This window comes from Elephas maximus, chromosome 3 (genome assembly GCF_024166365.1).
Source record: "Elephas maximus indicus isolate mEleMax1 chromosome 3, mEleMax1 primary haplotype, whole genome shotgun sequence".
Lineage (NCBI taxonomy): Eukaryota > Metazoa > Chordata > Mammalia > Proboscidea > Elephantidae > Elephas > Elephas maximus.
In genome coordinates, this window is record NC_064821.1 from 199,459,925 (window position 1) to 199,532,013 (window position 72,089).

The 72,089-nt window shown below is 41.7% G+C and overlaps 1 protein-coding gene across 1 annotated transcript; it reads right to left on the reverse strand.

The window, feature by feature from the left end:
* Positions 1-1,099: 1,099 nt before the first annotated feature.
* Positions 1,100-28,635, reverse strand: CD48 (CD48 molecule). The gene is made up of 4 exons (XM_049880982.1): positions 28,444-28,635; positions 18,746-19,039; positions 8,246-8,509; positions 1,100-1,861 (listed from the first exon to the last, which is right to left on the reverse strand). Exons 1-4 carry the CDS (start codon positions 28,523-28,525, stop codon positions 1,782-1,784), a joined length of 720 nt encoding a protein of 239 aa, XP_049736939.1. The 5' UTR covers positions 28,526-28,635; the 3' UTR covers positions 1,100-1,781.
* Positions 28,636-72,089: the final 43,454 nt, after the last annotated feature.

Below are 72,089 nucleotides of genomic sequence, written 5' to 3' on the forward strand. Positions count from 1 at the left end.
GTATCCCTAACCTCCCATTCCACCAAGAAAAAGTGAAGGAAAAGGGGAGGATGCCTGGATGGTCAGATTGGAAGATGGAGGCTGATCAGAGATAAGGCTGGACTGGAGTGCAGGCTGGGCTGAGGAGGTGGGTGGGTTTCCTAAGGAGCCGAAGCTATCCTATGAAAACAGATATAAAACCCAAAATTTCTTGCCATGCATTTCCAGGTGGCTGCCCTCCAAATGATGGCTTGGACCCAGGCTTCACGTCTCAGAGTTCCTCACTTCTTGCTACATCAGTCCCACCCACATTCTATTGGCCAGAAACAGTCACATGGCCCCAGGTAGATGAAAGGGGAGCTAGGAAAAGGAGTTCTTCTATTGGCCCAGAAGGAAAATGGATGGTTTGGTGAACACATAGCATTATCTGTTACAGAGGAGCTCAAAGAAGGTGAAGGGCTGGTGAGATGTGGGGGAGGCTGGTCTGGTTTAAAGACAAAGAGGTCTGTGGTGGGACAGTTTCCTGAGAGGGAGCATATCCTTTAGCAAGCATTTCAGCTCCAAGCCATCGGGAGGCTCAGAAGAGGGGAACTTAAAGCTCAAATTCCAGGCGCTATGTCAGGGGAGAACTTTGGGGCTCCCTATCTGGATACAATGGACATTTTGTCAATTTGATGGTTTCATTGGATCCTGTGACAACCCTAGGACTTGGAAAATTGCCCACTTAGTAACAATGGTGAAAAGAGGGGGAGGGGCAACTCAGCTCCCTATGAAAGGCGTGGGAGAGACCCTTCTTATGTGGTCAATTCTGCATGCTCAATTCTTGGGAGTAAGCTTGACCCCATATTCCAAGGAGTCTTAATGAGTGTCTTCCTCAGAGGGGCTGGAACAAGTCAAGCCCCTCAGAAGGAGGCCAGGCTTTGATCAGAGACCAAAGGAGCTTGAGAGAGCTGGAAGCCCAGGAGGCTTAGCGTGGTTGTTGGAGCAAGGGTCAGAGGTAGCACAGATTAACTCCTCAGCTGCACTGACACATAGGGGCCTTTGATCCCAGGATCTTCCTCTTTGTGTCCCAATGTTTCAGTTTGCCCAGGCTGACAGAGAAGACACTGTCTGACAGGAATCAACTTTTACAATATGATATCAAACATTTATTTAAACAACTCAGAAAACATTTGCGTAGTATGATCACATTTCTTGTGGGAAGAATACATGTATATCTATAAGTGTGTGTTGAGAAACAACTAAAAATCCATTGTTGTCGATTCCAACTCATAGCGACCCTATAAGACAGAGTAGAACTGTACCTTAGGGTTTCCAAGGAGTGGCCGATAGATTCAAACTGCCAACGTTTTGGTTAGCAGCCAAGCTCTTAACCACTGCACCACCAGGGCTCCAATATTAAATAAAACAATAACCAAAAAAACTTTGTTGTCAAATTAATTTAGACTCATAGTGACCCTATAGGACAGAGTAGAACTGCCGCATGGTTTTTCCAAAAATGTAAAATCTTTACAGAAGCAGACTGCCACATCTATCTCCCATGGATCAGCTCGTGGGTTCAAAATGCTAACGTTCTGGTTAGCAGCCAAGCACTTGGCCACTGCACCACCAGAGCTCCTGAAATATTAACAGTGGTTTTAAAAAAGTTAATTTGAAAATCTTCATGAATTCTTCAACAACACACTTTCCCCCACCCATATAGCCAGGCCTCCCATTCTGGTTAAGAGATCTGGTGCATGGGTGTCAACGAAGGCAAGATTTTTTGGCCTTGAAATTTCACTCTTGGGTTTGAAAAGCTCTTCTTAGGTAAGTAGGAGGCTAAGAACAACAGGTACCATGCCCACTAGCCACGTTGCAATCCAAGTTACTCCAGAGGATTGAACTGAAAGAGAAAGAAAATTCCAAATTCTTAGGTGTCTTGATTAGTGTGTTGGGAGTTAGGGGTATGAAGGACATGGGCCTGGAAGGTAGTAGAGCAGAGGAATGAGTTTCCTCCCTGGATCCAGTTCAAGTGTGCCTGGGACATCCTTTTCCTAATGAGAAAAATCTCTGCAGATGTAAAGTATAAAGAGTGCAAAAATCCCTTAAATACCATTGGCTTTGCTGGGTTCCATGTTTGAAGGTTACTCTGGCATGTCTGTGGGCCTCAGAAAGAACCACTGTCCTACACTGGACATCAGTGAGGCAGGGAATAGCTTCAGGTGCAGACAAATAACCATATTATGCCATGCACAGCTGACTTTAGGGGCGGAAGGACTACTTCTAATCATCTATACCAAATAGAAGGAAAGGGGAAAGCAAGGCTGGAAGGGAGACTAGAAGAAGGAAGCACAGAAGGAAGAAAGGGAGGGAAGGAAAAGGAAGAAGGGGAGGAAAGGAGGGAGGCAAGGAGAGAGAAAGGGAGGGAGAAAGAGAGAAAGGAGAGAGGAAAGAAAGAAAAGAGGGAAGGAGGGAAAAAAGGAAGGAAGGAAAGAAAGAAAGAAAAAGGGAATGGGTGATAAGATGGGGGGCAGATTAGGAATTGTTCTAGAATGAGTTGGGGTGGCTAAATATGGATTTAGTCCTTTCAAAAAAAGTGGATATGTTATTACTTTCATCCTTTCTGTGGATGAGACGTCATCTCCTTTCCTTCTTGTGGATCTCAGAATGTGGTATTGACATGAAGGTGGTATGGGAACCCTCCAACCAAATTGTGGTCTTATGATCAGACACCAAAACTAACTGTCACATTGGGTCTGTGGTGGCATGGTAAGAGAGGCTGAAAGGGGCATGAACAATTGGCTGAGAAGAATAAAGAAGAATACAGGTTCCAAAGTCCAGGTGTGGACACGGAAGCAAAGAAATAAGCACAGGTGGGAAGGGGAGACTGAGTCATGGAGGATCGTGAGAGAACAGTCTCCGCGGGGCATGGTCCCTGATGACATGACAGGGTCTGGCAGACAAATGCTGGCACCACAGGTATGAGATATTTTGGAAGGCTATGAGCACCAGGGCTCAGTGATGTGACTTCAGAAATGTGGGGAGTACAAGACTTGGAATGCTAGAGATAGCGACCCAAATTTATTAAGGGGTCCCCAAAGCTCCTAGTGTCTCCAGAATGCAAGGGACTGAGCCTAATTTAGTTACTATTCACTGGGTACTTGTTAAATGATAGGCATTGTGCTGGGTAGGTTACAAGGATTGTCTTATCTAATACTCTTTATAATCCCATGAAATAAGAAATATTGCCTTTTTCTTAAGAAGAATATGGATTGTGAAAGTTAAGTAACTTGCCTCTCTACTAAGTGACAATCCCAGAATTAACCCCAGGTGTGACTGACTCTAAAACCTGTGATCCTTCATAAACACTTCTAATATGCATCCAGAGAAACACCTTAAGGGACTGAGTTACTGCGGCTAAGGGTTGTGGACCATGGTCTCAGGGGACATCTAAGTCAGTTGGCATAACATTGTTCATGAAGAAAATGTTCTACATCCTACTTTGGTGAGTAGCATCTGGGGTCCTAAAAGCTTGTGAGCGGCCATCTAAGACACATCTATTGGTCCCAGCATGTTCACAGCAAAGGAGAACGAAGAAAACCAAAGACACAAGGAAAATATTAGACAAAAGGACTAATAGACCACATGAACCACAGTCTCCACCAGCCTGAGCCCAGAAGAAAGAGATGGTATCTGGCTACCACCACTGACCATTCTAACAGTGATCACAATAAAGGGTCCAGGGCAGAGCAGGAGAAAAATGTAGAGCAAAATTCAAATTCAGAAAAAAAGACCAGACTTACTGGTCTGACGGTGACTGGAGGAACCCCCAAGACTATGGCCCCCAGGCAGCCGCTAACTCAGAACTGAAGCCACTCCTAAAGTCCACCTTTCAGCCAAAAGATTAGACAGGCCTATGATACAAACAATAATAACATGTGAGAAATGTGCTTCTTAGTTCAATCAAGTGTACAAGACCAAATGGGCAATACCTGCCCAAAAGCAAAAGCGAGAAGGCAGAAAGGGACAGGAAAACTGGGTGAATGGACACTGAGCACCAAGGGTGGAAAGGGAAAGGAGGAGAGTGCGGACACATTGCAGGGATTGCAACTAATGTCATAAAATTGTGTATAAAATTTTTGAATGAGAAACTAATTTGTGCTGTAAACTTTCACCTAAAACACAATAAAAAATTTTAAAAACCTATGATCTTAGCTACTCCATTATAGCACAATATAGGCATGATCTCCACCACTTGTTTGTCAGTTTGTAGTACTGTGGTGGCTTGCTTGTTGATATGATGCTGGAAGCTATACCACCAGTATTTCAAATATCAGCAGAGTCATCCATGGTGGACAGGTTTCAGCGAAGCTTCCAGACTAAGACAGAGTAGGAAGAAGGACTGAGCAGTGTATTTCTGAAAAAATTGGCCAGTGAAAACCTTATGAATAGGAGCGGAACATTGTCTGATATAGTGCCAGGAGATAAGCCCCTCATGTTGGAAGGCACTCAAAATACGACTGGGGAAGAGCTGCCTCTTCAAAGACCTTAATGACGTGGATGGAGTAAAGCTTTCCGGGCCTTCATTTGCTGATGTGATATGACTCAAAATGAGAAGAAACAGCTGCAAACATCCATTAATAACCAGAATTTGGAATGTACAAATATGAATCTAGGAAAATTGGGAATCATCAAAAATTAAATGGAATGCATAAAGATCATTATCCTAGGCATTAGTGCACTGAAATGCACTGATATTCAATCAGATAATCATACGGTCTACTATGCCAGGAACAACAAATTAAAGAGGAATGGCATCACATTCATCCTCAAAAAGAACGTTTCAGGATCTATCCTGAAGTACAGTGCTGTCAGTGATAGGATAATATTCATACACTTACAGGGAAGGCCAGCTAATACAACTATTACTCAAATTTACCCGCTAACCGCTAATGCCAAAGATGAGAAAACTGAAGATTTTTACAAACTTCTGAAGTCTGAAATTGATCAAACATACAATCAAGATGCATGGATAATTACTGATGATTAGAATGCAGAAGTTGGAGACAAAGAAGAAGGATCGGTAGTTGGAAAATATTACCTTGGCATTAGAAATGACAATGAAGTTTTCAGGATAGAATTTAGCAAGACCAACAACTTCTTCATTGCAAATACCTTTTTCAACAACATAAACAGCAACTATACACATGGATCTTGCCAGAGGGAATACACAGGAATCAAACTGACTACATCTGTGGAAAGAGATGATGGAGAAGCTCAATCTCATCAGTCAGAACAAAGCCAGGGACCAACTTCGTAACAGACCATCAATTGCTCATATGGAAGTTCAAGTTGAAGCTGAAAAAATTAAAACAAATCCATGAGAGCCAAAGTATGGCCTTGAGTGTATCCCACCTGAATTTAGAGACCATCTCAAGAGAAGATTTGATGCACTGAACACTAATGACTGAAGACCAGACAAACTGTGGAATGATATCAAGAACATCATACATGAAGAAAGCAAAAGATTATTAAAAAGATACAAAAAGAAAGAAAAGACCAAAACAGAAGTCATAAGAGACTCTGAAACTTTATCTTGAACATAGAGAAGCTAAAGGGAATGGAAGAAATGATGAAGCAGAATTGCTGAACAGAAAATTTCAAAGGGTGGCTAGAGAAGACAAAGTATTATAATGAAATGTGTGAAGATCTGGAGTTAGAAAACCAAAAGGGAAGAAAATGCTTTGCATTTCTCAGTCTAAAGAACTGAAGAAAAAATTCAAGCTTCAAGTTGCAATTTTGAAGGATGCTATTGGCAAACCCTGGTGGCATAGTGGTTAAGTGCAACAGCTATTAACCAAAGGGCTGGCAGTTGGAATCCACCAGGTGCTCCTCGGAAACTCTGTGGGGGCAGTTCTACTCTGTCCTATAAAAAAAAACAGAATCGACTTGATGGCAATGGTTTGGTGTGTTTTTTTTTTTTTTTTTTGGTATGGGCAAAAACTTGAACGACACTGGAAGCAACAAAAGAAGATGGAAGGAATACACAAGTCACTGTGCCAAAAAGAATTGGTCGATGTTCAGTCATTTCAGGAGGTACCATATGATCAAGAACTGATGGTATTGAAGGAAAAAGTCTAAGCGGCACTTAAGGTACTGGCAAAAAACACAGCTGCAGGAATTGAAGCAATACCAATTGAGACGTTTTAACAAACGCATGCAATGCTGGAAGTGCTCACTCATCTATGCCAGAAATGTGGAAGAAATCTGGCCAACCGGAAGAGGCCCATATTTCCGCCCGTTCCAAAAAAAAGGTAATCCAACAGAATGGGGAAATCATCGAAGAATATCAGTAACATCACCCACAAGTAAAATTTTGCTGAGGATCATTCAAACGCAGTTGCAGCAGTAAGTACATCGATGGGGAACTGCCACAAATTCAAGCCGGATTCAGAAGAGAATGTGGAACCAGGGATATAATGGCTGATGTCAGATGGATCTTGGCTGAAAGCAGAGAATACCAGAAAGATGTTTACCTGTGTTTTATTGACTATGCAAAGGCATTTGACTTTGTGGATCATAACAAATTCTGGATAATGTTGTGAAGAATGAGAATTCCAGAACACTTAATTGTGGTCATAAGGAACCTGTACATAGACCAAGAGATAGATGTTTGAACAGAACAAGAGGATAGTGAGAGGTTTAAACTCAGGAAAGGTGTGTGTCAGGGTTGAATCCTTTCACCATACCTATTCAATCTGTATGCTGAGCAAAAAAGTCAGAGAATCTGAACTATATGAAGAAGAACAAGGCATCCGTTTCAGAGGAAGACTCATTAACAACCTGCGACATGCAGATGACACACCTTGCTTGATGAAAGTGAAGAGGACTTGAAACACTTACTGATGAAGATCAAAGATCACAGCCTTCAGTATGGATTACACATCGACATAAAGAAAACAAAAATTTTCACAACTGGACCAATAAGCAACATCACGGTAACCAGAGAAAATATTGAACTTGTCAAGGATATCATTTTACTTGGATCCACAATCAATACCCACGGAAGCAGCAGTCAAGAAATCAAACAACGTAGTGTACTGGACAAATCTGCTGCAAAAGGCCTCTTTAAAGTGTTAAAAAGCAAAGATGTCACTTTGAGGACCAAGGTGCACCTAACCCAAAAAAAAAAAAAAAAAAATTAAGCCATGATATTTTTAATCTCCTGATATGTGTGTAAAAGCTGGGCAATGAATAAGGAAGGCTGAAGAAGAATTGATACCTTTGAATTGTGGTGTTGGCAAAGAATATTGAACATACCATGGACTGTGAGAAGAATGAACAAGTTTGCCTTGGAAGAAGTACAGCCAGAGTGCTCCTTAGAAGCTAGGATGGCGAGACTTTTTGTCTCACATAATTTGGACATTTTCTCAGGAGGGACCAGTCCTTGGAGAAGGATATAATGCTTGGAAAAGTAGAGGGCAAGTGAAAAAGAAGAGGGCCCTCAATGAGATGGATTGACATAGTGGCTCAAGCATAATAACAAATGTGAGGATGGCACAGGACTGGGTCATGTTTCGTTCTGTTGTGCATAGGGTCACTACGAGTCAGAGCTGACTCAACAGCACCTAACAACAATAACAGGCAAGGTCTAGAGCCAGGAGTGACGCTCAGGTGAGTGGATCCTCCCAAGAGACACAGATGAATATGATATATAAAACCGAGAGTTTGTCATTCTAAACTTACCCAGGAGCGTAAACCTGGGCAGGAGCAGGGAGTCTCCACCCCAGAATAAGGCTCTCGCTCCTGTTCATTAGCCTTGCTCATGCTCATCTACTTGGACCTTTTTTCCTTTGCTGATTTAGACTGCCCACCAGGAACCCCTCTGTCCTGCTCAAAATATCTGGGTTGTCTTCCTGAACTCACCCAGCCACTGGTTCTTTTTCTTCCTGCTCACCCTGATGGTTCAGACTCTCCTACAGCTACCATGGACTTAGATTTTAGGACCATGCCTTGTTAGAGCTGGGAGGGCTATTAGAGATCCAAAGCCAACCACCTTTTCCAAAACAGCATACAGATCCACAAAGGTGAGGTGAGCTTGCTGAGAGGTGGTGGCAGAAATGAAAGTAGGAACCAAGTCTCCCAAGTTTACAAATGCCTTTGTGATTCTCTACCAAGTTGTGTTCCAGAAGACTGAGTAGAATCCCCACATCCTTCTTCGTTCAGGAGAAAACTAATTACCCTTTGCCCACCTCATTTCCCCAGATCCCTTAGGAACCATTCTTACCCAGAGTACAGGATGTAGCCACTTCGATTGTCTTATTATTGCTGCTCACAGTATTGTTGACTTGGCAGGTATAAAACTTGGAGCGATCTCGCTTATGGGTGATTTCAATCACAGCATTCTGAGGTTTTTGTTGAATGGGCCTTGAATCCTCATACCAAGTGTAGCTTACAGGCTTGTCCGGGGTCTCACATAATAGTTGCAGATAACAGGTGTTGTTCACTTCCTTTTCCTTCTTAATATTTATGTCTGGCTGGGATACAGGGTCTGAAAATGGAAAGGATGTTATAAGATTAAGCAATGGGTTTATGGATTTATGAGGATTTTAAGTCAAAGGGTTAAGCCAGCAAAGGGAGCTGGGGAGGCCCCTTGAGTGCCCATAAGGGGAATCAGAGAGTCATGAAGAAGAGGCCCCTACAGAGGGAGCCAGTGAGCAGCTTTAGCCTCAGGAAGCTTCAGACAAGAGCTAAACACTTGGAGGTGAAGCTAAGCTGAATCCAGGAGGGGGACTCAGAGTCAATTACATGTACCCAACAACAAAATGGGGTTATGACCATATGTGAGACAGAGAAAGCAGCAGAGTCTTGGCTGGAGTCGGACATGGTATCCCTACTGTCTGAGATGATCAAGGCCCTTCTCTAGCAATGGCCCACGGTTGTCATCTTGTCCCTTCTGTCTTTCAAGGATTCTTTGGCTCAGCCTCTCAGGCTCAGATTCTAGGGTGGGAGGTACTGGCCTTCACGGGGCAAAACCTTTTGCACAACCACTGGAGGAGGTGCCATCCTCCTGGATTCTGGCAGAGCTGCAGAGAAGACTCTCACGTAAGCCCCAGCACTTGTTAGCAGTGATGAACAGTATTGTGTCTGTCTGTCCATTAACTTTGGCATCCCAGTGTCTGGCACAGCGCCTACCACATACTAAGTATTGTATGAGTACCTGATGAAAGGATGGATGGATGAAGCAGTCATGTGATAGAAAGGACAAAATGCTAGCTTTGGAGTGAGACCAGCCTGGGTCTGGATTTGGCTGTGGTGGAGTGACATTAGGCAACGTGGTTAAGCCCGTTGAACTTCCTTCTCCTCATTTGTAAAATGACTCTGCTTCACAGTGTTAGTGAGCTAAAATGACATGGTACATGAGGAAGTGTTTTTTTCCAAATGCAAGTATTTTATATGTGTTAGAGGTTACATTATTATCACTACGGTTGTTCTGTTGCTGGGTTGGATGAAAGGTAATCTCAGCATCTCGTCATTCCTTGGCTAAGGCTGGGTTTTCCTGAAATTCTCTGGGATCTTTCCATTTGTTGTTGTAGTTAGCTGCCGTGGAATTGGCCCCAACTCATGGCAACCCCTTGCACAAGGGGACCAAATGCTGCCTGGTCCTGCACCATCCCCATGATTTGTTGCAAATCAATTCCATTGTGATCCATAGGGTTTTTATTGGCTGATTTTCAGAAGTACATCTCCAGGCCTTTCTTTCTAGTCCACCTTAGCCTGGAAGCTCCACAGAAACCTATTAAGCATTACAGCAACATGCAAGCCTCCAGTGACAGGCAATGGCTGCTCCTGAAGTGCACTGGGTAAAACCTCTGCAGAAGCAGTGTGGCTCAGACCCCATAGGGTTAAATGAGAATTTACCAGATCAGAGCTTGCCTCTGGATTGTAAGCACGTAGAGGAGCTATTAAAACCTACCAACCTGGCCTCTTGAGCTTCGCTTCCATCTCCTCTGTGAAGCCTTCTCAGATTACTCAACTCGCTGTGCATGCTTTAATTGACCAGTTTTAACAGTCTTTCATCATTTCCTGTGTTCTAACTTCAGTCTTACACCTCTTCTTCATTTTCCACAGTGAATAGCACAGCACTGAGCATATTGTGAATAGGATTTGTTGAGCCAGCTGGGGTGGTCTAGCTCCTAGATACCCCCTTAGAGCTATCTGAAGAGCTTAGGCTGAGCCCATCCTCTGGGTCTTGCCCTCAGGAAAAGCGTGCAGAAGACAGGCTGACTTGTGGATTTTTAAATATTCTAATATTTTAAAAATTATTTTTGTTGTTGAGAATATGTACAGCAGAACATACACCAATTCAACAATTTCTACATGTACAATTCAGTGACATTGATTACACTCCTCAAGCTGTGGAACCATTCTCACCCTCCCATTTTAAATTGTTCCTCACCAGTTAACGTAAACTCACTGTCCCTAAGTCTCATACCTAATCTTTTCAGTTGCTGTTGTCAATATGATCCCATATTGATGGTTCTCTGAAAGAGCACAATGCTCAAGGCAAACATTCTTTACTAATTAAGCTAAACTATTTCTTGGTGTCTGTCAGTTTGTTGTACTGTGGGGGCTTGCGTGTTGCTGTGATGCTGGAAGCTATGCCACCGGTATTCAGATACCAGCAGGGCCACCCATGGAGGACAGGTTTCAGCTGAGCTTCCAGACTAAAACAGACTAGGAAGAAGGCCCCGGCGGTCTACTTCTGAAAAGCATTAGCCAGTGAAAACCTTATGAATACCAGCAGAACATTGTCTGATATAGTGCTGGAAGATGAGCCCCCCAGGTTGGAAGGTACTCAAAAGATGACTGGGGAAGAGCTGCCTCCTCAAAGTAGAGTCGACCTTAACGATGTGAACGGAGTAAAGCTTTTGGGACCTTCATTTGCTGATGCGGCACGACTCAAAGAGAGAAGAAACAGCTACAAACTTCCATTCATAATTGAAACCTGGAATGTATGAAGTATGACTCTAGGAAAATTGGAAATCGTCAAAAATGAAATGGAACACATAAACATCCATATCCTAGGCATTAGTGAGCTGAAATGGACGGGTACTGGCCATTTTGAATCAGACAATCATATAGTCTACTATGTGGGGAATGACAACTCAAAGAGGAATGGTGTTGCATTCATTGTCAAAAAGAACGTTTCAAGATCTACCCTGAAGTACAATGCTGTCAGTGATAGGGTAATATCCATACAGCTACAAGGAAGACCAGTTAATACGGCTATTATTCAAATTTACTCACCACCACTAGGGCCAAAGATGAAGAAATAGAAGATTTTTATCAGCTGCTACAGTCTGAAATTGATCGAACATGCAATCAAGATGCATTGATAATTACTGGTGATTGGAATGTGAAAGTTGGAAATAAAGAAGAAGGATCAGTAGTTGGAAAATATGGCCTTGGTGACAGAAACAATGCCAGAGATCGAATGATAGATTTTTGCAAGACCAACGACTTCTTCATTGCAAATACCTCCTTTCACCAGCATAAACTGCGACTATACACATGGGCCTTGCCAGATGGAACACACAGGAATCAAATCGACTACATCTGTGGAAAGAGACAATGGAAAAGCTCAATATTATCAGTGAGAACAAGGCCAGGGGCCGACTGTGGAACAGACCATCAATTGCTCCTACGCAAGTTCAAGCCGAAACTGAAGAAAATCAGAGCAAGTCCATGAGAGCCAAAATATGACCTTGAGTATATCCCACCTGAATTTACAGACCATCTGAAGAATACATTTGACTCATCGAACACTAGTGACCAAAGACCAGACGAATTGTGGAATGATATCAAGCACATCATACATGAAGAAAGCAAGAGGTCATTGAAAAGACAGGAAAGAAAGAAAAGACCAAGATGGATGTCAGAGGAGACTCTGAAACTTGCTCTTGGGTGTCGAGCAGCTAAAGCAAAAGGAAGAATTGATGAAGTAAAAGAACTGAACAGAAGATTTCAAAGGGCCTCACAAGAAGACAAAGTAAAGTAGTATAATGACACATGCAAAGAGCTGAAAATGGAAAACCAAAAGGGAAGAACATACTTGGTGTTTCTCAAGCTGAAAGAACTGAAGAAAAAATTCAAGACTCGAGTTGCAATAGCGAAGGATTCCATGGGGAAAATATTAAATGACGCAGGAAGCATCAAAAGAAGATGGAAGGAATACACAGAGTCATTATACCAAAAAGAATTAGTCATATTCAACCATTTCAAGAGGTGGCATATGATCAGGAACCGATGGTACTGAAGGAAGATGTCCAAGCTGCACTGAAGGTATTGGCGAAAAACACGGCTCCGGGAATTGACGGAATATCAACTGAGATATTTCAACAAACAGATGCAGTGATGGAGGTGCTCACTGGTCTATGCCAAGAAATATGGAAGAGAGCTTCCTGGCCAACTGACTGGAAGAGATCCATATTCATGCCTATTCCCAAGAAAGGTGATCCAACCAAATGTGGAAATTATAGAACAATATCATTAATATCACACGCAAGCAAAATTTTCCTGAAGATCATTCAAAAATGGCTGCAGCAGTATATCGACAGGGAACTGCCAGAAATTCAGGCCGGTTTCAGAAGAGGATGTGGAACCAGGGCTATCATTGCTGATGTCAGATGGATCCTGGCTGAAAGCAGAGAATACCAGGAGGATGCTTACCTGTGTTTTATTGACTATGCAAAGGCATTCAACTGTGTGGATCATAACAAACTATGGATAACACTGCAAAGAATGGGAATTCCAGAACACTTAATTGTGCTCATGAGGAACCTTTACATAGATCAAGAGCCAGTTGTTTGGACAGAACAAGGGGATACTGATTGGTTTAAAGTCAGGAAAGATGTGCGTCAGGGTGGTATTCTTTCACCATACCTATTCAATCTGTATGCTGAGCAAATAATATGAGAAGCTGGACTATATGAAGAACAGGGTGTCAGGACTAGATGAAGACTCATTAACAACCTGCATTATGCAGATGACACAACCTTGCTTGCTGAAAGTGAAGAGGACTTGAAGCACTTACTAATGAAGATCGAAGACCACAGGCTTCAGTATAGACTGCACCTCAACATAAAGAAAACAAAAATCCTCACAACTGGACCAATAAGCAACATCATGATAAATGGAGAAAAGACTGAAGTTGTCAAGGATTTCATTTTGCTTGGATCCACAATCAACAGCCATGGAAGCAGCAGTCAAGAAATCAAAAGATGCATTGCATTGGGTAAATCTGCTGAAAGGACCTCTTCAAAGTGTTGAAGAGCAAAGATGTCACCCTGAAGACTAAGGTGCCCCTGACCTAAGCCATGGTATTTTCAATCGCATCATATGCATGTGAAAGCTGAACAATGAATAAGGAAAACCAAAGAAGAGTTGATGCCTTTGAATTGTGGTGTTGGCGAAGAATATTGACTGTCAAAAGAACGAATAAATCTGTCTTGGAAGAAGTGCGGCCAGAATGCTCCTTAGAGGCAAGGATGGCGAGACTGCATACTTTGGACATACTTTGGACATGTTGTCAGGAGAGATCAGTCCCTGGAGAAGGACATCATGCTTGGCAGGGTACAGGGTCAGTGGAAAAGAGGAAGACCCTGAACGAGGTGGATTGACACAGTGGCTGCAACAATGAGCTCAAGCATAACAACGATTGTTAAGGATGGCACAGGACCGGGCAGTGGTTCGTTCTGTTGTGCATGGGGTCGCTATGAGTCAGAACCGAGTCGACAACACCTAACAACAACAACATTTCTTGGTTTAAAGAAAACTTCAAAAGATCTCTGTTTAAGGTTTAAAGATTATCTTAGGGCAGTATTTCAGGGGTTCATCCAGCCTCCATGGTTCCTGAAATTCTGGATTCCATGAGGATTTGAAATTCTATTGTGCACTTTCCCCCCTTTTGGTCAGGATTTTCTATAGAATCTTAGATCTAAATGTTAGGTAATGGTAGCAAAGCACCATCCAGTTCTTTTAGTCTTATGGCAAAGGAGGCAGTTGATATACAGCCAATTGGCCACACATTCCATCTCCTCCTCCCATTCCTGACTCTCTTTCCTCTGTTGCTGGAAGACCAATTAGGAGACCAATTGTTGTACCTTGGCTGGCTGCTTGTAAGCTTTCAAGACCCCGGGCACTATTCGATGAACCAGGAGGTAGAACAGAAGCACTAAACGTGATATTAACTGGGATGTCCCGTGAAACTATGACCCTAAACCTCCAAACCAAAGAACGAAATCCCGTGAGGTGTTTGGTTGTACATAAGCATGCTCAGCAGCTACTCTCTTTTTTGGTTGTTGTAAATGTATTTAGTACACAACTTTTACTAATTCAGCATTTTACAGGTGTACAACTCATTAATAGTAATTACATTACACTAACTGTGCAGTCCTTACCCTTAATCAATGTGATTTTTACATCGCCGTAAAAAAAAAAAAAAAAAAAGCAGTGTTTTTAAGCAATAACTCCCCTCTCCCACTCCTGGTAATTACTAATAAACTGTGGTCTCTATACATTTGCCTTTTCTTGTCTTTTTATATAAATGAGCCCATACGATATTTGTCCTTTTGTGATTGACTTATTTCATTCCGCATAATGGCTTCAAGCTCTATCCATGTTGTAGCATTTCTAAAGATTTCATTTTTCCTACTGGCTAAGCAGTATTCCATTGCATGTAGATACCACATGTTGTTTGTCCATTCGTCTGTTGATGGACATTTAGGTTGCTCCTACCTTTTGGCTATTGTGAATAGTGCTGCAGCGAACATTAGCTTACCTGTGTCTGTTTGTGTCGCTGCTTTCAAGTCCCTTGGGTATATTTCCAATAGTGGAATTGTTGGGTCATATGGTAGTTCTATTTTTAGTTTTTCGAGGAACTGCCACACTGTTTTCCACAAAGGCTGCACCATTTTGCATTCACACCAACAATGGATAACGGTTCCAATTTCCCCACATCCTTGCCAACATTTGTTACTTTCTGCATTTTTATCTTAGCCATCCTCCCCATTGCCATTGAGTTGACTTCAACTCATAGAGACCCTACAGGACAGAGTAGAACTACCTCATAGGGTTTCCAAGGTGGTAATCTTTAAGGAAGCAGGTTGACACATCTTTCTCCTGCAGAGCAGCTGATGGGTTCCAACCACTGACCTTTCAGTTAGCAGCCAACTGCACCACCAGGGCTCTTTTTAGCCATCCTAGATGGATCCTAGGTAGCATAGTGGTTACCGGATTGGCTGCTAACCAAAAGACTGGCAGTTCGAATCCACCAGCCACTCCTTGGAAACCCTCTGTCCTATAGGATTGCTACAAGTAGGAATTGACTTGATGACAACGGGTTAGATTTTTTGGTTTCAGATGGCTACTGACATTGAGTATTTTTTCATTTGTTTTGGTGGCTATTTGAATGTCTTCTTTGGTGAAATACCTATTCAAGTCCTTTGCCCACTTTTTTGATTGGGTTATCTGTCTTTTTGTTGTTAAGTTGTCAAAGTTTTATATACATTTTGGTTGTTAGATTCTTATTGGATATATGGTTTCTGAAGACATTCTCCCTGTCAGTAGCTTGTCTTTTCAGTTTTTTTTTAAAATCTTTAGATGAACAAAAGTGTTTAATTTTTATGAGGTCCCATTTATTTATTTTGTCTTTTACTGTGTGCTTTTGTTATTATATTAAATAAAAGCTAGGCCCACAGCCCTGTCCTTGCATTTTCTTCTAAGAATTGTATGGTCTTAGTTTTCACACTTAGGTCCTTAATCCGTCTTGAATTCGTTTTTGTGCATGGTGTGAGGCATGGATCCTGTTTCGTTTTTCTTCATATGGAAATCAAATTTTCCCAGTACCATATAATGAAGAGACTCTTCTTTTCCCATCAGATGGACTTAGCACTCTTGTCAAAAATCACTTGGCCACAGATATGTGGATTAATTTCCGGATCCTCAATTCTGTTCCCTCAGTCTATGTGTCTGTCATTATACCAGTACCAGACTGTTTTGATTATCGTTGCTGTATAACATGTTTTAAAATCAGAAAGTGCAAATCCTCCTACTTTGTTCTTCTCCTTCAACATTGCTTAAGCTATTTGGGGCCTCTTGCCATTTCATATAAAACTGATGATTGGTTTTTTCATTTCTGTAAAGAAGTCCGTTAAAATTTTTGTTGTGATTGTGTTGTATCTATATATTGGTTTGGGTAGCATTGTCATCTTAATCATGTTAAGCCTCCCAATCTATGAACATGAGACATCTTTCCATTTATTTAAGTTTTCTTTAATCTCTTTCAGCAGTGTTTTATAATTTTCATTGTATAAATCTTTCACATCCCTAGTTAAATTTGTATTTTATTTTCTTAGATGCTATTGTAAATTGAGTTATTTCCTTAATTTTCCTTCCAGATCCCACGTTACTGGTGTATAGAAACTCAGTTTATTTTTTTTGTTGACCTTGTACCCTGCAACTGTGCTAAATTCCTCCATTAGCTCTAGAAGCTTTCTTGTGGATTTTTTTGTGTGTGATTTTCTGTATATATAGGATCATGTCGTCGATGAACAGAAATAATTTTACTTCTTTTCCAATCTGGTTACCTTTTATTCCTTTTTCTCGTCTTATTTCTGTACCTAGAACTTCTAATACAATATTGAATAGAAGTGGTGAGCGCATACAGCTTTGTCTTATTCCTGATTCCAGGGGAACGCTCTCAATCTTCCTCCTTTAAGTATAGCATTAGCTGTTGGTTTTTCATATATGCCCCTAATTGTATGGAGGAATTTCCCTTCTATTCCAATCTTCTTGAGGGTTTTCATCAATAAAGGGTGTTGGACTTTATCAAATGCTTTTCTGTGTCCATAGAAATGATCGTGTGGTTCTTTTCTTTTGTTGTATTGATTTGGCATATTATGTTGATCAATTTTCTAATGTTTAACCAACCTTACACTCCTGGAATAAATCCCACTTGGTCATTGTGTATGTCTCTTTTAATATATTCTTGGATCCTGGTCACTAGTATTTTGCTGAGGATTTTTGCATCTATATTCTTAAGTGATATTGGCCTGTAATTTTCTTTTATTGTGATGGCTTTTAAATATTCTGACAGTTTGCAAGCTGTGTCTGAAACCATTAGTAGCTTGGTGTCAGCCTTGGTGGGAGTACAAATTGGTAAATGCTACAAATGAGGGCTTCCCCCCACCCCACCCCCACCCAGAGCTGATTTACCAGAACCCTACTATAGATGACTAAATCTTTCCTTCTCCCAGGACCTTAATTTTCAGCCAAATAGAAAGGAAGAATGAGTGAGAGACGGACTCTGGCCTCTTACAGAAGGACCATCTGGCTGGTGGAACCTGAGTATATACAATACTGTACATTTGTACTGTGTTTTAGCATTTTTAAAAAGGTTTTCACTTTCATTATCTACTTTGGTCTTCACAATACCCTAAAAGTAGATATAATTATCCTTACTATATAATGAGAAACCCAAGGCTCTGAAGTGAACACCTCTCTTAGATGTCTTCCCAGTCCCCCTTCTCTAATAATTGCCCACTGCAATCCCAGAGAGGTCTCCCTAGGAACCATGTTTCTGCTTTACATAACCTGGACTTTCTGACTATAAATGCTTGGGATGTCTCCAAGGTACACATATCTGAACCAAGGGGCCAATCAGGTTTTGAGAGTTGAAACTGAGAAATACAAAAGTCTAAGCTTGGGGAGGTAAGTTATGCAAATGGCAGGAATTCACAGGTACACCTCAGGGATTCCTTAAGCTGGGAACTCTGGACTAGTCCCAGTTACCATTCTTTCTTCCTTTCAGCCCTTCCTGACTCTTTCAAGCCCCTTGAATTACTTTAAATAACTCTAGTTCCCTGAAACAAATTCTCCTTTCTTGCTAAAGTTACAATGAATTGGTTTCTGTTACTTGCCATCGTAAAAACCTTACCTAATATAAGGAGAGATGTTAGGATCTTTGTCCAAAGTCACAGAGCTATTAAGTGACTGACCTGAATTCTGAACCCAGGTCTGTCTGACTCCAAGTATAATATCCTATCCTTATCCCATACACACTAGTCAGGCATGAGCTATGAATGGAAGTAGTGAAGGCCTAAGACTTTATTGCACATTTACATTTTGAAAGGTCAAAAAAAAAAAAAAAAAAAAACCTCCTTCATAGCTCTTGCCTCTTTCCATCCAACCTTTAACTCTTCTCTCTTTTTTCTCAAATCATATGATATCTTTGTTCAGATATATAATTAAGATGACCTCAGATCACAGGATGACAGGATCAAGGGCTACTCTTTTTTGTACTTTTTGAGCTTCTCCTTTCCTTCTTGCAATTAGAGATTACATTTTTAATTTCCTTGTATCTTTTATGATCTAGTATGGTGTATAATAAATATTTGTTAGATTAAAAAAGATGAACTCAGAACTGATTTGGATTGATAGATGGGAGAAAAGGAAGGGACTGGAGAGAATTCATCTGCACTGCTTTCTTTGTCTCCAAATCTTAGCCTCACCAACTTCAGAAGAAGTTTTAGCTCTCCCAGGTCTATCAGTTTTGGGATCTGCTGTCCCAGGTCATTCCCAAGTGGAACAAGTTCTAGGAGAAATGAATTGAATTTGTCCTGAGGTTTTACTCTCCTCCTCCCAGACGGTGTCCCCAGGGCCCCCAGCAAGCCTCCCAGTAGTCATGCAGGGCCCCAGGGGGTGCCATTTGGCTCCCCTTACTCACTGTGCACCGCCAGTAGGAACTTCCACTCCCGCTCAACCCCCATGGTATTCAACACCTGCAGGGTGTAGGTGCCACTGTCACTTTCCTGAACTGTATAGATGTGCAGCGTGCCATGGTCATCAAGATGGGCCCTGCCTTGGAGTTTAAAGTATTCAGGAATGTTGCCCTCATCCTGTTCTACGATCTTCTGGTCAGTGCCATAAATCCAGGTGAATTTTTTGTAGTTGCCAGGCTCAGGGACGTGCAGGCTCACATTGCTGCCAGTGACCACAATCATCTTATGTGCTGAACAAGCTGCCAATCAGATCAGAGTGAAAGCAGTGAATACAAGTGGCCTGGGCTTTGGGTACTTCTCTTTTTAAAACTCTTAATTCATTGGGAGTTATTTTTCCCTTCTAATTAAAGTCATTTTTATTCCTATTCCTATTTGCAGTTTTGTTCTTTTACTTTACGAGAGTACCTCAAATTGTATAAACTTCAGATCCCAAAAAAACCTGGTTTGGTTAAGGCAAGGAGAAGAAAAAGATGATCTCTAGAAGGTTCAAGATGAAGGGAGGATTGTTGACTTTTTTTGAGGAGGGACGAGAACTAAAAATATTTAAAAAAGTAGAAAGAAGTTAAAGACAGAGGAAGGAGGGAATGTGATCTATTTCACTTGGTTTCATACGCTGTCACAAAAAATCTTATTCTTCAACATCATACACATACCTAGCTGTTTACTTTCTGCAGTATTTCTCCTTTCCAAAAACTTCAGCCATTAAAAGATAAAAATTCCTGTACCCTCAAGGTATTGAAGTTCCGCTTCATTCATTCTACCAACCACCCATCTACCCATTCAACATTTATTGAGCACTTACTATGTGCCTGGGATGTACGCAGGCATACCTAGGCATTCATTTCCACAGTGCTTCTGGTCAGTTCAGTCCATATTTTATCATCCTTCTGACATAATCAGTTCAGTCCAGGCAATAGTTTTGGACAACCACTATGTGTCTGGCACTGTGCAAGGCCCTGGTAAGAGCCATGAACAATGCCGACACAGTCTCTGGCCTCGTGGAGCATGCAGCCTAGCAGGACAGTCCCTCCTGAATTTAAAAATCACTGGACACATATTCCAGACTTGTTCTCATTCTGTTACTTATTTCCACATGAGTTACTAGAAGTGGGTGATAAGGTTTTTTCAACCTCTGCACTACCGACATTTTGGGCTGGACAATTCTTTGTTGTCAGCATTGTCCTGTGTATTATAGGATGTTTAGCAGCATCTCTGGCTTCTACCCACTAGATACCAGTAGCATCTCTCCAGGTGTGACATTCAAAAATGTCTCCAGGCATAGCCAAGTGTCCCCTGGGGGCAAAGTATCTCCCATCCCACTTGAGAACCACTGGCATAGATCATCCTTGGCAAATTCTCCAAAAAGCCTCAAGAATATACTTTGGAAAATAGCACAACCCACAATTAACCAGTTCTGTATCTCTTAGTAAAAAGACACAGCCAACCACCAGGGTGGCTACCTTTTTAGAATCATTACGCATTGACCTCGTATTACATTCAAATGATCTGTTTAATGTTTAATACCCACTTCTATCATTAGACTGTAAGCTTCTCAAGGACAAAAAATGAGTCTTATGGGTCTTATTCCTTTTCCTGCTCAAAGGATAATGGTTAAAAGCATAGGCTCTAAAAATCACACTACCTCAGCTCAAATCCTGGCTCTGCCACATATGTTCAGCTGTCTAACCTCTTAGTCTTTTTTTTCATCTATAAAATGGGTTGTTGATAGAATTTATCTCAAAGTTATTGTAAAGATTAAATTAATTAACATAAATAAAGTACTTAGAATAGTATCTGGAAGATTAATAGTCATTCAATAAAGACCATAAATTCTTTTCTGCATTAACACCTAGTACTATGCCTAAAATGAATGAGACGCTTAATGATTGCTTTTCAAACTTACTTTATTGTACCAAAATAATGGTAAAATAAGTAAAATAGGGACTAGACTAATAATATATTTTGTGGACATGAAAGTGAATTTGAAAGAGTGAAGAATGAGGAAGAAGGGGCCTAGAAATTTGTAGCAGCTCCTAAGTAAGCATTCATGTATAACCTGATGGTCTAAAAGTGAAAGACATCAGTACACACAGGAGATGGCACAAAACCAGGTTACTGGTCTAGGACATGTGACAGTAGAGTAAGAGAGGTCCCAGCACCATTTTAGACTAGAAAATGTCCCTGAAGCTTCCTTGGGGAAGGAGAGATGAGGATGAGTCCGATGAGAAATGAAGAGTACAGAGCATTTTAGACTCAAATCATGGTCCAGACCCAGTTATAATTTGCATGCTCTCCCCTTGCAATAATGGAGTCCACTTTATAAGAACCATAAGATCATGTTTGGCAAGTGTGTCACCAACCTGCTCAGAAGACCTTCAAACCAAAGTTGAGAGAAGGTGAGAAACTGGAGCAGACGCACCATCACTAAGATTGTGAGCGTCTCAGAGGATAAGACCATGTCTTACTCCATTTTGAATCCTCATAGTACTTGGCTCACATTTTGTGCTTAATACATTTTCAGTAAATGAATAAGTGTGTAACAAGGACAAAATATATACATAAGTGTCCCCAACCTTCTCTCCATGATATCGTCCCAAGCAAAAATAAGTTTTTATATTTTTACTGCCCACTCAGCTTCTTTCTCTGGCCTCCTCCTTAAGAATAATTTAGCCTGAAGAGGCAAGAGGAAAGGAGGAGAGAAACAAACAAGGGCCGCTCAGCTTGGGCTCAGGAATAGGGTGCTGTATAGCACAAAGGCTCAAAAGAGTGAGAATCTCTGGGCAGGAGATGGATAGGACAGTTTGAAAAGACCGAATAGGGCAGGAAACTGAGCCAGTGGGGCCTTGTCTTATGACTGGGTCCTGAGTAAATGAATGAAAGATGACCGCTGTGATAGAAGAATGAACGAATCTGTCTTGGAAGAAGTACAGCCAGAATGCTCCCTAGAAGCAAGGATGGCAAAACTTCAACTCATGTACTTTGATACGTTATCAGGAGGAACCAGTCCCTGGAGAAGAACATCATGTTTGGTAAGATAGAGGGTCAGCGAAAAAGAGGAAGACCCTCAATTAGGTGGATTGACATAGTGGCTACAACAATGGGCTAAAACAAAGCAATGATTGTAAGAATGGTGCAGGACTGGGCAGCATTTTCTCTTGTACACAGAGTTGCTGTGAGTTGGAGCCAACTTGACAGCACCTAACAACAAAATTGATACAGAAATATTGTAACACAATTTGGGAATGGGAAAGCATTGGATCCTCTGCAACAGAGAATTCTCTAATAAATTCAGAAAGAGAGATATATAGATTGCCTTTTTCTTATATATATTTGTGTATTTTTTCAACTTTTAAGCCATATTTATAAAATCTTGACTTACATTCCTAGCAGTTCCGCCTTTTGGAAGGTAACCTTATAGAAAGCTACGATTTTGGTTTCAGTCTAACAGAAAGAAGTAGTTGGTAATGTGTCTGGATGCTTAGGATAGAGTAGCTGTGTTATCTGTAGTTTATAACAGAAAAAGAACATATCCTGCCCGCACCCACTCATGTTTCTTGTTCTTAGAAAAGCAGAATTAACAGGAAAAAAAGATTCCAGGTCAAAGGAAGTCACGCTTTCATACCAAGGGGTATACCCAGAGAAGAGAAAGAGGTTCTAAAGAGGAAGTTCTGACTACTCTAAATCCAAGAAAAGAAGGAAAGTTTTAGGGACATTGCTGTGAAGTTACCTGGAGCTCATTGATGGGCATTCTATGTTTAACAAGTCTGTACAATCTCTTTTAGGAAGTAATTTGGCAATAGATACGAAGACCCCAGATTTTTGTTTTGGGTGACAAGATGAACAGGGTGACATTTTCTGAAATGGAAACTATAGTGGCTTTAGTGGGCCAGATCACAGTGGGCCAAGGACTAAATAGAAGGTGAGGAAGAGAAGACACCAAAAATAAACTATGATTTTAATAAACTTAAGTGCGAGTGAGAATGATAGGGTAATATGTAAAGGGGCATAAAAGATAAAGAAAGTTTCATTTTGTTTCTGGTTTTATTTAAGAAGGGAAAAGACTTAAGCTATCGATAGGCTAAGGGAAGGAGCCAGTGGAGGTGGAGAAGTTGGAAACAAGGGAGAGAAGGCAAATGACTGATTTTGGGACTGGGCTGCTGGGGACTCAGAGTAGAGGTGAAGGCATGGGTCTTGGCTGGGATGGAGGATATCACAGCCTCTGAGGGAGAAGAGGAGGAAAAGACAGTTGGTGTTGTACAGAAGTTTATAACATGCAGATGGTGAGCAGTAACTTGAGGGGCTTCTTGCCTGGCAATCTCTGGTCCCCGGTTCTTCTGTGAAGTAGGAGACAAGTTCTTTGTTGAGAGAGTAGAAGACTGAGGTAAGAGGCCTTGAGAATAAGGGTGAAGGTTCAAAATAGCCACTGTGGGAAATGGGAGAAAGAATTTAACAGGACAAAGAAGGCTACTCTGAGGCCCAGCATGGCTGACACCATGTCTCATATTTCCATCCATCCGTCCGTCTGTCCATCCGTCCATCCATCTATACATACATACATCAATTTATTTACTTATTGATTCATCTAATAAATGTTTAGTGAACACTTACTGTGTGTTAGGCCCTGTGTGAGGCACCAGTGCATACACTGATGAATCGGATAGATATAGTTTCTTCTCTAAAGGACCTTCCAGTTCAGTGGATATAGACAATTAATCAGACAATTCCACTATTGATGATAAGTGTTAGGATAGGGAAAGTATGGGATGCAGAGGGGACATAGAAGAAGGCACACATCGCCTGAACTTGGGGTTCAGGAATGGCTTCCATAGAAAGTGTGGTCTAAGCTAAGACCCAAAAGTTTATGTAGGGATTATCCAGGAAAGATGGGGACTGGGAGTAACAAGTGTTCCAAGCAGAAGGAAAAAGAAAAAAAAAAAATAGCACCAAACTCCCAGAGACCAAAAATAGCAAAATTTATTCAAGGAAGTAAAAGTTCAGTCGATTATGACATAGACTAGGGGAGGTCAGGAAATAGCCATATTATGAAATTTGAACTTCATCTTCAGAGCTTCTGTTGCTCACTCTCATTTACTATAGCAAACTTGGAAGAGTTTTTAGCAGAGGAGTGAAATAAACAGATAACCATCTTAGAAAATTTATTCCGATGGCAGTGCAGAGAACAGAGCAGATAGGGAAGAATGGAATAAAAACAGCAGTTAAGAAAGGAGACTATTGTAATGGGCTAAGACAAAATGGTGGCTTGATCTAGGATTGTGGCAGTAGGGGTAGATGGAATTAGATATATTCGAGAGATATTTTTGAAGGTAAATTGAGAGAACTTATTCCTTGGATATGAGAGGCAAGAGAAAGAAAGCTATCAAGGATGACTCCTGGGACTCTGGCTTAAGCAATCGGACAAATGGAGATGCCACTTATTGAGACAGAGAAGGAGGAGAAACAGTAGGTTTGAGGGGAGAGAGGTTTATAGTAATTATTTTTAAATGTCTGGAGAAAGTTTGACACTCCTGCCATCAAGAGGTAGAGTCTATATTCGCTCTCCGTAAATGTGGGTAGGCCTTGATGACTGCCTCGGTGAATAGAGTGCAGCCAAAGCGATGTTGTGTGACTCCCAGAGCTAGGTTAGAAAAGGTCAGGCAGCATCTGCCTGTTTCTCTTGTACTCTCACTCTGGGAGGTTTCACCCGCCGTGGAAAAAGCCCAGCTACCTTGAGACCAGCGTGTAGAGACAGATAAAGATAGAAATAGAGAGAGGGAGGAGGAGGAGAGAGAAAACTGAGGAATCCCAGCTGTTTGCAGCTTCCCCAGCCCAAGCGCCAGACATGTGAGTGAAGAAGCCTTTAAGCTGACCCCAGGCCCCGCCGTGAACTGATTAAAAGCATGTGAACTGATTAAAAGCACACGACAGATCTCAAGCAGGAAGTACTGAGCCCAGTCCACGCCTAGATACTTGGTCAAAATAAATGATTGTTATCATTTAAGCAATGGTGTCGTGGTGGTTTGTTACATGGTAAAAGATGATGAGCTAATTTTGGACATGTGTTTTGGAACCTAGAGGAGGGTCTAACTCTTTTCCCCCTCCAGAAAAAACTCGAGGCCAATTCCGACTCACGGTGATCCTATATGACAGGGCAGAACTGCCCCATAAGGTTTCCACGACTGCAAATATTTACAGAAGCAGACTGCCACATCTTTTTCCCAAGGAGAAGCTGGTGGGTTCAAACCACTGACCTTGTGGTTAGCAGCCAGACGCCTAACCACTGCACCACTTTTTTTTTTTTTTTTTTTTTAAGGACTCCTTAGACAGTTAGAAATGCAGGTCTGGGGCTTGGGAAAGAGCTATGGAATTAACCTGTGCTCTTCCCAGGCTCTTTTCTGTCTCAGATTGTGTGTGCCACAATCTGCAAAGCAATTTCACATTCTTTGTTTCATTTGATCTTAATGGCAACTGCTGGAAGAAGCATATTATTCCCATTATAGATCTGAGGAAGCTGAGGTAAAGGGAGCTTATACGATTTACAGAAAGTCCTATGGCATGAAACCCAGGTAGAATGTAGGTCTTCAGGTTCCCCCCCTCACCCCAAAAAAACTATTTCCAAGCACCCTGCTAAGTACTGTGGAGGACGGGGAAGGCACCTAGTGGTAGGGAGTGCCCTGAGTCATTGCCCTGAAACCAGAGAGCCTAGAACAATCAAACCTAGAAGAGATAAAAGAGAAGGGCTAAGAGTGCTTCCCACACTTTTCCACAGAAGCACCCCTTCCTACAGAGGAGAGAACGACTATATCCCAAGGAAGAGCTGAAGGTATAGCCCAAAAGGAAGTTCTTTGAAGTCATTCACTCATTTATTTATTGAGCACCTCCTATGTCACAGGGACTGCTAGGTTCAGCAGTGCAACACTGGGCATGGTCCCTGTCCTCATGGAGGCCAAGGAAGCAGACAATTAAACAAGCAATTTATCAATCTTAATCTGGAAACTGCAGTTTCCAGGAGGAAATCACATGACAATGGAAGCCTAAAGGAGAGGCAAGGAGAGGGAAGGATGCAGGGAATCCCAGGCAGAAGGAAAGGCATGCATGGAAGCTCAGAGGTAAGAAAGAGGTGCCTGTTTCAAGGCAAACAGCAAAGTTTGGTTTAGCTGAGCTATGGTTAACAGGGATAAAATTATGACTACCTATAGATCTATGCAGAAGAGATTTAGACACATGGACCTCCATCTAGTTGTTTTGGTTTTGTTTTCCTGGGCTTAGTCTCAGGAAAGCATGATCACGTTAACAGTTTGGGAATTTGACCTGTGTGCCCTTAGAAGAATTTCCTAATCTCTCAAGAGATAAGATTAAGAGATTAAAAGATAAGAGATTTTTCTTATCTGAAAAATGCAGGTAATAAGAGCCACTTCACTATTTTCTTATGAAAATTAAATAACATATAAACATATATTTAGATGGCATATAAGATGTCTAACACAATGTCTAACACACAGTAAATGCTTCATTTGCATTTTATTAACCTAAGTTATAGAAATGGATGATGCCAACCCAATCAAAATAAATGTTACCCATTCAAAGGATAACATAATCGTGTAATCATGTGTCTATTGTCTGCATGTTTTAACCAAAGGAGAAGAAATGATCAGGATTAAGCCTAGAAAAAGAGAAGTCAGAGAATGACCAACTGTCAGAGACACATCTAGAGAAAGTCCTGAAATGGTCCAGTTCTCTTGGCAGAGAGAATCCCAGCAGCTGGATTAATACTTCGTTTTGGGTCCCACTCCCAAGGGCATAGCAGTGTCCGGGAGTTGAGTCATCCCTACCACCATCCAGCTCCAAGTGCCCTGATGGTGTCTCTAGATTCACAGTCATGAACCAGACCTAAAGTATTGCCACCCGCTGAGGCCCTCTGTGAGGGCCAGCTGAATTTCCTCCAAGCATCACTATCTCATCTCTCTAAAGTTATATCCTGTCATAATGTTATGATGCTGTGTAACATTCCTATGTTTGCTCATTTTTACTCTGACGATGCCTTACAGTGGTTAGCATGGAATCCTGGCGGTACGGTGGTTAAGAGCTTGGCTGCTAACCAAAAGGTCAGCAGTTTGAATCTACCAGCTACTTCTTGGAAACCCTATGGGGCAGTCCTACTCTGTCCTATAGGGTCACTGTGAGTCAGAATTGACTGCATGTCAGCGAGTTACAGGTTTTTGTGGTTAGCATTGTTCTTGTTAGCTGCTGTTGACTTGGCCTTTGACTCAGGGTAACGTCACGCCCAATAGAACAAAACACTGCCCAGTCCTGTACCAACCCCATCAGTTGTGGATCAGCTAGCATTTCAGCTCTCTACATAAAAGACCTGGGTATTTATCTGGGGGATTCCCTGGGTGGTGCAAATGGTTTAACACACTCAGCTGCTAACCAAAAGGTTGGAGGTTCAAGTCTACCAAGAGGCACCTTGGAAGGTTGGCCTTGTGGTCTACTTCTAAAAAATCAGCCATTGAAAACCTAATGGAGCACAATTCTACCCCGACGCACCTGGGGCCATCAAGAGTCAAAATCAATTCAATGGCAATTGGGTTTTTTGTTTTGGTCTGTTCTATTATTTGAGGGAATAGTCAGAGAAGCAAAAGCTTAACTCTCTTTTCTCAGCTGGCCTAGGACAACAGTATTGAATGGGGAAAGAGAGTTGGGTGGCTGTAGCAGAGAAATGAAAGTTAGCTCAGTCCCTGGGCACATGAGGGGAGCCAGAAAAAAGCATTGGCAGAGGAGTACAGATTCACTCCTAATAATCAAATGTTTCTGGGTTTCTTTGCTACCCAGGCACCTCAGGCCTCTCCTGAGGCCCTCATTCAGAAGCCCATGCCTAGAGGGAAATCTTTTCCAATTTCCTTTCCTGTGGTTTTGATCTATCTTTGGAACAATGAGATAACATTATTTACCTTGACTTTGGACATGACTGCTTGCATAGACAGAGGAGAATGTCTCCAATGTCTAAGGGAGCACAGTGAAAAGAAAAAAAAAAGAATTTTTTTTTTTTGAGTCTGAGCATAAATAATGTGGCAGCCATCAGTGCGGAGCTTCCTCTCTGTTTAAAATGTAAAAAAACAAAACCAAAAAAACTTCCCCACAAGTTCACAAACTACCAGCCATAGGACTAAATAGGGAGATCTACTTCCCCTTCAAGGAGCCCCAGTGGAGCAGTGGTTAAGCGCTAGACTGCTAATCAAAAGGTCTGACCCACCAGCTGCTCTGCAGGAGAAAGATGTGGCAGTCTGCTTCTGTAAAGATATAAAAAAAGACAGCCTTGGAAACCCTACAGAGCAGTTCTACTCTGTCCTACCGGGCCGCTAAAAATCGGAATCAACTCGATGGCAATGGGTTTGGTTTGAGTTTGGTGATTTCCCCTTCTCCCCAGGGTTATGTTTATGTCATGTTCCCGTGAGAAAAGAGACAACACCCAATCCTTTGAGGCTAAGGAAGGTTCCTCACCCTCACCGCAGCCATGCTACTACGATGGGATTACCTGCTGCCTGGAGACCAGACCCCACACCCAGGGTTGAGCCACATCCCACCTCCCCTTTCCATTTGAGAGTGCCTTCAGTCACCATCACAGCAGACAATTTGTGGAAAGTACCTTGAAAGCTGGTTATGAGGAATAGTTGAGGAAGCAGTAGCAGTTGCAGGGCCAGATACCACTCCTGCCCTCTGGAGCACATGCTGCTTTCCAGAGCGTCCCAGGAACGCTGGAGACAGCCAAGAGTCAGGCTGAAAAGGAGCCCGGGCCTCTAGTGCTCTAGAACTCACGATCCAGGGTTAGAGGAAACACCCACTGACCTTGTTTCTTCACTCAAAGCTCTTGGTGGGTGGGGCCTGGGTACCAGAAACAGGAAACCCTGTAGAACAGGAAGCTCATTTCATCTGGATCTTAAATTGCTAAGAGCACCACAGAAGCTGAACGAACAATTTTGTTTGAATGCACGTAGGTACAGTTTTCTGGGGAAAGAATCCATAGTTTCTGTTGGATTTTCAGAGGGGTCATTGCTCAGAGAAAATTAAGGACCCCTGAGAAAGGACATCAGCTTTTGGTTTCCCAGGCAAGTATCACTCTGACTAATCCAGGGGCCAAGATGTAGCACGTGCTCCCCCAGAAGCCTGCCGGGGATTTTTGGCCCAAGCCAATCTGAAGTCATGACAGAAGCCACCGGTGCGTCTTAGTCAGTGGGGAAATCAGATCCACACAGCCTCAGAGCTACCTCCCCAAGCCCTGGGACCCCATCCTTGATAAAATGTGCCCAGCATTTCCTGAGCTTTCCTTGGGATAGCTGTGAACCTTTAGTCTGGCTCTGCAACACTTTTCCCCCCAATAAATCTAAACTAAAATTCCAGCACTTTGGGCTCTGTTTTAGTTATCTAGTGCTGCTATAACAGAAATACCACAAGCAAATGGCTTTAACAAAGAGAAATTTATTTTCTCACAGTAAAGTAGGCTAAAAGTCCGAATTTAGGCTGTCAGCTCCAGGGGAAGCCTTTCTCTCTGTCGGCTCTGGAAGAAGATTCCTTGTCATCAATCCTCCCCTGGTCGAGGAGCTTCTCAGGCCCAGGAACCCCAGGTCCAAAGGACGTGCTGGCACTGCTTTCTTGGTGGTATGAGGTCCCCAACTCTCTACTTACTTCTCTTTCCTTTTATCTCTTCAAGACCACACCCCAGGGAAACTCCCTTTACGTTGGATCAGGGAGGTGACCTGAGTAAGGGTGCTGTTACAATCCCACCCTAATCCTCTTAACATAAAATTACAATCACGAAATGGAGGACAACCACACAGTACTGGGAATCATGGCCTAAGCAAGATGATGCACACATTTTTGGAGGGATGTAATTAAATCCATGACAGACTCCTCAAAGAGTACTGGGTTAGAGTGAGAAGACTTGAGTTCAAATCCTGGCTCTATCTTTTCTAGCTATGGAATCTGAGACACATTCCTAAACTTTTCTTTACCTTGAATTACTTGGGTATGAAAGGGACATAACAATGCTTGCTTGCCATTAAAGGCTTGTTGAGGAAACCAAATTAGACAGCTTAGTGGAAAGAATATGGACTTTGTGGTAAAACTGGATCTGAGTTTAAGTCCTGAGTCCACCATTGACTAGCTCTGGGAACTCGGGCAAGTTATCTTACTCCTTTGAACTTCAGTTTATTCATTTGTAACATGGGGATGTTGTTGTTGGTAGCTGCCATTGGATTGACCACAGACTCACGACAACCCTGTGCACAGTGGAACAAAACACCGTCTAGCCTGGTCCTGTGCCACCACACGATCAGATTGTTGTTATCCTAGGGTTTTCATTGGCTGAGTTATTTTGGAAGTAGATTACCAGGCCTTTCTTCCTAGCTCATCTTAGTCTGGCAGCTCTGCTGAAACGTGTTTAGCATTATAGCAACAGGCAAGCCTTGACTGGCAGATGGGTGGTTGTCGCACATGAGGTACATTGGTCAGGAATTAAACCCAGGTCTCCCACATGGAAGGCGAGAATTCTACCAGTGCCCTCTAAAATGGGGATACTAGTATGTATTTTGCTGGAATTTAAGGATTGAATGAATGGAGCAGACACTGAGCACTTACCATTTCTGAGCATAGCCAGCCAACTGTTAACTGCCAGGGCCTGTAGCTTTTCTCCTGAGGGCTTTGTCTGGCTGCAAGAACCCACTGGGCTCACCCAGGGTAGGCTGGAAGTATCATGGAATCAATATGCCGCCTTAGGCACAGCCCTTGACAATGACTGATGAGCACTGATGGATAGATAACCCAGTTCCCTAGGTCCTCGGGTGGGAAAACTCAGCTCATGTTCTACAGCTGTGTTTTACAGTGCAGTAGCTACTAGCCACGTGTGGCTGTTGAGCTCTTGAGATGTGGCAAGCCCAAACTGAAGAGTTTAAAGTACAGACAAGATCTCAAAGCCTTAGTACAAAAAAAAAGGTGTTAAATATTAGTATTTTCATATTCATTACATGATGAAATAGAATCAATTTTTACATTAAATATATTTTAATATTTTAAATAAAATACATTCATATTTAATATATTAAATAAAATATATTATTAAGCTCAATTTCACATATTTACTTTTTAAATGTGACTCGTAAAAAATTTAAGATTATTTACGGGGCTTGCGTGTGTGGCTCACATGGTTCTATGCTGTCTCCCAGAGTTCCTCAGAAGGATTGAGTTCCAGTTGCCAGCAATGATAACATGCTTAATAATCACCCTTTATTGTGTGGAAATAGACCAAGAACACCCAGATAAGAACAAACAAAGGCTATTTATTCAGACTTTGCTATAGCAAGGGAGGCAGCCACCATCACTTGGATTTGGCAGAGACTGGAAGGCAGGCAAGGGAGTGGAAAGTTTTATAGTGAATGAAAAAAAAGAAGGCTTCAGGCATGCCCTGATTGGAGGCTGTTGGCATAGAGAAGCTGGAGGCGGGCTTACTAGAATGGAGGCATCCTATGTGATTGGTTAAAAAACAAAAACAAAAATAACCTGTTGCCTTTGAGGAAACCCTGGTGGTGTAGTGATTAAGAGCTACAGCTGCTAACGAACAGGTTGGCAGTTCAAATCCACCAGGTGCTCCTTGGAAACTCTATGGGGCAGTTCTACTCTGTCTTATAGGGTCACTATGAGTCGGACTCAACGGCAATGGGTTTTTTTGGTTGACTTTGAGTGGATTCCAACTCATAGCGACTGTATAGGACAGTGTAGAACTGCCCATAGGATTTTCGAGGAGATGCAGACCTTTTGGTTAGCAGCCGAGATCTTAACCACTGCACCACCAGGGCTCCATGTGATTGCTTAGGGGAACATATTTGGCTTAGTCTGGTTGGTCCTAAGTTGGAAGCAGGCACAAAAATTAAGAAAACTGTCAGTTACTAACCAAATCTTGTCCATTTTAGGCCTATTGTTAAAGATTGTTGTTTGGTTTCCTGAACTGGTAGTTGTGGGTGGTGGTTTGACTTTCTGGATTCCATACTACAGATTGTGGGGTAGAGTTCTATTTTTCTGTGTGGTCTGGCCATTGTTAGCTTCTTCATCAGTTTCTCAATTGGTTACTTTTCCTCCAATCTTAATTCCCCACTTCCCTCTGAGTGCCCACGGAAATCACCTCCCGAACAAATTACTTGCAAATAAATGCTTGCTTTAGGATCTGCTTCTGCTAAAACAACGAGAAGAAATGTTGTTTTAAATTATCAACTGATGATATACAGACATTACTACTGGAATACTATTGATCAGGGCACTAACTTTTACAACTGTGTCCTCAAAATAGTAATCTATCAATCATCTGATGATGACAGGAGGAGTCAGAGTTTGAAATGCAGAGGCAGAGAAGATTGGGGGAAAGGGAGAGAGGGGAGAGAGAGGGAGTCACAGAAATGGCTAACTGGGGAGCAGGCTGCTCTTTGCTAACCCTGGGCACTGGCGCCAGTTTGCCAATGCCCGGTCAAGCACTGTGCCAGTTATAGCTTATATGTTAGTGTGCCCTACTTTTAGAAAAACCAATATGTAAAAACTTAAATTTCCATGCCAAATAAGCCAGGGCTGGTTATTTGCCTTGAAAAATGCCCACTAAATCCAGAGCTGGAGTTTCCAGACTTTTAGGGAATGAGGGACCATTTTTTATAATGTCTTGGGCCCCCAGTTGATGGGAATTGTACTGTGAGTAGTTGGTGGTTAAGAAAATACATAATGGAAAAAGCCAATTCAAATATGATAATGTTTCAAAATTAATTTACATTTTATTAATTACAATGGGATCTATTAACATTTAAAAATAATTTCTACACATACACATATCCAAACTGTTATTAATTTGATCTTCAACCCAGTAGTAGACACTTAAATATTTATTGATTAGTTGAATTTGTTGAATGAATTTGAGGGTTCATCTGTACTGTAATTCCCACCCCATTCAGGATTTTGAGATCCTAGTTAAGAAACAATGCTTTAAAGAACTGGCCTCAAAATTCTTTATATAAGAGTATTTTCAAAAAGTATTTATTTATTCCAAAGAATTATTTGATCAAGAGTCAGTCGGCTGAAGGTAAGAGTTGACAGTGAACAATCAATTAAAGCTGAAGCATTAGAGGCAGCAGTCAATGAAAAGACAACTGGAAATGAAGAGTGAGTTCCTCTAAAATGGAAATTGAAGAGGGGTGATTTCTTGTTCGTGGACAATCATGTGATTTTCTATGCAAGTGAAGCCAGTGATAATAATAATATCACCATATAAGGCGTTTCGGGAAGAATAGTTAAACCAAGTGTTCCCCGACCTCTCCAGCTTGTGGGTACAAATAACATTGCATTATCAATTAAACCTGAAATTTGTTCCCCATAAAGGAGTTTTAGCTTCTTCAAAATCCCCCATCCCAAGCATTTCTGAAAGTCCCCAAGGGAAACTCCCAGCATCCAAAGAAAAGTAAGTCCTTGTGATGCATTGCTGTTATTGCCACCAAAAGGGTCTCCTTTAAAGTTGTTGCTATTGCCTCTGAGTCCCAAAAGGCCTGAAAAAAGTCTAGAAGCAGCTACCTTAGTAGGTAAGTCTCACTGCAAAGCGTAGAGAGTGGGGTAAGTGGGTCTGTGCCTAGGGTATTTGTTATAGCACTGCACCTCCCTTTCCTGCTCTCCTGCCCACTCACCCCCATGAGCCCTTGCCTTCAAACCTTCCCTCTGGCTTTGTACACTGAACCGGTGCCCAGTGCCCTGGAGGTTCTCCTCCAACTCCCCAATCTATTCCCCAGTGCTTGGTTATCAAAGAAGCTGAGCCTACTGTGGAGGAGACAGCAAGTGGTAGGGCCATGAGATGAAGCGTGAATGAGAATGTTGATGTGTTACTGAAGTTTTACTCATTCATTCCATAAACGCATGCCAATGCCTACTGTGTGCTAGGTCGATATATTCTACTTGTCTATGAGAATGTAAAGAAGAAGGAGACTGATCCCTGGTCTTCAGGACTCAGTCCTGATGAGGTTTGAGCCACTTTTTCTTTCTTGTCTTCATGTTTTGCACTGGCCGTGTCCTCTGCCTAAAACAATTTCCTCCCCTTCTCTGCTGGGCTAGCTAGCCAACCTTCAAAAGTAGCTCAAGATTTATCCCCTTTAGGAGTCCTTCTAGAATCACCTCCCTTGCTTCTGGGTTCCTTGTTTCTGGACCTCTATGGAGTCTTGAAGAAACCTTGGTGGTACAGTGGTTAAGCATTTGGCTGCTAACCAAAAGGTCAGCAGTTCGAACCCACCAGCCACTCAGTGAGAGAAAGATGTGGCAGTCTGCTTCTGTAAAGATTTACAGCCTTGGAAACCCTATGGGACAGTTCTACTCTGTCCTGTAAGTTCACTATGAGTTGGAATCAACTTGACAGTGCACAACAACAACATGGAGTCTTGATCTTGTCACTTAATAGAACCTGTAGCTCTGAGAGAAGACTACAAGTTTCTAGACAGGGTGAAGATATTGTTAAAAGGTTTCTAATTTTAAAAGACTATTTTAGAAAAATTTAGAAAATAGAGTAATAGAAAATTAGATGTAAAAATCATCCATAATGTTCTTATCTAGAAGACAGCACTATTAACTTTCTGGTACACAGTATTTCCTTCCAGTCTTTTTTTCCATACTTTTTGTTGTTGTTAGCTGCCATTGAGTTGACCCCTGACTCACAGTAAACCCATCCATAGCAGAACAAAATGCTGCCCTGCTCCTGAGCCATCCCCATGATCAGTCATGGCTCAGACTGTTGTGATCCACAGGGTTTTCACTGGCTGATTTTCAGAAGTCTATCTCTAGGCCTTTCTTCCTAGTCCATCTTAGCCTAGAAACTCTGATAAAATCTGTTCAGCATCATAGCAAAACACAAGCCTTCACTGACAAATGATTTTGACTACATTTGAGGTATATTGGCTGGGAATTAGACCCAGGTTTCCACCATGGAAGGCAAGAATTCTACCTTATGCACATACATTTAGAAAAGTGAGATCCTATGATATATCAGCTTTATATGACTTTTTACTTATAGTTATATCCTGAGAATTATCCCAGGATATTAAGCTCCCTTCAAAACAAGACTTTGAATGGAAGCCAAAATTCCTTATGCAGATATACTACAACTTACTTAAGAATTATTTAACTTGTATTTGCATGAATATGTATTCAGACGCTGATGGGTACTGAATTTCTGGGGAGAAGGTGGAAAGGAAATGGCTGCTGGAGGCTGACTGATGGATGAGTGTAATAGAGTTTGAGGTGAGGCAGAGCAAACTCTAAGAGGTCAAGCCAGCATCTGTGTAAGCAGCCAGTGGGGATCTGTGGTTGAGTCCTCCAGACTTATCAAATTAGGCTTCTAGCAGCTTTGAGGGGGTTGTTTTGATTTGTTTCAAAGAGGTGGTCTATCTGGCTGTGTAAACCCTACCATCTTCACTGTCTTAATTTAAGAAGGGAATAAGAACAGCAGAAGAGAGTATTCTGATCAACGAAGTGTGTCACCATAAAAGAAACATGTCGTGGCTTTGAGCCTGCATTTACTCAACAGGGAAATGGGGAAAAGAAGACCTCCTTTGCAGATTGTTGTGAAAAGTAAACAAAATCCCATATAACCCTCAAAGGTCTGCTTAGAGACCATGATTTGGTGGCCATATGATACCACCAGATGTTAAAACAAAGGGATGGAATATAAGCGTAAACCAAGGAATCTTCCTCCTTCGTCATGGTTGGAGCAGGCGCAAACCACTGTGGGCACCCACTGTCACCCATTGTCAGCTGCTGGGCTGGCCATTTAGGCCCCTGAACAGATGCAAAAATGAGTTTGGGAGAAGCAGCAGGTGGCTCTGGGGCGCCATCCGGCTGTGGGTGAAAATCAGCTCGCTTTACCCAAAGACCTGGTTGAAGAAACCTCTGCAGTCCAGACATGTCCAGGGTAGGGCTGCTATGGGGCTACAGAGGCCCCAAAAGTGAAAATAAGGTTCAAGGCCAACAAATTTCATCATGTGGAAATGGGAGAACATACCGAAAACAACATGACAGAGTCCAGCGGATTTGAACTCAGGAGCTCAGAACAGGTGGAGCCCTGAGCAGCCCAGAAAAGGTTTGAGAAAGAGCTTGGTCTTGAGCTGAGAAGAGGAGAAGAGAGACACTCTGATTAATTAAGTAGGGTCTTGAACCCACAATAGGCACAGTTTTGGAAATGTACCAAAAGTAAGAGAAAGGCAAGTCATTCCAATTAATTCTCCCTAAGACAAGGAGAGCAAAGATAGGCACAGGGCTATCTCCCAGGAGGTAGAACTGATGAGACCAGGTGGCTGGAATGAAGAAAAGACATCTCCCCCCTCCAGGCTCCAGAACTCTATTGTTGTTTTTGTTAGTGCTGTCAAGTCATTCCGACTCATGTTGTTGTTGTTTTTAGGTGCTGTCAAGTCGGTTGTGACTCATAGTGACCCTATGCACAACAGAAGGGAACACTGCCCGGTCCTGTGCCATCCCTCCCATCGTTGCAGCCACTGTGTCAACTCATCTCATTGAGGGTCTTCCTCTTCTTCACTGACCCTCTACTTTACCAAGCATGATGTCCTTCTCCGGGGACTGATCCCTCCTGATGACATGTGCAAAGTATGTGAGAGAAAGTCTCACCATCCCTGCTTCTAAGAAGGATTCCGGTTGTACTTCTTCCAAGACAGATTTATTTGTTCTTTTGGCAGTCCATGGTATATTCAATATTCTTTTCCAACACCACAATTCAAAGGCATCGATTCTTCTTTGGTCTTCCTTATTCATTGTCCAGCTTTCACAAGCATATGAGGCTATTGAAAACACCATGGCTTGAGTCAGGTGCACTTTAGTCCTCAAGGCAATATCTTTGCATTTTAACATTTTAAGGAGATCTCTTGGAGCCCATTTTTGCCCAAGGCAATGCATCTTTTGATTTCTTGACTGCTGCTTCCATGGGTGTTGATTGTGGATCCAAGTAAAATGAAATCCTTGACAACCTCAATCTTTTCTCCATTTATAATGATGTTGCTTACTGGTCCAGTTGTGAGGATCTTTGTTTTCTTCATGTTGAGGTGCAATCCATGCTGAAGGCTATGGTCTTTGATCTTCATCAGTAAGTGCTTCAAGTTCTCTTCACTTTCAGCAGGGCAAGGTTGTGTCATCTGCATAATGCAGGTTGTTAATGCATCTTTCTCCAGTCCTGTTTCCCCATTCTTCTTCATATAGTCCAGCTTCTTGGATTATTTGCTCAACATACAGATTGAATAGGAATGATGAAAGGATACAACCCTGACACACACTTTTCCTGACTTCAGACCATGCAGTATCCCCTTGTTCTGTTTGAACAACTGACTCTTGATTCAGGTACAGACTCCTCATGAGCACAATTAAGTGTTCCAGAATTCCCATTCTTTGAAATGTTATCCATAATTTGCTATAATCCCAAACAGTCGAATGCCTTAGCATAGTCAGTAAAACACAGGTAAACATCTTTCTGGTATTTTCTGCTTTCAGCCAGGATCAGCGATGATATTCCTGGTTCCATATCCTCTTCTAAATCTGGCTTGAACTTCCAGAAGTTTCCTATCAGTATACTGCTGCAGCCACTGGTGAATGATCTTCAGCAAAATTGTGCTTGCACTTGATATTAATGATATTGTTCAATAATTTCCACATTTGGTTGGGCTGCCTTTCTTGGGAATAGGCATAAACACAGATCTCTTCCAGTTCATTGGCCAGGTAGCTGCCTTCCAAATTTCTTGGCATAGAGGAGCGAGCCCTTCGAGCGTTACATCCATTTGTCGAAACATCTCAATTGGTATTCCATCAGTTTCTGGAGCCTTGTTTTTTGCCAATACCTTCAATGCAACTTGAATGTCTTCCTTCAGTACCATTAGTTCCTCATCATATGTTACCTTCTGAAATGGCTGAAAGTCAACCAATTGTTTTTGGTATAGTGACTCTGTGTATTCCTTACATCTTGTTTTGATGCTTCTTGCATTGTTTAATATTTTCCCCAGAGAGTCCTTCAGTGTTGCAACTCAAGGCTTGAATTTCTTCTCCAGTTCTTTCAGCCCGAGAAATGCTGAGCATGCTCTTCTCTTTTGGTTTTCTATCTCCAGGTCTTTGCATATGTCACCATAATACTTCACTTTGTCTTCTCGAGCCACCCTTTGAAATCTTCTGTTCAGCTCTTTTACTTCATCATTTTTTCCTTTTGCTTTAGCTACTCAATGTTCAAGAGCAAGTTTCAGAGTCTCTTCTGACATCCATTCATTCCAACTCATAGCGACCCTTAAAAGGAGTCCTGGTGATGCAGTGGTTAAGAGCTCGGCTGCTAAGTGAAAGGTCTGGTTGGTGAAAGGTGTCGATATATGGAAAGGTAACATGTCTTTGGGACGTGGAAGCTCTGCATTGGAATCTTCTCAATCCTTGCCCTTTGTGTCTCTTCATATGTATCCTTTCTGCTATAAGAAGACTGTGATTATAAGTATAGTGGGTTTTTTTTTGGTTCTGTGAATCATTCTGGTGAATTATCAAACCTGAGAGGGTATTAAAAAAAAAAAACCCTATTACCATCGAGTCGATTCTGACTCATAGGGACCCTTATAAGGAACCCTGGCAGCTCAGTGGTTAAGAGCTTAACTGCTAACCAAAAGGTAGGCAGTTCAAATCCACCAGCCACTCCTTGGAAACCCTATGAGGCATTTCAATTTGTAGCCAATTGGTCAGAAGTTAGTGGGTCGTGAGGACCTCTGAGCTCAAAAATTGGAGTCTCAAGTCTTGGGCAGGCTTGGCAGTCTAGAGGACTGTGCTTTTAACTTGTGAAGTGTGACTCAGCTCTAGTGGTTAGGGTCAGAAAAAGAGGAACTGCATTTTCAGTGGGTTTCAGAGAAGATAGAGTTTATATTAGAGAAACCACACAGAGATATCCTTAGTGATCTTGTTTGGAAATAAGGTCTTTGAAGATACTGTCAGTTGTGAAAATGGTGTGGTATCAGATGTCTAACTTCCGGTGAGTGGGGGAGGGGGACGATAATTACCATCAGCATCAGCCTAAGACTGATCCTTATGAGGTGGAGGTCAGACATACCTCCACTCCTCAACCTTTTTACCAATTCTGACACCAGCCATCTCTCACACAGCACTCTCTACTTTTCTTCTGGGTTCAATAGTCTATTGCAATGTCTCACAGAACTCACAAACTGTACTTACAGTTAAGTGGTTTATTAAGGAAGTAACAGGGTACAACTTCTGGATTACAATTAACAGGCTTCACCTGGGGATCAGGATCAGGAAATAAGTAGACACTGTCTCCTGTCTTCAGTGCAGGACAGCTCTCTCAGGTCCTCTCAGCCACACAGGCCTCCTCTTGGCCCCCTCAGGACAGGCTTCCCTTGGCCTTGCAGTCTGTCACCAATGGCTCTGCCGCAGGGCACCTTCTGGGCCTGTCACCACCAGCTCCACCACTGGGCTCCTGGGCCTCTCACTCTCTTCAGTGTTACAGCCCTTAACCTGTGTTATAGCTCTTTTAGGAGGTTCCTTGCCACTTCTCTCTCTCTGCTTCTTCTCTCTTCCTTCTGCTTCTCTTCCTGTTTCTTTGTGTCTGGAAAAACCTCTGTGGGGTTGGCTGCATATATCCACAATTCCTCGTCAATTTCAAGGCATGAGGGGGCCTCCCACTGGGGGATCACAAACTGACCAATTCCCTCTCAGTAGGCCACAGACACTTCATTTGCATAGTAGGCTATAGTCACATCATTTGTATAGTCTATTGACCAATCCCTGCAAGGTGCATACCAATCAGAGGGCAGGCCACAGCCCAAAGCCAGACAAAAAATATCATACCACAAGTTGTTCACAGCTTACCCGGGCAATGCCAATCAACCTGGACCTTCTAGTTCAGAAAATTTAGGGCAAAGATAACTCCTCAGGACTATATCAACCTGAGACCAGAAGAACTAGATGGTGTCCAGCTACAGTAGATGACTGCCCTGATAGGGAACACAACAGAGAACCCCTGAGGGAGCAGAAGAGCAGTGAGATGCAGACCCCAAATTCTTGTAAAAAAACCAAGCTTAATGGTCCGACTGAGACTAGAAGGACCCCAGTAGTCATGACCCTCAGACCTTCTGTTAGCCCAGGACAGGAATCAATCCCAAAGACTGGACTGGACAATGGGATAGAAAAAGATACTGGTGAAGAATGAGCTTCTTGGATCAAGTAGACACATGAGACTATGTTGGCATCTCCTATCTGGAGGGGAGATGAGAGGGCAGAGGGAGTTCAAAGCTGGTGGAATGGACACGAAAAAAGACAGTGGATGGAAGGAGCAGGCTGTCTCATTAGGGGGAGAGCAATTAGGAGTATATAGCAAGGTGTATAAAAATTTTTGTATGAAAGACTGACGTGATTTGTAAACTTTCATTTAAAGCATGATAAAAATTTTAAAAATAAGATAACTCCTCACGGTTTTGGGGGAGAAGTCTCTCAAAAGGTTTTTCCAAAGAACCAAGGCAAAAGGCCACATAAAGGAATTCATTTTGCCACATCAGTTAATATGAGGTCATACTGGAGTAGGGTGGGTCCTAATCCAATTTGAATGATGTCCTTATAAAAGAGGAGAAGAAACACAGATGGACACACAGTGGGAAGATGGCCATGTGAAAATGGAAGTAGTGACTGGAGTAATGCATCTACAAGCCAAGGAACAACTGGGGCTACCAGAAGCCTGGAGAGATAAGAAAGTATCTTTCTCTAGAATCTTCAGAGAAAACATGGCCCTGATGACAACCTGAATTCCGACTTCTTGCCTCTAGAACTATGGGATAATAAATTTCTGTCATTTTAAGCCACCCACTTTGTGGTAATCTGTTATAACAGTGTTAAGAAACTAATACAGGACCCAAAGGGAAAAAGGAGAAAGCTGATTCTGGCACTGACGGGAATAATCCTGCAACAAAAAGAAGTTGTCAAAACACACCAGGCACAGAAAGCTGAAGGTACTAGAGATGCCCATGAAGTGTGTTATGTTTTTATTTATGGGTATTTCTATCACTGTACAATCTGGGAAACTTTATTTTTCAAATTTTGTAAAAATGCAGAATTTTGCTTTACCCTTTTTTTAAGTTATATTTTTATCACACAGAAAGCTTGGATATTGTTTTGGTGAAAGGGGAAAATGTCACTAACAGTATATCTCAGAAGCTTCATTGAAATGGTGAGAATAACTTTGAGAGAATTGCTCTTGGCTCTCAAGAGGAAGGATTCCCTCATGTTGATATATCAGCAACTTTGGCACAAATACCTTGCGTGGAAAAACTAAAATTTGATTTTATATCCCCATGTCCTCTTCTCCTCCCTTAAACTCAAAGACTTGTTGGAGCCTGGGCTCCCTTAATCAAAAGTGTTAGACATCAGAAAAATGCAATCTGGACTTTCCCATGATAATATTAAAATGGTGTCACCCAAGCTGTGGTTCCCTTTTTAGGTTGTGGAGACTGAGAATTATACAACTTTTGTTTCATTTCTTCAAAATTAAAGTTGACTCATGAATGTTAACACACTAACTGTGAAATGTCAACTCTTTCTCTCTAAATCAGTGTTTCTCAAACTTGGTACTATTGACATTTTGGGCTGAATAGTTTTAATTACTTGTTTGGTGGCGGAGTTGGGAGGGTGATATCCTGTGTGTTGTGAGATGTTTGGCGGCATCCCTGGTCTCTACCCACTACATGCCCCAATTATGAAGACCAAAAGGGTCTCCAAAAAAACACACAGAAAAACAGACCTGTTGCTACAGAGTTGATTTCTACTCATAGCGACCCTGTAAGACAAAGTAGAACTGCCCCATAGGGTTTCCAAGGAGTGGCTGGCGGATTCGAACGGCTGACGTTTTGGTTAGCAGCCAAGCTCTTAATCAAGCTCTTAGCAGCTCCAAAATGTCTCCAGATACTGCCAAATGTCTCCAGGGGAGGCAAAATCACTCCCAATCAAGAACCACTGCGGTAAACTTTTCCCTGTCCAGCGCTTCAGATAAAGAGATCTCTGGCATTTTTAGTGACTTTTTGTTTTGGGTATTCCGTGGAGAAGGGGTATTTGAAAGTTGTTATATACTACTATTGATTATCTGCCCATGTCTTGCTTGAAATAACATGATTGTTTATGAAAAGTATATTTAATAAAATTGGATGCAGTTGGAAAAAAATTGGTGATTAAGGAAAGGAGAAGGATGGCGGTAACTGGAGGCTGTGGCAGGGGAGATGGAGGTGGTGGTGAACCTGATCACTGATTCCAAGAGTGGTTTTGTTTGTATCTATGATAGAGACACTTGAACAGGTGTATAAGCAGAGAAAGAATTAACAGAGAGAGCGAGACGAGTTGATTTGTGTCCTTTAAAAAGATATGTTCAAGTCCTATTTCCTGGTACCTGTGAATGTTACCTTATCTGGAAACAGAATCTTTGCAGATGTAATTAGTTACCATCAAGTCATACTGGAATAGGGTGGGTCCTAATCTAATATGACTGGTGTCCTCATAAGAAGAGGAGAAGATACACAGAGAGAGACACCGAGGGAAGCTGGCCACATGAAGACAGAGGCAGAGATTGGAGTTATGCTGCTACAAGTCAAGGAGAATCTGGAGCCACCAGAAGCTGGAAGAGACAAGGAAGGATCTTCCCTTAGAGCTTTCAGAGAGAGCATGGCCCCGATGATACTAAATTCAGACTTCCATCCTCCAGAACTGTGAGAGAATAAGTTTTTTCTGTTGTTTTAAGCCACCTAGTTTGTGGCATTTCTTTACAGCAGCCACAGGAAACTAAGACAGAGGATAAATTTGAAAATAAGGAAAAGTGAGACAATAACTCGTAGGGCACATTCCTTAGAGAGACAGCAAGCAATGGTCTCCATAGCACCAGTGGACAAGAGAAGGGATAGCTCTTCCACTTAGGGAGAAGGCCCCAAGAATGGGTAACAATACAAGTAGGTCTGTAGGTTAGGGACCATACCTAACATTACCTTGGTATGAGGGACACAGAGGCTTAGGTTATCTGCCATAAGATGTAGTAGAGTTTACAATTGGGGGCCAGCAGAAAATGGCGACATTTGGAATAACCATTGCTGTTGTTGTTGTTGTTAGGTGCGGTCGAATCAGTTCTGACTTGAAGCAACCGTATGTACAACAGAATGAAACACTGCCTAGTCCTGCACCATCCTCACAAGCATTATTGTGCTTGATCCCATCGTCGCAGACACTTCGTCAATCCATCTCATCGAGGGTCTTCCTTTTTTTCACTGACCCTCAACTTTACCAAATATGATGTCCTTCTCCAGGGACTGATCCCTCCTGATAATTTGTCCAAAGTGCATGAGATGAAGTCTTGCCCTCCTTGCTTCTAAGAAGCATTGTGGCTGTACTCCTTCCATGGTATATTCAATATTCTCCGCCAACACCACAATTCAAAGGCATCAGTTATTCTTTGGTCTTCCTTATTCACTGTCCAGCTTACCCATGCGTATGAGGCAACTGAAAACACCATGGCTTGGGTCAGGCACAGCTTAGTCCTTAAAATGACATCTTTGCTTTTTAACACTTTAAAGAGGTCTTTTGCAGCAGCTTTGCCCGATGCAATGCATCTTTTGATTTCTTGACTACTGCTTCCACGGCTGCTGATTGTGGATCCAAGTAAAATGAAATCCTTGACAACATCAATCTTTTCTCCATTTATCTTGATGTCGCTTATTGGTCCAGCTGTGAAGATTTTTATTTCCTTTATGTTGAAGTGTAATCCATACTGAAGGCTGTAATCTTTGATCTTCATCGATAAGTGCTTCAAGTTCTCTTCACTTTCAGCAAGCAGGGTTTTTTTCAGGTGCATATCGCAGGTTATTTATAAGTCTTCCTCCAATCCTGATGCCACGTTCTTCATAAAAGCCAGCTTCTCGGATTTGGTAACATTCTCACTAAAGTAGGATGTAGAATATTTTCCTTATGAAGTATGTTATGCCAATTGACCTAGATGTCCCCAGCCCTCAGCTCCAGTAACTCAGTCCCTCAAGGTGTTCCAATGTGTCTGGGGAGCTTCTACGGCTTTGCTTGGTTAAGTTTTGCTAACTTCTCCTACATCGTGTGTTGTCTTTTCTTTCACCAACACCTAACAACGGCAACATTATCTAGTTAATGATTTTCCTTCCCCACACCCTCCTCCCTGGTAATCATCAAAGATTGTTTTTTTCTGTGCGTAAACATTTTCTTGGGTTTTTATGATAGTGGTCTCATACAATATTTGTCCTTTTGCAATTGACTGATTTCACTCAGCATACTGCCCTCCAGATTCACCCATGTTATGAGATGTTCCACAGACTCATCATTGTTCTTTATTGTTGCATAGTATTCCATTGGCCCTAAGAGGCAGTTCTACTCTGACCTATAGGGTCACTATGGGTCAGAATTGACTCGAGGGCAATGGGTTTGGGTTTTTTTTTTTTTTTTTTTTTTTATGTAGCATAGTTTGTTTATCCATTCATCTGTTGGTGGACATTAGGTTGTTTTCTATCTTTTTGCTGGAAACCCTGGTGGCATAGCAGTTAAGTACTACGGCTGCTAACCAAGAGGTTGGCAGTTCAAATCTACCAGGCTTTCCTTGGAAACTCTATGGGGCAGTTCTACTCTGTCCACTAGGGTCACTATGAGTCGGAATCGACTTGACGGCAGTGGGTTTTGGTGGGTATCTTTTTGCTATTGTGAATAATGCTACAATGAACATGGGTGTGCATATATCTATTCATGTGATGGCTCTTATTTCTCTAGGATATACTCCTAGGAGTGGGATTGCTGGGTTGTGTGTTAGCTTTTTAAGGAAGTGCCATACTGATTTCTATCGTTATACCATCTTATGCTTCACCAACAGTGAATAAGCATTCCAATCTCCCCACAACCTCTCCAACACTTGTTATTTTCTGTTTTTTTAATTAGTACCAGTAATGTCGGAGTGAGATGGTATCTCATCGTAGTTTTGGCTTGCATTTCTGTAATGGCTGATAATAGCAACCATTTCCTTATCTGCCTGTTAGCCGCCTGAATGTCTTCTTTGGTAAAGTGTCCATTCATATCCTTTGCCCATATTTTAATTGGGTTATTTGTCATTTTGTTATTGAGGTATATTGAAGTATTCTATAGATTTTAGAGATTAGACGCCTGTCACAGCCAAAATTTTTTTCCCAGTCCGTATGTTCTCCTTTTACTCTTTTGGTGAAGTGTTTTGATGAGCTTAAGTGTTTAATTTTTAGAAGCTCCCAGTTATCTAATTTATCTTCTGGTTTTTGTGAATTGTTAATTATGGTTTGTATTGAATTTATGCCATGTATTAAGGCCCCATTGTCCCTATTTTTTTCTTCCATGATCTTTATTGTTTTAGGCTTTATATTTAGGTCTTTGATTCATTTTGTGTTAATTTTTATGTATGGCATGAGGTATGGATCCTGTTTCATATTTTTACAGATGGACACCTAGTTTTGCCAGCACCATTTGCTAAAAAGACTGTCTTTTCCCATTTAATGGACTTTGGTCCTTTTTAAAGATCAGCTGGCCATGTTGCTGTTGTTGTTGTTGTTAGGTGCCATCCATGTGGCTCCAAATTAAAGCGACCCTATAGGAAACAATAGAACTGTCCCATATGGTTTCCAGGGAGCAGTTGGTGGATTTGAACTGCTGACCTTTTGGTTAGCAGCTGACCACAGGTGGATGGATTTACATCTGGGTTCTCAATTCTGTTTCATTGGTCTATGTGTCTGTCATTGTACCAACACCAGCCTGTTTTGACTACCGTAGCTGTACAGTAAGTTCTGAGATCAGGTAGTGAAAGGCTTCCTATTTTGTCCTTTTTCTTCATTAATGCTTTGCTTATCCGAGGCCTCTTACCTTTCCATATAAAGTTGGTCATTAGTTTTTCCATCCCATTAAAGAATGACATTGGTACTTAGATCAGGATAGCATTATATCTGTAAATCGTTTTGGGTAAAATTGACAGTTCCGCAATGTTGAGCCTACCTACCCTTGAGTATGGTATGCTTTCCCATTTAGGCAGGTCTCTTTTGGTTTCTTGCAATAGCGTTTTATACTTTTCTTTGCATGGGACTTTTATGTTCCTGGTTAGATTTATTGCTAAGTATTTTATCTTTTTAAGGGCTATTATAAATGGTATTATTTTTCTGATTTCCTTTTCAAAGTACTTGCTGTTGGTGTATAGGAATCCAACTGATTTTTGTATGTCGATCTTCTATCCTGCTACTATTCTGAATCTCCCTATTAATTCCAGTAGATTTCTTGTGGAATCTTTGGGGTTCTCTATGTATAGGATCACATCATTTGCAAATAGGGAAACTTTTACTTCTTTCTTACCAATTTGGATGCTTTTTATTTCTTTTTCTTGCATTATTACTCTAGCTAGCACAATATTAAATAGGAATGGTAATAAAGGACATCCTAGTCTTGTTTGCATTCTCAGAGGGAAAGCTTTCAGCCTCTCTCATTAAGAATGATATTGGCTATTTTTTTCCTAAAAGATCTCTTCATTATGTTGAAGAATTTCCCCTCTATTCCTATTTCACTGAGAGTTTTTCTCAGGAATGGGTGCTGAACTTTATCAAATGCCTTTTCTCTGTTGATTGAGATGATCATGTGATTCTTTTCTTTTGTTCTATTTATGTGGTTTTTTTTTTTTTTTCCACATTGGTTCATTTTCTAATGTTGAATCATCCTTGTGTACATGGTATGAATCTCACTTGGTCCTGGTGTTTTTTGTTTGTTTTGTTTTAATGTAATGCTGAGTTCTATTTGCTAGAATTTTGTTGAGAATTTCTGCATCTGTATTCATCAGCAATATTGGTCTGTAATTTTCTCTTTTTGTGGTGTTTTCGCCTGGCTTTGTTATCAGTGTTATGCTGGTTTCATAGTATGAATTCAGAAGTATTCCTTCCTTTTCTATGCTCTGAAATATTTTGAGTAGTACTGGCATGACCTCATCTCTGTTTGGTAGAATTCTCCAGTAAAGCTGTTCGGGCCAGGGCTTTTTGTTGTTGTGATTCTTGGGAGTTCTATTATTATTTTTTTTTTCTTCAATCTTTTCTCTTGTTATGTGTCTGTTCAAATTTTGTATCTCAATTTGTGATAGCTTAGGTACGTACTGTGTTTCCAGGAATTTGTCCATTTCTTCTAGGTTCTCGAATTTGTTGGAGTACAATTTTTCATAGTATTCTGTTATGACTCTTTTATTTCAGTCGGGTCTGTTGTAATGTCCCCTGTCTCATTTCTTATGAGGGTTATTTGCTTCCTCTTCTGTTCTTCTTTCATTGGTTTGGCCAGTGCTTTGTCAATTTTGTTGATCTTTTCAAAAAACTAACTTTTGATCTTGTTGAGCCCTTCTATTGTTTTTCTGTTCTGTGTTTCATTTATTTCTGCTCTAAGCTTTATTATTTCCTTTCTTCTGGTGGCTGTGGGTTTCTTTTGCTGTTCTCTTTCCATTTGTTTGAGTTGCAGGGCTAATGCCTTGATTTTTCTTCTTTTTTGATGTGTGAATTTATTGCTATAAATTGACCTCTGAGCACTGCCTTTGCTGTGTCCCAAAGTGGTATGATATATTTTCATTCTCATTTAATTCTAGGAATTTTTTAAATCCCTCTTTGATTTCTTCTATTATCCAGTTATTTTTAAGCAAGGTGTTATTCCATTTCCACGTATTTTATTTTTTCCTTTCCCTTCCTGTTACTGATTTCTGCTTTTATGGTGTTGTGATCAGAAAGAATGCTTTGTGTTATTTCAGTGTTTTGGATTTTATTGAGGGTTGCTCTGCCGCCTAAAATGTGGTCTATTCAGGAGGTTGTTCCATATACATTGGAAAAGGAGGTATACTTTCCTGCTGTTGGGCAGAGTGTTCTATATATGTCTATGAGATCAAATTGGTTGATTTTGGCCTTTAAATCTTCTGTATTTTTGTTGAGTTTCTTTCTAGATATTCTGTCCTTTACCAAGAATAGTGTGTTAAATTCTCCCACTATTATTGTGGAACTATTCCTCTTTACTGTGCTCTTGGAGTTTGTTTTATGTATTTTGAAGCCCTGTCACTGGGTGCATAGATATTTATTACAGTTATATCTTCTTGATTGATTGTCCCTTTAATCCTTATATAACGTCCTTCCTTGTCTTTTATGGCTGATTTTGCCTTAATGTCTATTCTATCTGACATTAGTATTGCCACTTGCCCTTTTTTGGTTACTGTTTGCTTCACATATTTTTTCCATTCCTTGATTTTTAATATATTTATGTCTTTGTGTCTAATGTGTGTCTCTTGTAGGCAGCATATTTATGGGTTGTGCTTTTTTGTCCATTCTGCCACTCTGTGTCTTTTACAGGTGCATTTAAGCCATTTACATTCAGTGTGATTATCCATAGGTATGAGTTTATTGCTGTCATATTGTTGTGCTTTTTTTTTTTTTTGTAGTTGCTGACATTTTCTTTGTTCCTCTTATTTTCTTGTGCTGGCTTCCTTTTGTTAGTAGATTTTCTTTTCTTTCATTACTGTCAATTTTGTGTTTACTGAGACATTATGTTTATCTTCTTTATTATTCAATGAGTAGGTTTACTAACTTTCTTTGTGGTTACCTTGAAGTTTACCCTTATGTTCCTAAGTTTAAGCCAGTCTTTTGTTACTTGATATTGCTTTGAATTCTTTTCCATTTGGCAGTTTTGTACCTACACAATTTCCCCCCTTTTATTGTTTTGACATTGTTGTCATTTCTGAATTGATGTCTGTTTCCCTGTTTTAAGTCTTTTATCTTTGTTTTATTATCGAGGTTTCTTTACCTGGGTTGGTATCTGGCTGATGCTGTTCTGTGTCCTATACTCCAGTTGTTTTCTGATGTTGTTGATTCTCCGAATGAAGGACTCCCTTTAATATTTATTATAAGGGTAGTTTGGTTTTTATGAATTCCATTAATTTCTGATTATCTGGAAATGTCCTCATTTGGCCATCATACTTGAGAGAGTTTTGCAGGATATATTCTATATATGTCATCCCATTGCCTTCTTGCCTGCATAGTTTCTGCCACGTAATCATAGCTTGGTGTTAGTGTTTCCCCTTTGTAAATGACTTTTTGTTTTTCTCAAGCTTCTCTCAGAATTCTTTCATTGTCTTTGGTTTTGGCAAGTGTGATTATGATATGTGTTGGTGATTTTCTCTGGGGGTCTACCCCGTATGGGGTTCATTGTGCTTCTTGGATGGTCAGCTTTTTGTCTTTCATGATATTTGGGAAGTTTTCTGCCAGCAAATCTCTGAAATCTTCTCTGTGTTTTCCATTTTCTCCTCCTGTTCTGGAACTCTGATCATGCAGAAATTTTTAGTCTTGACTGTGTCCCACATAATTCTTAGGTTTTCTTCATTCTAGTCTATGATTTTTCCTCAAAGTGGCATCCATGAATTTGTCTTCAATCTCGCTGATTCTGTCTTCCATTGTTTCAAATTTGCTCCTAAAACCTTCTGTTGAGTTGTCCTTTTCTGAAATTTTTTGTTTATCTTTTGAATTTCTGGTTACTTTTTTTCTTTGTATGATTTCTAATTGCTTATTTATTTTGATGTTTTGTTCTTACACAATTTTTCTGAATTTTTCTATTGCTTTGTCTGTGTTTTCTTTGATTTGTGCTATGCTTTCCTTGGTTTTTGCTGTAGTTTCGTTGATCTCCTTCCTAGTCTCTTGAAGAGCTCTAAATATTAGTCTTTTGAATTCCATATCACTTAGTTCCACTGCCTTTTCTTCTACCAGAAGGTCATCTGATTCTTCATTTTTGTCACTTGCTGGAGCCATCTTGTCCTGCTTTTTTATATGTTTTGACATTGTCTCCTGTCTCCAAGACATCAAGGTATTATTTTCTGTATTTATTGATTGTGTGTTCATTTGTTTCATCCTGCTTCTTTGTTTTGTTTTGATATGTTAGGGCGGGTGGGCCAGGCATGCTTTGCTTCTAGCTCATCTGTGGGCATGATAGCGCCCACCACCTTGTCTGTGTGGGCAGGGCAGCAGCAGGGAGGGAAAGCCTACTTCACTGTACACTGGTTTGGTGAGGTGGCCGAGGGTGGGCTGGGCAAGTGCTATTTGCCTTCTGATGTTGGTCCAGCAGTGTGGAAGAGTTCACAGCCTCTTAATAGATAGGTAGGGGTGTCAGACGGGAAGTGGTACAGCTCAATTCCCACCATTTCACAGCTGGTCAAGTGGCAGAAGGGGAGGGGCAGTGCAGGACCAGTGTGGCAGCAGTCCTGAGCGGGGACTTTCTAGCTGTGGCAGTACAGTGAAGGCTGGCAGGAAGGGGCGACATAGCATATGGGGCTAGGTGAGAGGGAGAAAGAAAATGAAGAAAGGGAAAAAAATAGAAAAAAAAGTGGCACAGCAGAAGCCAGCAGGTGGGAGTGGGGCAGAGCCAGGTGGCAGTGGGCTGGTGGCTCTCTAGCCATGGCAGTGTGGCGTGGCCCCACAGGAAGGGGTAGAGGTGGTGTATCTGGCTAGGTGGGAGGGAGAAAGGGGGGAAATGGTGCAGCAGAAGCCGGCAGGTGGGGGCAGGGTGGAACCAGGAGGATAGTAGGATGGTAGCTCTCTAGCCCAGTGATGCAGAGTGGCCTGTCGGGAAGGGGTAGGGGTGGCATACAGGGCAGAAGGGTGAGGTACGGGAAAGCATATTTTTCTGATTTCTGGGTGCTCTATCTCCTGTTGGGAGCTCCATGAATTTGCCTTCCTGTATTCCCTGTCTGGGGTCATTGCTAGTTGTGCTTCAAGATGTTATGTTAGTTGTCAGGGGACCTCCACTCTGTATCTCTCTTCATTCTCTATTTTCCTTCAGTTTCTTCTCCATTTCGTGTTTGATCTAGTTCTTTATCCCCTCATTTGATGCTTAGGATTCCAGGATTGATGTGTGTATCTGTTTTACTTAATTTTTTGGGTTTTTGCTGCAGAGGGATGGCATGATGCATCTGTCTAGTGTACCATGTTTGCTCCACCCAGGTTCTTCTTCTTGATGGTAGTGAGGACCCCTAACCTCTGTGGGATTGACCCTTTTGTAAGCCAGCTCCTTCCACCAAGACCACGAGGTGACCAATCCCCCCGGTAGGCACAGTAATCTAATCTGCATAAACCAATCCCTGTAAGGGTTTTATGCACCTTAATTACAGAGTAAACTGTCAGACCCCTGCAAAGGACTTCAAATAGACCAATCACAGGGCAGGCTGTGGCCCAATCAATTATTTTTGGCACAAGGCCAGAAAGGCCTATATACAAGAAACCCATTGCCCTGCAGAAGGTCAGGCAAAACTCAGTTATGAGGCCACTAGGCCTGTGCCGTCAAGGCAAAAGATGTCCTCCCAACTCCACATGCTCTAGTTTAGCTTACTTAGAGTGAAGTTTTCTCTTTGAGGCTTAAGAGCAATGCCCCTTCTGGTTATAAATTCTTCCTTTGTCTCATACTTTTTGTGCTTGTATCTCCCTTAGGAATCCCTAGGGCATGGCTTTAACAGAATAGGAATGGGACTTTGGGTTTGTATGTAGGGGCATATGAAGAAAACCTGCATTGGAGGCAAACATTTACTTGTTCTTATTCTTGTATCTTCTCTCCGATTGGTATATCTCTCCTGTACTGTCCTCTCCTTGCATCAAAGCAGCAAGATGTAGAAGGCCAAGACCACAGCCTAGGCTTGTTTCTAACCTAGTTGAAATAAGTATTCCATATAGTCCAGCATCACTCACCAGGGTGCTGCATTGGTGTTAATGGCAAAAACTTCACACTAATAACAAAATGTACTTGCCTGACCTTGCTATACATGTGTGTATTTCTATTGAGACTGTAAGATGAGCAATGGCTGTTCGAGAACAGGACGCTAGGATTCAGATCATGTGATATCTCTCCATCTCTTCCCTTTTCTAACACTAGGGTCCAGGCTGCTGAATAAATTGGATGTAGTGGGAAAATAGCAGGGCAGAGTAGCTGAATATGCTGCACTGTGGGATTAGGCTGGAGAGCAAAGGAATTGAAATCATGGGCCTGGTAGCCTTAGAGAAGCCAGGCAGTCAAAGGACTAAGATCATGATGAATTTGAAGTAGAGCAGGAAGAAAGGACTCAAGTTGCTGTATGGACAGGAAGTTGGGGTCTGAAAGTAGGATCCTAGACTTTAATTTTTCAAATGCTGAGGGTTCCAGATGATAACCAGGTCCGTGGGTATGCCATTGGGCAGGACATCCTATTGTATTCTATGATACATACATAAAGAACAATGTGCATGGTGCCTCCAGGAGGTAGTTCATGTGGCTTCTGCTGGTGGGAGTGGATAGCTCAAGTGGAGGGTTGGTAAATGCCAGGGAAGATGAAGGAAACTTGAAATTGAGGTGTTAGGTTATCAGTGATGATGGCACTAATAGCTTTTAGAAGTGCCTGAACCTGTGATAAGTGTTTTATTTATTTAATCCTCAAAACCATAACTCACAGTTCTGTAGGCTCTTCAAGTTCCTTGCTAAGAATTGGTGCTCCTGTTAGTTTTCCTTATTACTGGTACTGCTAATAGTACTTATTTTACAATCAATATTGGTCCACTTTTCATCATACAAAAGCGGCAAGTGTTAATTAAAATAATAGGAGTCCCTGGATGGTACAAAAAGTTAATGCCTTCAGCTACTAACCAAAAGACTGGAGGTTTGAGTCCACTCAGAAGCTCCTTGGATGAAAGGCCTGGCAACCTACTTCTGAAAAATCAACCAAGGGAAACCCACAGTTCTACTCTGATACACACAGGGTCACCATGAGTCAGAATCTACTAGACAGCAGCTAGTACTGGTAATAATAACAATAACTCGCATTTATTGAGGGCCTACTGTGTATTTGGAGCCCTGGTGGCACAGTGGTTAAGAGCTACAGCTGCTAATCAAAAGAATGGCAATTCAAATCCAATAGCTGCTCCTTGGAAACTCCATGAGACAGTTCTACTCTGTCCTATGTGGTCGCTATGAGTCAGCATCAATTCAACAGCAAAGGCTGTGGTTTTTTTTTTTTTTTAGGTACTATGTATTTACCCGTTGTGGTTGAGTCGGATCTGACTCATAGTGACTCTACAGTATTTGGTGCTGAGCTATATACTCTATGGATTACTACATGCATTTTACAGACAAAACTTTGATTACGGAGAAGACAAACAACCTGCTTAAGCCCAGTAACAGGGTTGGGATTTGAACACAGAAAGCAAACTTGAGAACAGAACCTTATTTACAGATGTGGGCACAGCTCACTCTACAGATTCCCAGATACCAAAGTACCAGATATATCCAAGGCACAAGGATTATGATTTTGAATTGGCTTATGTATACACACACTTCAGGAACATGTAACTCATATATGCAACACTACAATATAAACTATAATATACTATGTGAGTGTGGGATATTATGAGGCCTCCGATCTCTTCCAGCAATCTGATCACCTTTTGGGTATTTATGTAGGTAGCTAGTTATTTATTCAAATTACATTTATTCTGTTCACTTTTTATTTCAACTGGAAGAACAAACATAGTTTTATGTGTCTTCTTGCCTGCTGCATATACATGGAACAGTAAAACTCAGACTACAGATCAGAGACTAATCAGCCTGTGGATGTGGCCAGTTGAGTGATAATACCTGTTCCAGGATGTGAATGGAATACTGGACTATTTGGTAATCGGCTCTATGAGACTCTTATTCTTTGAGTCCATTACCTTAAACTTGATGAACCTGAAAACCATTCAAAATTCCTTTTAATTCATTCATAAGTCCCAGCCCATTGCATGTCCTTGAATCAAGTACCTTAGTGCCAAGTTCATAAGTGCTCTGTTCAGCAGAGCTGAGTATAGGAGGTCAGAATGATATCATCTAACACTGTTTAGATTTCTATGAGAAAATGTGTCTGAATGCCAAATAATCAACTTGCAAAAGAAGATTATTGGTTACTCCAAAAAGGTGAGGGATGAGGCAAGCTGAGAAAAAAATTACAGGATTTGGTAAAATCAAGGGAAAAAGAAAAGGAAATGCCATTTACCAAGCACAGGAGCCAAGTTTTGGATAAAGGGCTTTACATATATCATCTCCTTTATTTCTCAAAGGGACCCTAGGACGTAGGCATCAGTACCCTTATTTTAGATGAGGACATTGAGGCTCAGAGAAGCCAATTTGTTCACATTCATGTAACTAGTAAGGAGTGAAATTGGGATGCAAACCCAGGTGTCTTTATATTACTCCAGACTGCAGAGGAGGTTATGGGAGACATTTGAGGGGTCAATCCTGTTGTCCCAGTTAAAAACCCAGTGCCGGTGCCGTCAAGTTGATTCCGGGAGCTAATGCCACAGTGTAGAAGGTTATTAGAAAATGGATAGGCAGGTTGAGGAGGCAGTGAATGGTGACCACTGATTTGAGTGCTGTTGACAGTCAACACTCCAGATATACAGTGTCCAGCCTCAGCTGCACCCTCGTCAGTGCTGCCAATAATTCCTTTAACTTGTTCCTTGTCGGCTTTCTTTCCCTGTCTTCAGAGACCATTGCAAATCTGAATACACCCCTCGAGCACCTATCACATCTCATCTCTGTTTTTAGATTGATGGCCTTGCCTGCTCCACCAGTAAAACCAAGATTCCCAGCCACAAAATCAGTCAACTGCCTGCCCTGCAGAAAAAACAAATCTGTTTAGATCACCTTGTTTCCACCTGTCTCAGAAAAAAGAGGTTGTATTTTCCTACTGCGATATCCATAAAAATGTTCAGCTCTCTCTCATTTTTAAAAATAAATAAAACCTTTCTAGAGTCTATATTTCCCTTCTCTTCTTCCCTTAGAAATCTGGTTCTTTGAGAGAAGAGTCTGCAATCACTGTCTTTGTCTTCTCACCTCCCTTTAGTCCTGAATCCAGAGTAGACAGGCTTCTACCCACAAAAGCCACTGAACCTTGGATCTCCTGGTGTCAAATAAAATGACCATTCTCAGCCCTCATCCTCCTGGATTTCTCAGCATTTGACCCATTGACCTGTCCTCCCACAGAACTTTATGCTTTCTTGTTCTCCACAACACCACTTCTGCTTTCTTTCTTCCACTTTGATTCTATTTCCTGCATCCATTCTTATTATTGGTATTTTCCAAAATTGTGCCCTTAGTACTTCTCTCACATATGTTCCTTGTCTTAGTCATCTAGTGCTGCCATAACAGAAATACCACAAGTGGATGTCTTTAACAAAGAGAAATTTATTTCCTCACAGTAAAGTAGGCTAAAAGTCTAAATTCAAGGCGCCAGCTTCAGGGGAAGGCTTCCTCTCTCAGTCGGCTCTGGAAGAAGGTCTTTATCCTCAATCTTCCCAAGGTCAAGGAGCTTCTCAGGCACAGGGACCCCATGTCCAAAGGGTGCACTCTGCTCCTGGTGCTACTTTCTTGGTGGTGTGAGGTTCCCAACTCTCTGCTTGCTTCCTTTTCCTTTTATCTCTCATAAGTTGAAAGGTGGTGCGGGCCACACCCCAGGGAAACTCCCTTTACACTGGAACAGAGAGGTGACCTGAGTAAGAGTCGTGTCACAATCCCACTCTAATCCTCTTAACATAAAATTACAATCACAAAATGGAGGACAATCACACAATACTGGGAATCATGGCCTAACCAAGTTGACACATATTTTGGGGGGTAACACAATTCAATCCATGACATTTCACACTTTAGCCCCTAAAAAAATCACGTCCTTGTGACATGCAAAACATATTCACCCCATCATATCATAGCAAAAGTCTTAACTCCAAATTTAAAATCCAAAAATTCCTCTTCATCTGTGAAATCTAGAATACAAGTTATCTACTTCCAAGGGTACAATGGCAGAACAGGCACAAGCTAGACATACCCATTATAGATGGGAGAAACTAGGAGGAAAAGAAGGCATAACAGGCAGCAAGCAAGTCAGCAGAACAGGTTACATTAGCCCTCAAAGCTCTGAAAATCATCCTATGTTCTCCAAGACAATTTACACAATAATCGTGCCCTCCAGACACTAGGTATTAGCCACACTCTCCGGATTCTGAGTGGAGGCCACTCGATCCTGGGCTTCAGCTCTACCTTCCAGGCCCACTGGGACAGCAACTCTGCTCCCTCTGCTTTAGATGCACCATTCTCCTCTTCCATCTGAGTGGCAGCTCTACCCTTAGAAACACCAGAGGCCATGGCTCTGCCCTTTGAAACCACTGAAGTCATGGCCATACCTTTTGAGACTGAGACATTTCAGCTTCTTCTGTTCCTTCTCTTTTTTAGCTTCTGCTTCATGGTTTCTTAGCCTCTCAGCTCCTAGGTCCACATGCCTGCATCTGCTCTGCTGGGGAAAGTGTTCCAAAGCTCTGCAGTTCCACTGTTAAGTGCGCGGAGGCACCTCCACTCCTCCAGGAAGCCTCCTGCACACAGGCACTCAGCTCTCTGGCTCTGTGGGTCGGCAAGCCTAGCTCCACTGATAAGTGCCCGGAGGCAGCCCACTCCTCCAGGAAGCCTCCTGCACACAGGCACTCAGCTCTCTGGCTCCATGGGTCAGCTCCAGCACTGCTTGCGCTGGTCTCCTGGCTCTGCTGCTTTTGGTTCTCTGCTGTTTTCACTTCTGTGCCGCTGCAGGTTCTCTGCTGTGCAGGTCCTCTGCCCCTGTCGCAACTCTATCCATTCACAGTTTCAAAACCACTTCCACATTTTAGGAATCTGTTACAGCAGCACCCCCTCTCGATATCAAATTCTGTCTTAGTCATCTAGTGCTGCCATAACAGAAATACCACAAGTGGATGGCTTTAACAAAGAGAAATTTATTTCCTCAAGGTAAAGTAGGCTAAAAGTCTAAATTTAAGGCGTCAGCTCCAGGGGAAGCTTTTCTATCTCTGTTGGCTCTGGAAGAAGGTCCTTGCTTTCAATCTTCCCATGGCCAAGGAGCTTCTCAGGTGCAGGGACCCAGGGTCCAAAGGACACGCTCTGCTCCTGGCACTGCTTTCTTAGTGGTATAAGGTCCCCAACTCTGCTTGCTTCCCTTTCCTTTTATCTATTGAGAGATAAAAGGTGGTGCCGGCCACACCCCAGGGAAACTCCCTTTACACTGGAACAGGGAGGTGACCTGAGTAAGAATGGTGTTACAATCCCACCCTAATCCTCTTAACATAAAATTACAATCACAATATGGAGGACAACCACACGATACCTGGAATCATGCCCTAACCAAGTTGACACATATTTTGGGGGGGACACATTCAATCCATGACACTCCCTGATGGTTTACTTTCTTGCTGTGGCTTCATCTATTATACCTTACAGTGTTATTCATGAGGAAATTTGTCTATTATCAAGAAGAGAAAGTTGATAAAAAAAATTTAGGCAATATGTATACCAGTCATAACATATATTGAATCTACCTCATTCAGTTATTGCCCCAACAACTATAGCTTCACAAAGGTGGCATATTTTTCAACTTTTTACAGTGAAGAACATTCTCCTTTTTCCTCTTGTACAAAATGATAACTTGGAATGGCTTTAGAATTCTTGGGTCAAAATCTCCACCACCTCCCTCCCAAACTCTATAGATATTATTTTATTCTCTTCTGACATATGTGAGGCAGAAAATAAAACTTCAAGGCCTGTCCTCACTTGTGATATCCCTCCGCCCAGATCTCTGATTGTGGAGGTCGCCAACATTTATCACCTGGACATATCGCTCCTTTAGAGGAGAGTGAGTCTAGACGTATCCCTTAGTCCACCTTCGCTCTCGTCTGGTCTTCTATCTCTCTAGCAAACAAACTGACCCAAGGATGATTTCCTTTGAGTTATTGGCACTTGTGCAGGTTTCTGCCTATTTCTATTTCCTACTGGTCTGGGCAGGGGTCATTAGATGGCTTGACTCACATCACTGGTCACCATTTTACTAAGAAATGCTGTATTTAAACTTTAATTCAAACCTGATTCCTAGTTCTGCCTTCTCCAACTCAGTTAGCTTTTGAGAAGAGGGTGTTTTACCAAACCCTTTTAAGATCTTCTCCTGGACGTTGAAAGAGTGCAGAAAGAGGCCCCAGAGCCTCCTCTCCTTTAATGTTTTTACAGAATTACTGGTGAGTTCAGTCATCACAGATGGTGACCCAGAACAAATGCTGAGAACAGACTGAAAGGAATGAAATTGCTTTCACAATTATTGCACTATTCTTTTGGTTACCCTCCACAGCTCCCATTACTTGAGTAGAACTGTTTAGAATTCTGCCCATGGTCTTATATTCTCAGGAGGTAAATTTCTCACACGTTCCAGTAAACGTCACCCTTTGAGGCGGACATTACATCGTGCCTTATCTTAGCTCTTGCAGCAGATTGTATCTGACTTCAAGCTACTTTGTATGACTTAATAAACACAGTGTTCCAGCTCACAGACGTTACCAGATCAGTAAACAAACAAACAAGATGCACTGTTCAAGGTTAGGCGGCACACCTGTAAGGGGTGTGCCATACACCAAAAACATGGCAGCCTCACCGAGAGCAACTGGCCTAGAGGCACAGGATTCTCTTCGCCTCCAGTCCTCACTGATGAGACTGGGGATGAGAAATGTGGATCAGAGAGCAGACTGACTGGAGGGTCAGAAAGAGGGAAAGTGGCAGCTAGAGGTCTGTGGTGGACAAGCATATTCGGAGGAAACAAAAATCAGAAAGTGAAGTCATGGTAAGTATGTATGAATTTATAAATATAATGTCAGAGTGTACAATTGGTGGTGTGAACCTCATGAACACAGGCACCAGGAGCAGTGGACATCTCTGAGTTTGTCACTCACAATTCTGTTCCCCCAAAGCCTGGCATGTGGCATATATGACATATGTCAGCAGAGGGCAGCAAAGATCGTGGAAATTTCAGATCAGGGATTAGTTGGGGTGCTGTGGTGGGGAAGTGGTTAAGTGCTACAGCTGCTAATCAAAAAGGTTGGCATTTTGAATCCACCAGCCACTCCTTGGAAACCCTTTGGAGCAGTTCTATTCTGTCCTGTAAGGTCGCTGTGAGTCAGAATGAACTTGATGGCAACAAGTTTGTTTATTTTGGTTTGGTGGCCGGCCTGACAGAGCAAAGTGGCTTTTCTGCAGTGAATCAAAAAAAAGTGCAAAGGTGCAAAGGGCAAGAGGAGATGGTCCAGGCAGGAAGCTCCCAGCATTCCTCAGTGAAGACTGGGACTGGGCCTTCATCTTTTTTATTGCTAACACCTAACTCAAGGCCTGAGTGATCAGGGATTGTTTTAAATGAATTAACTAAAATAATAGCTAATGTTTACTGACGATTTACTGGAAGGTCACCCCTATGCTGTTTTTTTGTGAATGATCTTATTTAACACTTAAATAGGAAGCTATGGTTACTACCATTTTCTACATGAAGAAACTGGGGTATAAAGCATTAAAATCAACTTGCCCAAGGCCAAATAAGGAGGGAGAAACAGAACCAGGACTCAAATCCAGACGGTGTGACTGGAGCAACTATGTGCTTAACCACAGCTTTATCCTGCCAGAGTAGGGGGTGGCAAGGAGTCAGGCTGTAAACCAGGGAGTCAAGACCAGGGGAGGCCTGAGCAGCAGAGCTGTGCTGTGAGCTGTGGGTCAGACTAGAAATCTAGTCTGGACTGTCTGTGAGTGGATATGGAGCCCTAGTAGCTCAGTGGTTAAGCATTCAGCTGCTAACCAAAAGGCTGTCAGTTCAAATCCACCAGCTGCTCATTGGAAACCCTGTGGGGCAGTTCTACTCTGTCCTATAGGGTCAGTGTGAGTCAGAATTGACTCAATGGCAAGGAGTTTTGGTGGGTGGAAGTAGTGACCATGAGCTCATTGGACATTTCTTACATAACCTCCTGTCCTGTGCCCCATCTTATTAAAGAGGTTGAATGAAGAATTATTAGGGAAGGCTGAGAGTTGTTTTCTCCTCCAAGGAAATACAGAAATGAGCATACATTAAAACAGGAGAGATGGAGATTAGACCCAGAGAGGGACCATGAGGGACCAGCAGCAAGAGAGGCTGGGAACAGCCTTCCCTGGCGATGCCCTACTTTCTAGTCCCTCTGGGTTGGAGGAGGTCTGCTGGCATGGGCACAGGACCCAGGGTACCCAAGGCTCCTCAGCTACTCGCCCCTCTGACCTACCTTTTGGATTGCAGAAGTGGTGAAGCTGAGTTACAGCAGCTCTGAGCGCCAGATGTCTGGATAAATTCCCACATCTAAGGGAACTGCCAGAAGCCCTACACAGGACAGCTGTAACAGGAATGTCCTCTCCCCCGGCACCCCGTACTACCTTGTAGTCACTGCCTTATTGCTCTTTAGTGCTTTCACGCCCATTCTACACTTTTGCCCACAACTACCCTTGAGGTGGGCAAGAGAAGACAGTTGTGTTCTAATTTCATAGGAGTAAGGTGACTTGTGGTGGCAGACCCCACATTAGAACTGTTCTGTGCTCTAAAAGCCCTCTGGACTTCACCCAACACAGCCCTTGCTCTCTGCATTGTCATTGTTGGCTTATGTACGTCTCCCCCAATAGACCATGAGTTTTTTGAAGGTAGACAACCGTCTTTTCAACACACAGTACAGTGGATGATACAAGTCGCATTAATGACAAATGAGGAGCACCAGGGCTAGGGCTTTCCACTCTAGTACTTGAGATAGACCTTTGGGTGTGTGGGTCAGTGTGTGTGGATCTGGTCACACCAGGCACTGTCCAGGGTCCAGGAAAGAAGTAACTTTCTTTCCCAGAGCCCCTTCCTCAAAGGACAGTCTGTGTAACCGGTGAATCCAGGTAGAGCACGTAACTGAAAAGGCATAGAAACTGGAAAACACCATAGGGGTGTGAGACCTGATGATTCTCTCACCTCAGCTTACTCAGAGGTGACTCGTGGAAACTATGGGCAGTTTGGGGAAATGCCCAGCCCTAGACTCATAGCCACCTGAGCTGGAGTGGGTATGACCATCAGCAGAGACCAAACTGGTGAGTGGGCAAGGAGAGAATCTAGGCCTATGAGGTTGGGGGGAAGGATGTGGCCCTCTCATCTGCCTGCCGGCCTTGTCATATTCTTTGAAAAGAAGGCAATTGGGAAATGATAGCAATTTTAGTAGTCAGCCTGAGGGCCTTCAGAGAGCACTATGGTTTTCATCTGGGCCTTTAGGGCCCATCCACCCCTTCAGCACTCCTGATACTCAGGCCAGTTGTTCTGGCTCCATATTGTAGCCATCCCACAGCCAGACCAAAGCCCAAGCCTAAACTTGGCCTTTTGTGGGGCCCTGGGGATTTGAGGAATCAATGTAAGTCTGTTTGGAAGCCTCATCATGACTTATTAAACATGCTTTCAAAGCGTTTTTTCCTGTGTAAACAAAAGGTGCTTTGTATAAATAATTATAGATACCATTTAAATATAAATAATTATAAAAAAAAAATTTTTTTTTTAAATAATTATAGATACCATTTAATTGGCATTACTGTGTGACAGTTCTGGGAGATACTACAATGATCCCATTTTGCAGATGAGGGATGAAACTCAAAGAGGCCACTTCACTTGCCTAAAGTCCCCAAGACACTGAGTGGCAGAGCCAGGACTTGCTCTACCTGACTCTGCTGGATGCCTCAAACCTGGGCCTTCCATCAGGAGACTAAGAGGACAGCACACTGTCTTAGCTTCCTAGTACTGCTGTAACAAAAATACCACAAGTGGTGGCTTTAACAAACAAAAATTTATTTTCCCACCGTTTAGGAGGCTAGAAGGCTGAATTCAAGGCACTGGCCCTAGGGGAAGTTTATTCACTCGGGGAGAAAATTTGTGTCTTTTTACAACTTCTATTCCTCTGTTACTTGGCGATCTCCACGTGGCATCTGTCTTTCCCCCATTTGCACTTGCTTGCTTCTTTGTGTCTAATCTGATCTTTTTGTATCTCAAAAGTCATTAGGCTTAAGACACATCCTACACTTATAGGACTTTATTGACACAACAAAAAGAACCCTATTCTCAAATGGGATTACATCCACAGGTATAAGGGTTAGATTCCAACAATATTTTGGGGGGACACAATGCAATCCATAACTACCCCTGATGAGAGAAGCAGCCTCAAAAAGGAAACAGACAGGAAGCACATATGGCTGCTGGAGAGGCTGAAGAGCTAGAGTATGCTGCTCTGCCAACAGGAATGTCACTCTGGGCTGTGACACAGGGATGTTACCAGCACGTGAGAAAAATACACCTTCATCAGGGTTGTAGCCAGTTTTGATGAAGTCCCAAAGTATCAAATTACTCAAGGTATTTGCATTCCCAGGGACATTTTAACACTAATATAAATATTTCAGAGTGAGCTAGAAAAAGCATTCTGTTCAAAATGTCCAAAAATTTGGTTAAATTAAATAATGAGTCAAATATATTCATCTCTGTAGTGTCGCTATGAGTCGGAATTGACTCGACGGCAGTGGGTTTGATTTTTTGGTTTTCAAATATATTAGTGAGAAAAGTATCAAAATATTCTTGTATTTTTCTTAAGCTTGAAACTAAAAGTTCTGTTTTATGTTTTAATGTTATGCTTAATTATTTTATAAAGAAATATTCTATCTGCTCATGGGGTGCAAAATCACATCCATAAGAAAATCAGCTGCTATGCTCACTGTAGGACCACCTTTTCATAACATACTGTATTTGGGTGGGGGGCTCTGGTGCCACAGTGGTTAAGTGCTTGGCTATTAAACAAAAATTGTGGGTGTTTTAAAAAAGAAGCAACAATTGAAAATGCTATTTTTAAAATTAAACTTGCAAAGTAATGCTCTCGTGGTTTAGAGTAAGCAACAGCAGTTTCTCAATTTGAGATGACACAAAATTCCCCTTGGAAATACACAAGCATTCTGTTCTTTGGAAATATACAAGTATTCTAGTCTTTCTAAATTTTCTCTCAACCCCCTAGAGTTTCCAAATCTTCCTCTACATTCTGTTCTGCTACCCCACCAACCTCCCAGGAGATGGAGTGCTAACTTCTTGACAACTAAGAAACCCCATCATTTTCACCTCCCAATTTTCTTCACCAAGTAGAAAGAAATGGTGGCTATCATTCACAATTACTCATCTTTTATTATTCATGACACTTATTCATTCACTCAACACATATATTGAGGGTTTACTATGTGCCAGGCACCGTTCTAGTCACTGAAGACAGAGCAGTGAACAAAAGCAATGTCCCTCTTCTTATCATCCTTAGACTTTAGTGTGGTAGATCTTATGGAAAAAGATAATAAATAATAAAGCAGGGTAAGAAAATAGAGAATAAAGATCAGGGAGTAATGTTTTGTACAGTGGGCAAGTATAAAATTGGTGGCAATGGGGTGTCTGATCTCCTCTAACTTCAGGGAGAGAATCACCACCAGCATCAGCCCAAGGCTGATTCCTATGAGGTGGAGGTCAAATATGCCTTTACCCTCCAATCTTTTTACCACTGCTGACACTAGCCATCCCTCCTACAGCACTCTCTACTTCTCTACTGGGTTCATTAACTCATTACTATGGTCACACAGAACTCACAGATAATACGATTATGGGGTTTAATAAGGAAGTAACAGAGCCTTGGTGGCGCAGTGGTTAAGACGTCAGCTGCTAACCAAAAGGTCAGCAGTTCAAATCCACCGGCCACTCTCTGGAAACCATATGGAGCAGTTCTATACTGTCCTATAGGGTCGCTATGAGTCGGGATCGATTCAACGTCAACGAGTTTGGTTTTGGTTAGGGAAAGTAACTGGTTACAATTCAGGATCAGGAATGATTTAGGATATAGTTCTTTGAACAGGACAGCTTCTTCTCAGCTGTGCCCACAGGCAGGCCTCTCTCTGGCCCTCTGCCCCTTGGCCCCTCAGTCCTTTGGCCTGGCCTCTGCCCTCCTCAGGAAAGTGTTACAAAGATCTTTAGCTCTACCAACAAGTGTCCATAGGCACCCCACTGTAGCCACCTTGCCCCGTGGGCCAGGAAATCTACCTCATTGTCTTGTACCAGCCTCCTGGTTCTGCTGCCACCATTTCTCTGCCACTGCTTCTCATTGTCTTGCACCATCTCCAGAGTTACAGCTCTCTCTTTCTTTGCCTCCCAGGTCTAGAAGTTTCTCAACACAAGGACCCCAGGTCCAGAGGACCAGTCTCTTCTTTGTGGTAATCAGGTCCCCCTTGCTGCCTCTTGGATCACGCATTTGAAGCTTAAATTTGCACAGTCCTACCCCCATAAGGGTGCCATGCACCTTATTTGCATTATTAGCAAGCTGTCCAATCCCCTTGGTGGACCATAAACACCTTATTTGCATAGTCCCACCCTATAAAAATGGTAGGGCAGAGGCATCTGACCTCCTTTAACTTCACAAGGGGAAGAGAGAATCATTATCAGCAGCAACAGCCGAAAGTTGATTCCTACGAAGCTAAGGTCAGACATACCTCTACCCTCCAACCTTTTTACCAGTTTTAACATTATCTGTCTCTCCCAGGGTACTCTCTACTCCTCTGGTGGGTTCAATGATTCATTGCAATGTCTACAAAGAAATCACAGACAATACTCACAGTTATGGGCTTATTAGGGAAGTAACAGGTTACAGTCCAGTTTCAGGAATGCTCAGGATACAGTTCTTCAATTAGGACAGCCTCTTCTCAGCCATGCTGCAGGCAAGCCTCTCCCTGGCCTTTGGCCTCGCAGACCCTTGGCCTGGCCTCTACCCTGCTCGGGCAAGTGTTACAAAGCTCTTTTAAGTCTGTCAATAAGTGCCTGAGGCACCCCACTAGACCCGTAAACCTCCTCCTAGAAGGGGCTCAGCTCTCCCACTCTGAGGGACACCTGCCAATCTCCTGGTCCTGCTGCCTCTGCTGTTGCCATTTCTCTGCCATTGCTTCTCGCCATCTCTGATGTTACAGCTCTCCCTCTCCATCCTGGTTCTGCTTCCTCTGCTGCCTCTCTCTGTCTCCTGGGTCTAGGAGGCTCTCAGCGCAGGGATCTTGGATCCAAAGGATGTACTCTGTCCCCATCTCTTCTTGGTGGTCATGAGGTCTTCCCCTGCTCTGAACTGGCTCTCTTTTAAGCCTAGCAGGATGGTAAAACTGACCAATCCCCACGTTAGAGTTCTATACACCTTATTTGCATGGTCCCACCCCCACAAGTGTGCCTTACACCTTATTTACATTATTAGCAAGCTATTCAATCTCTCTGGAGGGTCACAAGTACTTCATTTGCATAATCCTCTCCCAATCAGTGGGAGTTACAAAGACTATGCCTAGAAGGGCCATATTAAATAATTCGCTGTACCACATACCCAACCTTTTGGTGGGAGTTACAAGGCCATGGATAGAAAGGCCGTATAAAAGCTATCCATCACACCACAACAGAGAAGTCCTCTTTGATAGGTGACATTAAGTAGATCTTGAGGAAGACATAGCCATGGGAATATCTGAGGGAGGGTTTGGCCCCAAGGTGGGAGTATGTTTGAAGTATTCCAGGGACAGTGAGGTGGCTAGTGGGACAGGAATAATTAGGCAAGGGGAAAGAGGCAGGAGATGGCATCAGAAATCTAATCAAGAATCAAATCATCTAAGGTCTTGGAGATCCTAGGAAGGACTGTGCATTTTATCCTAAGTGATACAGGAAGCTACTGGTGAGCAGTGGAATAACATGGTCTGACTTAGGTGTTAAACATATCACTCGTTTGGCCTATGAAGAATAGAATATAGGGGATCAAGTTAGAAGCAGGGATATTAGTTAGGTGGCCATTGCAACAGTCCAGGTGAGAGATGGTAATGGAGAGATGGCAGTGGAGAAGGTGGTAAAGGTGATGACAAGTAATGGGATTCTGGGCATTTTTTCATGGTAGAGCCAATAGAATTTGCTGATGGATGCATATGGGGTATAAGAGTGGAGTCAAGGATAATTGTGATTTTCTAGCCTACAAAACTGGGTAACCGGAACTGCAATTTACCAAGATGAAGAAGACAGACTGGAGGAGGGGCTAAAGGGTAGGGAATTAAGAGTTTGATTTGACATATGTTAAGTTTCAGATGCTCATTAGACATCCAAATAGAGAAATGGAATAGGAATGGATATAAAAGACTGAAATTCAGGAAAGAGATCAGAGTTGGAAATAAAATCGAGCATTTCAAACCAAGAGACTGAATGAAATCACATTTTCCTGACTTTAAATCACACAGTATCCCCTTGTTCTGTTTGAAACATTGGCTTTTGATCTATGTACAGGTTCTTCATGAGCACAATTAAGTGTTCGGGAATTCCCATTCTTTGAAATGTTATCCATAATTTGTTATGATCCACACAGTCGAATGCCTTTGCATAGTCAATAAAACACAGGTAAACATCCTTCTGGTATTCTCTGCTTTCAGCCAGGATCCATCTGACATCAGCAATGGTATCCCCAGTTCCACGTCATCTTCTGAATCCGGCTTGAATTTCTGGCAGTTAGTTCTCTGTCGCTATACTGCTGAAGCTACTTTTGAATGATCTTCAGCAAAATTTTACTTGCATGTGATATTAATGATATTGTTCTATAATTTCCGCATTAGGTTGGATCACTTTTTCTTGGGAATAGGCATAAATATGCATTGGTCAGGTAGCTGTCTTCCATATTTCTTGGCATAGACGAGTGAGCATTTCCAGTGCTGCATCCATTTGTTGAAACATCTCAATTGATATTCCATCAATTCCTGGAGCCTTGTTTTTCAACAATGCCTTCAGTGCAGCTTGGACTTCTTCCTTGAGTACCATCAGTTCCTGATCATATGCTACTTCCTGAAATGGTTGAATGTCAACCAATTGTTTTTGGTATAATGACTCTGTGTATTCCTTCCATCATCTTTTGATGCGTCTTGCGTCATGTACTATTTTCCCCACAAAATCCTTCACTGTTGCAACTTGAGACTTGAATTTTTTTCTTCAGTTCTTTCATGTTGAGACATGCCAAGGGTGTTCTTCCCCTTTGGTTTTCTATCTCCAGCTCTTTGCACATGTCATTATAATACTTTGTCTTCTTGAGCCACCCTTTGAAATCTTCCGCTCAGCTCTTTTACTTCATCTTTTCTTCCTTTTGCTTTAGCTACTCGACATTCAACAGCAGGTTTCAGAGTCTCTTCTGACATCCATTTTGTTTTTTTTTTCTTTCTTTCCTGTCTTTTTAACGACCTCTTGTTTTCTTCATGTATGATGTCCTTGATGTCACTCCACAGCTCATATGGTTTTTGGTTATTACTGTTCAACGAGTTAAATCTATTCTTGAGATGGTCTCTAAATTCAGGTGAAATATACTCAAGGTCGTACTTTGGCTTTAGTGGACTTGTTATAATTTTCTTCAGTTTCAATTTGAACTTGCATATGAACAATTGATAGTCTGTTCCGCAGTCTGCCCGTGGCCTTGTTCTGACTGGTGATGTTAAGGTTTTCCATCATCTTCCCACAGATGTAGTCAATTTGATTCCTGTGGATTTTGTCTGGCGAGGTCCACATGTATAATCACTGTTTATGTTGGTGGAAAAAAGGTATTTGCAATGAAGAAGTCATTGGACTTGCAAAATTCTATCGTGCGATCTCCTGCGTCGTTTCTGTCACCAAGGCCATATTTTCCAACTACTGATCCTTCTTCTTTGTTTCCAACTTTCGAATTCCAATCACCAAGTAATTATCAATGCATCCTGATTGCATGTTCTATCAATTTTAGATTGCAGAAGTTGGTAAAAATTTTCTTTTTCAGTTTCTCTCCTGGGGTAGCCCCAGGATTTTTCACTGACCTCATTCCACCTCATCCAGCCCCCCTCCCATTTCTAGTTAGTTTCTCTCTTTATCTTCCAGAAACCTTGGCTTGGTCGTTTCCAACAGAAAGCAAACTATGACACGAAGCACAAGAGTGAAACTGTTTGACTAAAACCACCTCTAGGTCAGCTCCTACAAAGTATACATCATTTTGTTTGCCAAAATTTTCAGAAATCAGTATCACAAATCTTTGCCACATTTATATCATGGTAGCTTTATATTAAACAAGACAATGTGATATTGGCAGAGACATAAAGATCAATGAAACAGAATAGATAATCCCAGCATATACCCACACAAGTATGAACAACTGATTTTTGACAAAGGTGCAAAAACAATTCAATGGAGGAAGAAGATAGTCTTTTCAATATGTGATGCTGGAGCAATTGGACATCCACGGGTGGAAAAAAAATTAACCTGACCTAAACTTCAGACTTTACACAGAAATTAACTCAGAATGGATTGATATTTAAATTGAAAACACGAAACTATAAAGTTTTTAAAAGAAAACATAGAATAGCTATAGTTTTTAGGTGTGATGTAGTATTTGAAGCATATCAATCAGGTCAAGGAGATTGGTGGTACTCTTCAGATAAAGTAGGACCTTACTGATTTTTCATCTGGTTGTCCTGTCAACTGCCAAACAAAAATGTTAAAATCTTCCACGAAAATTGTGGAATCTTATTTCTTGCTTTAATTATGTCTATCTTTGCTTCTTGTATTTTGAAGATCTGTTATTAGGAGTATACACATTTATGGTTGTTATGTCTTCCTAGTAAATTGATCACTTTATCGTTATGAAATGCCCCTTTTTATCTCTTTGTCCTAAATTCTGCTTTATCTCATATTAATATAGCCACTCGTTCTTAAGCTTAGAGGCTGAATGGTATATCTTTATCTATCCATTTACTTTCAGCATATATGTAGCTTTATATTTAAAGTACACCTCTTATACATAGAATCTTTTAATTGGAGTGTCTAGTCTATTTACACTCAGTGTAATTATTGTTAGAGTTGGACTTGTTGTTGTTAGGTGCCATCAGGTCTGTTCTGACTCATAGCAACCCTATGTACAACAGAAAGAAACACTGTCCAGTCCTTCGCTCATCCTCACAATTATTGCTGTGTTTGAGCCCATTGTTGTAGTCACTGTGTCAATCCATCCCGTTGAGGTTCTTCCGTTTTCCTAACGACCCTCTACTTTACGAAGTATGTGTCCTTCTCCGGGGAGTGGTCCCTCCTGAAAACGTGTCCAAAGTTCTTGAGACAAATGAAGTCTTGCCATCCTCACTTACAAGGAGCAATCTGGCTGTACTCTCCCAAGGCAGATTTGTTTGTCCTAGCAGTTCATGGTGTATTCAATATTCTTCTCCAACACCATAATTCAAAGGCATCAATTCTTCAGTCTTCCTTATTCATTGTCCAGTTTTCGCATGCACATTAGGCAATTGAAGATATCATGACTTGGGTCAGGCTCACCTTGGTCCTCAAAGTGATGTCTTTGCTTTTTAACACTTTAAAGAGGTCTTTTGCAGAAGATTTGCCTAATGCAACGTGTCTTTTGACTTCTTGGACTGCTGCTTCCATGGGTGTTGATTGTGGATCCAAGTAAAATGAAATTCTTGGTGACTTCAAACTTTTCTCCATTTATCACTATGTTGCTTATTGTTCCAGTTGTGAGGATTTTTGTTTTCTTTATGTTGAGGTCTAATCCATACTGAAGGCTGTAGTCTTTGATCTTCCTCAGTAAGTGTTTCAAGTCCTCTTCACTTTCAGCGAGCAAGGTTGTGTCATCTGTACAACACAGGTTGCTTATGAGTCTTCCTCCAATCCTGATGCCGTGTTCTTCATATAGTGCACCTTCTCAGATTATTTGCTCAGCATGCATGTGGAATAAGTACAGTGAAAATATACAGCCCTGACACACATCTTTCCTGATTTTAAGCCATGTAGCATCCCCTCGTTCTGTTTGAACGATTGCCTCTCAGTCTATGCACAAGTTCCTGGTGAGCACCATTAGGTGTTCTGAAATCCCCATTCTTCTCAATGTTATCCATAATTTATTACCATTTCAGATTTATGGGTACCATTGTATTATTTGTTTTGTGTTTGTTCTGTCTGATTTTGGTTTAACCTTTTCTCCTTTCCTCCCTTAAAAAAAATTATTATTAGAATTTTTTTAGAATTCAATTTTATTGCTTCTATTGACCATTTGGATTTCCATAACTGTTTGCATTATTTTCTTCATGGTTTCTTTTTATTGGCTGTTTTGATATCCTTTTTTATGAAGTACCTGTTTTAGTCTCTTTCCCATTGGCTTGTCTGCTTAATTCCTATTGATTTGTAGGAATTCTGAAATAAGACTTGTATTCTGAATATAAGATTTTTGCAGGATATATGCATTGCAAATATCTTCACCCACTCTATGGCTTACCTTTTTACTCTCATGATAGTTTAGGTCTTAATTTTACTGTAAACTAATTAATTAATTTTGTCCTTTATTACTAGTACTTTTGTGTCCTGCTTATGAAATCTTTGCCTACTTCAAGATCATAAACATTGTCATTTTTTTCCCTAGATTTACTGTTTTACCTTTCACATTTAGATTGATTTAGGAAATAATATTGGAATCATTATTCCCTGTCCTTGAGCATAGAGAATGTAACCCAGCTGGAGCTGGGCTCACAAGAACTCACAAGTGCACATCAACTGGGCCCTCAGATATTAAAATGATAGTATAATCTTGGAAAATATCTTTTATGGAAACTTTCACATAAAACAGAACACAAAAGACTTTCCCACTCTTATCTTTTTCTATTAGCATTTAGTGAATAGAAAATTTTTTGGACCAATAAAGACCTTCCTGACTGTCCTTGCTGAAGCCTGTACCAATGATTGTTAAGAAAGATAATACAAAATGTAGGATCACAGTTTCTAGCCAATCTGTGAAAAGACGGAGTTTTCAATGGTTTTGCCCATTTTTGTAATATGAATATATACTGATGACTCTATAATATTCTTTGGACTTGGGCAGACATGACTCTAGCAGTATGCTTGTTTGTTTTCCCATTCTTGTCTTCTGTACTATTCCTTGGACTCGGGCAGACACGGCTGTGGAAGTGTACTTGTCCATTTCCCACTTTTGCCTTTTTGAACATATGCTCAATAAAAGTTTCTTTTTGCTTTACTAAAGTTTGTGATTTTTTTTTACCCTACAACAAGATCTAAATTCATCTGGAAAATATTTTTGTTATTTATTTTGTGAGCGTTACAGATTGAATGGTGCCCCCTCCCCCAAAAATATGTGTTGTAAATCCTAACCCCTATATTTGTGGCTGTAATCCCATTTGGGAATGGATTTTCTTTGTTATGTTAATGAGGCAGTATTAGTATAGGGTGTGTCTTGAGTCAATCTCTTTTGAGATATAAAAGAAGCAGATTAAGCGAGCAGAGGTGGGGGAAGGTATATGTCATGCCACATGAATAGCACAATGATCACCAAGGAATAGAAGCTGAAGAGAGACAAGCACCTCCCCCTGGAGCCAACAGAGAGAGAAAGACTCCTCTTAGAGCTGGCACCCTGAATTCAGACATCTAGCCTCCTAAACTGTGAGAAAATGAATTTCTGTTTGTTTCAAGACCCAATTATTTTCTGCTTTGAATTTTATGTTGATATCATGTGTTTTCATTAACGGAAGCATGCGGAATCATTGAGTGTTGTTGAATTTTTGGTAGGCAGCATGGACCTATTTTATTTATTTATTTATTTTTTAGCCTCCGCAAACAATCCTATCCTCCGAGCCCCAAGGGACATAAGTTGTCCCATTTATTTTAACCCGGACACCCCCTAGAGTCCAGAGGGACAGACATTGTCCCAAAGAAATATTTTCAAAATGCCTCTTTCTCCTGACAGAAGAGCACACACCCCATACAACAAACACCCTGTAGAAACAGTAATTTGTGGCACACACCTGTTTTTTGGTTTCAAGCAGTCATAAAGTACCAGCATGCACTATCAATAGGAAAGCAGCTTCCGAATGAACCTGAGAAGCAGTAAAAGTGGGTGGGCAACCATATACCCTAACAGTCATGAAAAGGTTAAAGCTATCCACTTGGGGTATTTCAGTTATAGCAGCACTAGATAACTAAGACAGTGAGGTAGAAGTGAAGATAAACTTTTTCCATATAGATATTCAGTTGATCCAACACAATTTATTGAAAAGTCCTTTCCCTAAAGCACTGAAGTGTCATAAATCAGGTGGCCATATAGGAGCGAGTCTGTTCCTGGCCTGTAGTAGCCTCAATAAATATCACTATTTACCCCCAGTACCACCCTTTGTCCCCTGTCTAACTTGCCAGTTCTTTCTATTTCTTCTGTTTCTGAGTCCCTGAGAAGTCATGTG

Bases quoted from the DNA above. Each gene is read 5' to 3' on its own strand.
- CD48 (XM_049880982.1), bottom strand. From the start codon at position 28,525: ATGTGCTCCAGAGGGCAGGAGTGGTATCTGGCCCTGCAACTGCTACTG. The intron at 19,040-28,443 runs GTACTTTCCACA...TCTGATTGGCAG, and splicing joins CCTCATAACCAGCTTTCAAG to CTTGTTCAGCACATAAGATG. The intron at 8,510-18,745 runs GTGAGTAAGGGG...TTCCATTTTCAG, and splicing joins GTTCCTACTGGCGGTGCACA to ACCCTGTATCCCAGCCAGAC.